Source organism: Pygocentrus nattereri, chromosome 10 (assembly GCF_015220715.1).
Source record: "Pygocentrus nattereri isolate fPygNat1 chromosome 10, fPygNat1.pri, whole genome shotgun sequence".
NCBI lineage: Eukaryota > Metazoa > Chordata > Actinopteri > Characiformes > Serrasalmidae > Pygocentrus > Pygocentrus nattereri.
In genome coordinates, this window is record NC_051220.1 from 36,992,798 (window position 1) to 37,064,886 (window position 72,089).

At 39.6% G+C, this 72,089-nt stretch overlaps 1 protein-coding gene across 4 annotated transcripts; it reads left to right on the forward strand.

Annotated features, from left to right (window-relative positions):
* The first annotated feature begins 3,399 nt into the window (after nucleotides 1-3,399).
* ston2 (stonin 2) lies at nucleotides 3,400-59,993 on the forward strand. 4 transcript variants are annotated; one of them, XM_017715052.2, is made up of 7 exons: nucleotides 3,400-3,577; nucleotides 17,238-17,399; nucleotides 20,496-20,645; nucleotides 29,350-29,508; nucleotides 47,050-48,909; nucleotides 54,093-54,295; nucleotides 57,174-59,993. In XM_017715052.2, the coding sequence occupies exons 2-7, from the start codon at nucleotides 17,321-17,323 to the stop codon at nucleotides 57,246-57,248; spliced, it is 2,526 nt and encodes an 841-aa protein (XP_017570541.1). In that variant the 5' UTR covers nucleotides 3,400-3,577; nucleotides 17,238-17,320; the 3' UTR covers nucleotides 57,249-59,993. The 4 variants fall into 4 exon arrangements, with proteins under 4 accessions (XP_017570541.1, XP_017570543.1, XP_017570540.1 ...); XM_017715054.2 differs by lacking the exon at nucleotides 3,400-3,577 and adding an exon at nucleotides 3,630-3,820; XM_017715051.2 differs by lacking the exon at nucleotides 3,400-3,577 and adding an exon at nucleotides 10,968-11,477.
* Nucleotides 59,994-72,089: the final 12,096 nt, after the last annotated feature.

The following is a 72,089-nucleotide window of genomic DNA, read 5'->3' on the forward strand; positions in this document are numbered from 1 at the left end:
TGCAGCTGTGCACCATGCCCTCGGTTCTACAGGGAATAAAGCCCCCCAGTATCGGTCTGTGAAGCAGTGGATCTACATTCTCTGGAGTGATGAAGCTCAGTCCAATACCTTTGGGATGAGTTGGAGTGGCATTTGTGATCCTAATCATCCAACATCAGTGCCTGATCTCACCAATGCTCTAGTAGCTGAATGCAATCAGATCCTCACAGCAATGTACCGACATCTACTGTAAAGCCTTCCTAGAAGAGAAGTGGCTGGGAGAAACAGAATCCCTATTAATGTCCTTCATTTCAGAAAATAATGTTAAATAAGCAGGTGTCTACAAACTTTTGGACACATATTGTATGTGGAAAACACAAATTTAATTTGACTATAGATTAGAGAAAAGAAGTACAGCACTGATATTTAGATCAGTGAGCTGCACCCATTTCCATGGTTACACTACACCCATTTCCATGGTTACACTAGGAGTAGCGAGTTCTGAGAAGAAGTGCCCCTTTACTGGCTGAGCGCTAATATAGTAAAGATGAAGAAGCAAAGAAAATGTGTCTGAAGTATTCAAAACTGCTGAGCAGAAACAGAAGACAAGAGGATGTAACCCATTCGATGAGAGGAGAATCCATTCAGTACTAATTTCAACAGTGTAACAGTTTTAGCTGTGAAGTACCAGATACATAGTCAACTTTATAGGATGGCCTCCTCCTCTTCTGAAACCAAACCTCCACCTCAGGCCACAGCAGGCACTGGTAGGGGTGGGCAATACTGTGCAAAAGTCAAAGACCACTGTTCATCTATTTAATCTGCAGTCAAAACGGCCATGAAGCGCAAGTCATTCATTTTTCAGCACCAGAAAAGAAGAAAACATGTAACAGAAAAGAGCACAGAAGCATCCACAATTAAATATTACATCAATTTTTCAGTATATAGTGTGTCACCTTTGGACTTTCTTACAGCTTCTATTCCTTTCAGGAGGCTTGCTTCCACTTTTTAAAAGACGTCTGCAGGGATATCTTTCCACGCCTCCAAAGTTCAGTCTCATGTTTCTCATGATCCAAATCCATCAATCAACCTTCATTTCACTTGGAAAACACACTGGAATTTTCAACGTAGCAGAGCATTTACAACATAAAAGGGAATGAAAAAGATCTTAAAATGGAATTTAATCAGGTTAAACTAAACAGAACAAAACTACAAAAACAAACAGAAAAAACAGGCAAAAGAATGAAGAGAATAATTAAGATATGATTTAAGAAGACAAATATAAAATAAAATCATAATAAACTAATTAATACATTTTCAACATAAAAAGATAAATAAGCAAAGAAAAATTTAAAACGGATTATAAAAGGTAATAAAAGTAAACAAATAAAAGCAGTAATAGAACTGAGACAAAATAAAATGAAATGAAGTTGTTGGAAAGAAAAAGTAATAATAAAATTAAATAAAAGGGAGAAAGAAGAAGTTAAAACAGTTAACTAAAAGAGTTACAGGCTGTTTGAAGGTGGCTAGAGTCTAAAGGTTTAACGTGATTGAGTGAATAATCCCAAACACATTCAGCCAACATTTTTCTTCAACCTTTCCATTCTTTCTGCACTGGAAGTGAGTTCTCAAGTGATCTCCACAGAATAACTTGTACTAAATGGTCATTTTGAGTGGAAATTAAACAAATGAAGGGTGGGCTCTGGGGTCTTTTGCACAGTACAGTATGCTGGGGCAGTAAAAGTTCCTCTCTGAATGGCTAGTGATGACAGTTTGACTGTGAGGCTGAACATCCTGTGCTCGCATGCCAGGATTGTGGGATTTCCGCAGCGGCTTTTCTATGAGCGAGGAGGAGGTGGTGGTGGTGGGGGGGAGGTGTTGGGGGCAGACGCCTGTCCCTAGCAACAGTGTTAGAGCAAAGGCGTCACTGGCGGTTATGCAACACACTAACTCAGACAGTCATGGCTAGGCCAGAGAGTGAGCTAGCCGTTCCATTAAAGGACTCAAATAGCCCAACAGGGGGTCTCCTCCGCTCCACACTGAAGCAGACACCCACCCACACTCACAGAGAAATCACCCTGCTGCTGCCACCACTGCTAAAAATAAGGCTGGCAAGGAAGTTGGTTATCTTTCTTACTTTTCTGGCTTTCACTGTGCAGAGGGATTCCTAGAAAAGGTTCGTGGCAGAGAGGCAGTGCAGAAAGGCCCAGAGAGAAGATCTCATTCTCTCATCCGGAAAGGCAGCCGGCTTGGGCGACAGTGATCACACGTTGCTATGTTTAGCTCTTGGACAGGACCCCGAGTCCATCACTGTGGGTCAAACAGTCCCTTATTAAAGACTAGACTTGGCAAAGCAACTTGCCCAAACGTGTAGCATTATGTGGTTACCTAATTGCTCTTCCTGTAGACTGAGGCACAACATGCCACTCCATGTAAATTGGAACAGAATGCTGAGACAGCCACACTAAAGCTGCCACACTGTAATCACATTTTCAGTCTAGAAGACCAGAAAACAACTGCTGTCTGCATTGGTAGATGTGCGATCATGATCAGAATCACTATATTTCTCCAAGTATGTTACTCATACAAGGAATTTGTCTTGCTGAGTGCGCACATATATGACATGTAACATACAGAACAGACCAAACAAGCACACAGACTGTTAACAAATACTTAACTGAGGGACGAATGAAATAAAAAAATACAGTTAATAGAATAAATATTTAGACAGAATAATAAAGAGCCAATGTGAAAGGAGCCAAAGAGATGTGTGTATATATATATATATATATATATATATATATACACAATAATAGTACAGTAATAGTAATAGTAATAGTACACACAAACTACATTAATTATTCTATATGGAATATTACAGAATCCTATGAACATTTGTAAAATATATATACAACATATACAAATCCAGTTCCCAGCTCTAATCAGCATAATCTGTTACTATTTACACAGTTCAAGCTCTGCAGAAGCTTTGAGATCAATCTCTAATCAGAGCTGAGACTATTTTGTCTTAAATTCACACAAAATCTACACAAAAACATCGCAAATAAAATGTTAACTCATTGCTTGTATGTATTGTATTTTCAAAAGCTGTGTCGCCACCTTGTGGACAAATCGCGACAATGCGAGTAAAGACGCTCCACGTTTTCTCTCTAAACTATAGAACTGCATTAAACACCAGTGTCTCCGTTTACGTCTGACACTGTGTATTTTTACATTCAAAATGTTTTTAAAAATGAAGAATTAAACTTCAGTGCATACTTCTGCAGCTTTCCACCACAGTCCCAGCCTGCAGAGGCGCTTCTTATCCAGCAGGGGGCGCACTACAACGTCCCAAACTGAAAGATTTACACGAATAAAAGACTGTATCTCCAGGTGTAGCGAGTCGGAGGGCGGATAGCGGGGTCCGCTCCGGCTACAGAACAGTAATTCTGCCCAAATCGTCTCATTTAAACGAGTTTGTTCTCTGAAGGAGCGACTAAACGAAGTTTTCGTCCAGCGGTGACGTAAGACGGACGCTCCGGCGGCTGGCCAATCAGATGACGGCAAGGTGGTGGAGGTTTCCCGGGAGATTCGCTGCGTAAGCTGAAGCAACTTAGAGTTGTTTGTTTGTTTTTGGTTTGTTTGTTTGTTTATACTGCTTTATCCGTGGTTTAGTCGCCGTTCGTTGCGATTCTGGAGGGTCATGTTCGTGTTCAGTGTGTGGCGTTGACGTTTAACGTCCATGCAGTGTTAACAGGTTGTTCCGGTGGTTGTTGGAACGGCACGACTTCGCCAGCTTTTCGCTCGCATTTTTCCCGGTCCACCTTAAACGGTGCAGCAGGTACGTTGCAGCAGTTAAGGTGGAACGGGGAAATTCGAACAAGAAGCCGCCAACCTTTATCCTCGTTATGTTAATGCTGTGGAGAGTGCCGCTGTGTTCGTGCTCAGCGGGGCAGTTTGCTGTGTTTGGTTCGTTGTTCTCATTGTTGCCATTCGCTTGTGGTTTTAGAGCTGCACCAAGATTCACTTTAAAGGGGAGTTCCACCAATTTTTCAAAATTTCGACCCTTGAGATGTAAACAGGCTCTTTCTGAGTGGTTTTATGTGAAATGGTTAACTGTAGAGAAACGTAACGACTCCGATTTCTTTACGGTGGTGGTGATAGGAACCAGGAGTCACCTTAATAAGCTAAAGCCATTTTATTCACTGTCAGAAACCTCCAGGGAACCTACACGTGCCTTCTGAGTTTTTATATGTAATGTTGAGGATGGTAAAATAGTGGAAGAGCTGGAAAAATCTGTTTTCTTTGGGGACTTTTTTGCCTTCTAGCATCCTGCATTTATCCCTCCACAGTGAGTGGGTTGAAGTAGGTGGATTAAAAGTACTTTTTAGACCAAAACTTTACTAAAACTATTACCAAACAGTGTCTCAGACAGTATATTCATAATCAATAATGTGATAACTTTTTGTGAGGGAGCTTTCAGAGGACCTAAACTCTTCTGGTTGCCATCACCACCACCACCAATTCTGGCTGTAATTTTCTATATGGCATTTCACACCAAACCACTCAGAACGACTTTATTTACATCTCAACCATGTCATTGTGTAGAATAAAAAAAAATCAAAAAATAAAAATCAGTGTTCCCCTTTAAACCAAGAACTAAAATGGCCTTTTCAATAGTAATAATACTATTCCAAGACAAAGCTTAAAGGGACACTCTCGCCAAAATGAAAACGTGATCATGATTACATCTTTTGTAAATGTGTGTACCCGCTTTTTTTTTTTTTACCATAGTCGCATTTAAAGTGAAATTGTCTTGGTTGGTTTGAAAAGTAAGAAAAAGCCCCTTCTGATGATGCGTACTGAAGGTGAAAGTACATTGAAAGTGCTTGGGATGTGCTTGGTGGACGCTCTTTGAAATGTGGTTTGCTAGCTGGCCAATTGTTTCACAATTACTCCTTTAATGAAGGAATGAAGAGTTTGATGACCAGTTGAGGTCAGTGCTGTATCTGCAGTGCTGGCTGGTGCTACAGATGTATTGGCCTCAAGATCAGTGGCTAGGATCAGTCAGGATTTGTTGAGTACTGTAGGGATTCTCAGTTGAGGAATGTGTGTAATGCTTTTTGGGTATTGAAGTGAGAGAACACCGATAGACAATAGGATAAAAACACCAAAAGGATACATAACTGTAAATTCTGCAAAGCGATGAGACTGGAGGATATAACCATGCACTGCTGAATACAACATAACAAATAATGTAACAAATAAAAAAAACAAGCTCTTTATTTAATTCATCTCTTCAGAATCATTGCAGTGTCTCTGTTTCTTTTTCTTTGTGAGTGAAATGAGCGAAGTGTTATGAAAGTAATGAAATAAAATACCAGTGCTGTTCTGTAATGTGCTCTCATAAGTTTCTGAAACTCCCAATAATTGATTTGGGCTGCCTTGGTTTAGTAATGCATTCCTTCCTTGGAGGTCATCGACTTTTCTTTGTAATGTATCAGTTCCACATTGCTTGGTGCTGTATTCACATTTCTTTTGGCAAGGCTCGGACAAAGGAATTGCCCACAAGTTGCAGAAGCTCTACATTTCCTGTTTGATATCAGTAGACCAGTGTTTGAGTCAGGATTAGGGGTCTGCAGTGTGACGTTGTGTTATCAGTATCATGACTGATTAAGACCAGTTATAGAGAGCTTGACAGCAATAAGCAGTATATCGATGCTGCATGAATTGCATAGGAACAAGCAGTGACAGCACAATATACCATTATTCTACCTTACTGATGTATTTTTACCAGAGGTGGCACAATATCGCCTTTTATTTTCCAATACACACACTGATATTGGGAGCTTGAGTACTGGCCGAGACACATCGTTTAAAAATCTATCAAACAAACTGTTTTTATTTGAGGCTCTTCCCTTAAAGGGACTCTCCAGCCAAAATTGGAAATTGAACCATTGCTACATCTGTTATGTACATGCCTACTTTACTTCTACAGTGGTGCAGCGACAGTTCCTAGAGTAAGATATTCCAGGGAAAGATCAGGAGCCTTCTCCCTTCTGATGATGTATCTTGAAGGTGTGAGGACCTTCTGGGGAAAAAAAACCCTGAAAATTTGTTTATTTATTTATTTATTTATTATTAGAATGAAGCCAAATAACTACCTGTACCACTAGGAAGCCAAATATCATGTCTGTGTTTATTCACTCCTGACCCAGTGTCTCAGGATTTCCCAGTGGTTGTTTGATGTATTTGCGTACAAAATCAAGAAGTCTCTTAAAGCAGGAAGACTGAGGGATGCAGTGCTGGTCTATAGAGTGTTGAATAACATAACAGTTAACGTATTAAATCCTAGTTTTGCTAGAATGTCCCTTTTACGAGGAGCACCCAAAAGTAGGAATTAATTCCAAAGCTGCTCAAATGCTCTGCTACACCACACAGCTGACATCATTAGATTACAGTGTGAGAGCTATCCCATCCAGCATTGTCTGCTGAATTTGCCCAGATACATGATGTCAGATCACCCTCACTTAATTTTTGCCAGTTGGTTCAATTTTTGTCCCTAGTTCTATATTAAATAGTGTTGTGTTTTTTTTTCTTTTTCAATTTGGCCTTTTTTGTTAGTACATATGTTTTAAAATGTTCACAAACCTTAGAAACATTAAATATGATACACAGTGTTGAGTGTTTGGTATTTGGTAACTAGATGGAATTGATGAAGGAACTTTAAGCTGTTGCTATTATTGCAGAGATGCTGCTAGGCCATTGCTATGGAATTCCAGGTGGTTGCTAAGGTGTTGCTGGCTGTTGCTATGGTAACCCAAGTGGTTGCTAAGGTGTTGATAAATGATCGCTATGGTTTCCCAGGTGGTTGCTCATGTGTGTATGTATTAGTATGTGCTGTGTGAGTCTATCTGTAACGTCTGTGAGGAAACTGTAAGTGATGTCCTTTGTGACAATTTTTGGTAGATTTGAATTTTCTCAACATCCTCTTTTCCTTCTGGAAAATGTGTCTGAGTGAAGGCTGTATGAATACAGTAGACGAAACGATGAGTAAAATGAAAACAAAGATCAGTAATAAAGTTATTTGGACTACGTTGACATAACCATGCCTTAAACACATCATAGACGCTGTCATGAGTTGCTGTGACTTATTACACCCTCTAATGTAATAGTACTATGGTAACATTACTGTTAATTACAATGGCAAATGATGTCATGAGAGCCAGCTAGAACACACAGCAAAAATATTCATGTGACCTATGCTGTCATGACTGTAAACTTTATGGCATCATCATGTCAGTTTGTGGATTATTTACTTGCCAGTGACACGTAATGTAATGTGAAAAAGTGTCACATTTCATTAACATGTGCTAATAATTATTAATTATTATTCATTATTAATAATTATTGTTTCCAACCAAAACAGTCGTCTATCACTTTGTTTTTATCGGAAACTGATATAGATTATGTTGATTTCTGTGGACTATGTGGCAAATGGCCGTCATTGAAGTCCAAGCACTGTGTGCCCTATGGAGTCAGAATAGGTAGCAGATGGAACACAAATGATAGGCGGTGTTTGGAAAAGTTTTGTTTATACATTTATGATGATCGATGAGGAGCGCTCTCAAAAGAAGATGCCCTGCCAAATTACGTGCAGATTAACTTTTTGACCTTGGTACGGTAAGCAATAGGTTTTTAACAAATAATACAGAATGCACCAGAATTTCCATGTTGAAATCATGAACTGAAAAGTTCTCCTAGAAATGATGCTACTGGACCTGCCCACTGGAGGGGACTTGTTTAGTCACTTTTTATGATTATTATTGTTATTTTTGTATTAGTTTTTATGTCTACTTATATTACTTACTAAAATCTGTCATGACAACTCATGACATCACATGACCTCCGCTACAACATGTTTATGTCATGGTTATGTCAGTGTTATGGCTGATGTAAAGTGTTCCCATATATTTTTGCTGCTTTGCTCACCTTTACTCAGAACTGATGACCAATTGTTTGTGTTCTGCTGTGTTTCCCGGTCTCTGAGCCTGACACACAGTTTCCTTCTGTTCTGAGCTCTCTCTCTCTCGCTCTCTCTCTCTCTCTCTCTCTTTCTCTCTCGCTCTCTCTCTCTCTCTCTCTCTCTCTCGCTCTCTCGCTCTCTCGCTCTCTCTCGCTCTCTCTCGCTCTCTCTCGCTCTCTCTTTCTCTCTCTCTCTCTCTCTCTCTCGCTCTCTCTCTCTCTTTCTCTCTCGCTCTCTCTCTCTCTCTCTCTCTCTCTCTCTCTCTCTCTCGCTCTCTCTCTCTCTCTCTCTCTCTCTCGCGCTCTCTCTCTCTCGCGCTCTCTCTCTCTCTCTCTCTCTCGCTGTCTCTCACTCTCACTCTCACTCTCACTCTCTCTCTCTCTCTCGCTCTCTCTCTCTCGCTCTCTCTCTCTCACTCTCACTCTCACTCTCACTCTCTCTCGGTCTCTCTCTCCCTCTCTCTCTCGCTCTCTCTCTCGCTCTCTCGCTCTCTCTCTCTCTCTCTCTCTCTCTCTCTCTCTGACTCTCACTCTCACTCTCACTCTCACTCACTCACTCATACACACAAACAGACAGTGGTTTGGCATAGTACAGGTTTGCTGTTGAACACTGTGATGACACTTCCTAAGCATGCCTGTGAAATGTGCTCTCAGCATTCTGCTTGTGAACACGGAAGGGTCAGATACAAAGGGAGGTCATCTCTGCTAATCTTTATTCATCAGAGTACATCACCTGAGGGGAAACGGAGCAGCTGGTACTGTCAGAGTGGAAATCTCTTTCATCTGCTTCAGTCAACTGTCATAAAGCTCGCTGGGCCAAGCCTGATTACAGTCTCTCATGTTTGGCTAGTTTTGAATCTCTCGCTCTCTCTTGCTCGCTCTCTCTTGCTCGCTCTCGCTCTCGCTCGTGCTCGCGCTCTCTCCCCGTCTCTGGGTCTCTCAGTGCTGAGTATCACATTTTGTTGCCCTTACTGATTTTAAGGGGCTAAAATGTCTATTATGCAATAATACATCAGCCATAAAAATATTTATTACTCCTTCAGATTTTAATTTTATACAGCGTATAAAAGCTTACAGTAGTTTTAGTTTTAGTACTTTCCTGACAGGTATATTTGTATATTATTCACTTGTCACTCTTCTTAAGCTCAAACAGCAGAAACCCGCAGTCTTATATATATTTGAAGCGCTTGCGGTGGAGCTACCCGGAATTATTTGGGGTTTTAGGTTCTTTTAATCACTTTAGTTTCTTATTCAACACAGAACACGCTTCTGTAAAATTTAATGCATAATTTCTGTTCATCTGCTGAATCTAACATTTTTGAAAGAAAAAGACAAAACATAAAATGTGGCCTTAAAAAAAACTAAAAATGTGGTTCTGTGGTACATTTTATGTTTTGTCTTTTTTCAGTGTTAGATTCAGATTTTTCCAAATATTTGAGCCAAAAATGTGCAGAAAGTGAGCAAATTTAACTTTGCTACCTTTACAGGACATATAAACTTATTTTCCAAACCAAACATAATTTGATCAGGGGTATGCAAACTTTTGCCTTCGACTGTATAATGTTATTATGGTATAATAGGATATTTAGGTTTGCATTAATAAGCCTGTCCAGGCCTGTTTTTGGCCAGTAACACAACATATCCATTTTTTTTGGCTTGAATGCTAAATATAACTAGACTGCTAGTTAGTTGTGGATGTAATGTCACGGCTCATGAGTGTTTGGTTGCGCTTCATTGGACTGCTGTAGGATGAAAGTAGTTGTCCAGGAGGAGGGTTGGTGGCCTCTGGTCTACAGGCATTTCCCAAGCTCTCTTTCATTAGGTTACATATCCCCACTGTAAAACATTTTAAGACAGCATTGTTGATAATAAGGGCTGAAATTAAATTGCAGTTCTTGTAATTTGAACATTTTCCTTGAATTGTGATTTTGATGTAAAAGCAATGACACTTTCAGCCCTGAACACATGCTTAAAGGGTACAACGTGCTGAAGTAACAGCTTACAAACATGAAATAACTCCTGTGAATTGAGTTTGATTTGTCATGTTCTGTTTTCCTTCATTTAAATTCACATCAGATGGAACCTGAATAGTATAGTAAGAGTAAACCAACACATTTCCAGAAAGAAAGCATACTTTTTTCAAGTCTTATTTATGTTTTTATTTATTTTATGCATATTTAGACTAGTTCTTTCAAATTTTTCTGTAGTATCCAGCAAATGACACGCACTGCTGTAAACCAAGGTTCTGGTTCTGTTGCATATCAATACCGCTAAGGCAAAAAGGCTATTGTTGTCTGACACTGATACAGGTACACTGGTGTAGACTTCATATACGCTGGTAGAAATAAAGGTTCTGTGCAGGTTCATTTTTCTGTCACCATAGAACAAACAATCTAAATGTTCCCTCAAAGGTACACCTGTGGTTTTAAGGACCAGTTGTGTACCTTAAATTAACCTTAAATTTTTCCAGGTGAAAAGTACAGATTTGTACCTAATGTTTTAAAACAGAACCGTAAAATAAAAAGCCTGGAGGCGAGACGGGGTGTGTGGAGTCAGTACAGCTGAGAAAATATCATTTCAGTGGATTATGGTTCAGTTATGTTCCCTGACTAAAGGCTCTGAGATGTACGCTTGAGGGAACCACCCCAGTGACAAGAGGGGAACTGCCCCAGAGACCGTTTACTACCTTTATTTCTGAAACTGTACTGACTAGCACTTCTCTATTGAAGGCTGCAGTGTTCGGCAGATAGAGGTAAATTATAGTGGTCTGGAGAACATGTCTTCTGTGCACAGTTGGCGTGACACTTATTTTGTATTTTCTCAGCAGAACCAGACAGTACTCTGTTATCTTTGGCCACTGGACAGACTTTCCATCTGCTGTAAACACCACAGAGGAAGCATGACGAACTCATTCTCACGTTGCATAATCACTGTCAGGATGATGATGATGATGATGATGATGATGATGATGCTGATTGTGTGTGCTCAGGTTTCATCACTTTGTGGCCCCGAGTTCCAGAGTGCCGTGTTTAGAGAAGAAGAGGTGCAGCAGTCATATGAGAAATTAGCACATGTTTACATTGTTTTGCCTCTGGTTATGCAGATAGTAGCAGCGTGAGTGGGAGCAAGTCCGGGCCACTCAGGGGCGGCAACAGGAAATAGAGCACTGTCTAAAAACACACTCTGACTGATGATGTCAGCACTGTTCCCAGGCTGAAGCCGATTTCAGTGGAGGTTGGAGAGGGCTTGCTGTGGTGGAGCTGGAGTGTCGTGTATGTGCGATGTGTGCTGTTTGGAGACTCTGAAGGACGAGAGCGAGCCCAGCCGGCCGCGGCACTCGTGGGACACCCTGCCAGAGCTAATGTGGGTCTGAAGTTTGAGAGGAGTGTAGAGGAGCCTGCTGCTGGTGCCAGAGGAGAGCCATGAACCTGGAGCGAACTTCTGTGTCACTGTGAAATTTAGCATAGTAGCAGGTCTGAATGCTGATTACTAACGTTCTTCACTGATCAGTAATTTGAATTCTGAATACTAATACTTAAGTGCACAACATGAGCAGCAGTGCATGTTGTAGATGTTATTATCGTTTGCTTAGTCTGTGAGCATAAAATGATCAGTGGTTTCAATTCTTCACAGCAATACTTTTAACTTAAGTGCACAAAAGAATCACTTGTGTGATTTCTGAATGCTAATACCTTTACCCTCAGTGCTACACAAAATGATCTGTGAAAGCTTAATCTAAATACTCTTAAGTGCACAAAATGACCTTTGGTCTGAATGCTAATATCCTAATATTATATTAGTAAATGCTGATATTTATTCATTAAAGTCACAAAAGGATCACCTAATTCTAAATGCTAATACTTATTACTTAAGTGCACAAAACAGTTACAGGTATGAATTCCAAATGCCAGTATTTTTAACTTAAATGCATGATCACGTAAGAGTTTTAAATGGTAATACTAATTACTTAAGCACCACAAATGATCACTTGTCTGAATTCTTAATGCTAATATTTGTTACTTAAGCACACCCAGTCGTAGCTGGTTACAAATGCTAACACTTTTAAGTACACAGAATGCTCATCAGTCTGAATTTGACATGTTGATGCTTATTACTTAAGTAGACAAAATGGTCAGTGGTCTGAATTCTAAATGCTTATTACTTAAGTAGACAAAATGGTCAGTGGTCTGAATTCTAAATGCTTATTACTTAAGTAGACAAAATGGTCAGTGGTCTGAATTCTAAATGCTTATTACTTAAGTAGACAAAATGGTGAGTAGACTGAATTCTAAATGCTTATTACTTAAGTAGACAAAATGGTCAGTGGGCTGAATTCTAAATGCTTATTACTTAAGTAGACAAAATGGTCAGTAGACTGAATTCTAAATGCTTATTACTTAAGTAGACAAAATGGTCAGTAGACTGAATTCTAAATGCTTATTACTTAAGTAGACAAAATGGTCAGTAGACTGAATTCTGAATGCTTATTACTTACGTAGACAAAATGGTCAGTAGTCTGAATTCTAAATGCTTATTACTTAAGTAGACAAAATCGTCAGCGGTCTGAATTCTAAATGCTTATTACTTAAGTAGACAAAATGGTCAGTGGTCTGAATTCTAAATGCTTATTACTTAAGTAGACAAAATGGTCAGTGGTCTGAATTCTAAATGCTTATTACTTAAGTAGACGAAATGGTCAGTAGACTCAATTCTAAATGTTTGTTACTTAAGTAGACAAAATGGTCAGTGGTCTGAATTCTAAATGCTTATTACTTAAGTAGACAAAATGGTCAGTGGTCTGAATTCTAAATGCTTATTACTTAAGTAGACAAAATGGTCAGCGGTCTGAATTCTAAATGCTTATTACTTAAGTAGACAAAATCGTCAGCGGTCTGAATTCTAAATGCTTATTACTTAAGTAGACAAAATGGTCAGTGGTCTGAATTCTAAATGCTTATTACTTAAGTAGACAAAATGGTCAGCGGTCTGAATTCTAAATGCTTATTACTTAAGTAGACGAAATGGTCAGTAGACTCAATTCTAAATGTTTGTTACTTAAGTAGACAAAATGGTCAGTGGTCTGAATTCTAAATGCTTATTACTTAAGTAGACAAAATGGTCAGCGGTCTGAATTCTAAATGCTTATTACTTAAGTAGACAAAATGGTCAGTGGTCTGAATTCTAAATGCTTATTACTTAAGTAGACAAAATGGTGAGTAGACTGAATTCTAAATGCTTATAACTTAAGTAGACAAAATGGTCAGTGGTCTGAATTCTAAATGCTTATTACTTAAGTAGACAAAATGGTCAGTGGTCTGAATTCTAAATGCTTATTACTTAAGTAGACAAAATGGTCAGTAGACTGAATTCTAAATGCTTATTACTTAAGTAGACAAAATGGTCAGTAGACTGAATTCTAAATGCTTATTACTTAAGTAGACAAAATGGTCAGTAGACTGAATTCTAAATGCTTATTACTTAAGTAGACAAAATGGTCAGTAGACTGAATTCTGAATGCTTATTACTTACGTAGACAAAATGGTCAGTAGTCTGAATTCTAAATGCTTATTACTTAAGTAGACAAAATCGTCAGCGGTCTGAATTCTAAATGCTTATTACTTAAGTAGACAAAATGGTCAGTGGTCTGAATTCTAAATGCTTATTACTTAAGTAGACAAAATGGTCAGTGGTCTGAATTCTAAATGCTTATTACTTAAGTAGACGAAATGGTCAGTAGACTCAATTCTAAATGTTTGTTACTTAAGTAGACAAAATGGTCAGTGGTCTGAATTCTAAATGCTTATTACTTAAGTAGACAAAATGGTCAGCGGTCTGAATTCTAAATGCTTATTACTTAAGTAGACAAAATGGTCAGCGGTCTGAATTCTAAATGCTTATTACTTAAGTAGACAAAATCGTCAGCGGTCTGAATTCTAAATGCTTATTACTTAAGTAGACAAAATGGTCAGTGGTCTGAATTCTAAATGCTTATTACTTAAGTAGACAAAATGGTCAGCGGTCTGAATTCTAAATGCTTATTACTTAAGTAGACAAAATGGTCAGCGGTCTGAATTCTAAATGCTTATTACTTAAGTAGACGAAATGGTCAGTAGACTCAATTCTAAATGTTTGTTACTTAAGTAGACGAAATGGTCAGTGGTCTGAATTCTAAATGCTTATTACTTAAGTAGACAAAATGGTCAGCGGTCTGAATTCTAAATGCTTATTACTTAAGTAGACAAAATCGTCAGCGGTCTGAATTCTAAATGCTTATTACTTAAGTAGACAAAATGGTCAGTGGTCTGAATTCTAAATGCTTATTACTTAAGTAGACAAAATGGTCAGCGGTCTGAATTTTAAATGCTTATTACTTAAGTAGACAAAATGGTCAGTAGTCTGAATTCTAAATGCTTATTACTTAAGTAGACAAAATGGTGAGTAGACTGAATTCTAAATGCTTATTACTTAAGTAGACAAAATGGTGAGTAGACTGAATTCTAAATGCTTATTACTTAAGTAGACAAAATGGTCAGTGGTTTGAATTCTAAATGCTTATTACTTAAGTAGACAAAATGGTCAGTGGTCTGAATTCTAAATGCTTATTACTTAAGTAGACAAAAAGGTCAGTAGACTGAATTCTAAATGCTTATTACTTAAGTAGACAAAATGGTCATTAGTTTGAATTCTTAATGCCAATTGCTTAAGCACACAAAACAAACACTGGTCTAAACTGTGAATGCTGAGACGTTCTAGCTGAGTTGAACACTGAACGGTGTTAATTTTCTGTTGAAATCTTGATGTAAATTTTTATTGCATTATTCATCTTCGTTTCTATTGGAGTGTTGAGTCACCATTTAATGATCACTGTCCTTCAGCACCTTGAAGTAACTTTGGCTTTAGTTTCTGGGTGTGTTCTTATGGCAAGCGAAACCCTGGAGTTGGTCAACAAACAGTGGGTGTGAAGTGTTTCTGAGAGATGTTGAATGAGGCCCTCGGAGAGAGGGAGGGGCTAGCTTTGTGTCCAGAGAACGAAAGAGGGAGGAGGCTGTCAGGCCAGCATGTGTCTGGACTGTAAATGTAAAGAAAAACATCCCTGAGAGCTACAACACAGTTCAATAACAGTTTCCTGTAGCATCTCCCTGTGTAGCCAACAGGACAGCTACCTTTCTTCATTCCTGCTGATGTGGAAAAATGGATGAGAGGTTGTCACACCACTTTCAGGATGTTTTTTTCCCTGTTTCTGACCTTTCTAAAGCCTCAGTGCTTGAAGCTTTTTCCTGGTTCTCAGCAAAAGCTGGTAATGGCTTGTGTTGGATACACAACAAAACGCTTTAAACTTGAATGTATAGCCTTTGTCCATTTACCTTTCTCTTTTTATAGCCTTAAGTCTAGTAGCCACAAGGCGTGTGTAGCTTATGTAGTGAGTGGAGTTGTGTCTTTAGGCCTATATCAGACAGTGTCCGCTCCTTCCTGTGGTTTATTCAGGATACTCCTTAGTTTCTGTTGTGTAATGTGCCCTGTCCGGACGTGCTCTCTGCAAACTCACGGTCAAACACATTTGCTTGACCGTGAAGTGTTTACTGCTATCGCTGCCTGCTAGAATTCCTTTTAGGAGTGTAAAAGTTTCTCATTGATCTGAAGTGGAGATTCAGTTCAATTGCATTGATTCTGGAATATTAGAATAGTTTTTTTCTAATTTAATAAAGTGTGCAGTTTTTTGATTCTCAGTTCGTATTAGCAGATTTTAAAAAGCATTATCTATAGTTTTGTTACACTACTGTGTAAATGGTCACATCCACCTCCAGTCACATCTTTGTGTTTTGTTTTTGTAGTAAAAACAGCCAATAGAGTCCTCCAAGAAAAACATAATTGAATTGTGATTAAATTTAACATTTCATGATAAATTGAGCTGTTTGTTGAAGAACTGTGATTGAATCACAACTTGAGGTCAGAGGTTTACTACCTGATTCCTCTTATTCTTGTCTCCACATACCAATACACAGCATAATTAAGGTCTAGGACAGGCATGTCAGACTGGGGACCTTCCGGGCCAAAGTGCTGCAGAGATTAGCACTTAACCTCATCTAACACTCTGAATTCACTTCATGAAGGCCCACCAGGACTGGAACCTGACACATGTGGTCTGGGAAGCATGGGTTCTGTCTTGTATGTTGTATCAGTGCACAATAACAAATGCAAAAACCTTTAAATTAGGGCTGCATTATCATGAGTTTTTATGGCCTATTCTAGCTTCTAATTCTTAATAGCCAAATTGGCCGATGTCAACTTTTTAATAGCGTTTTTGTAGTCCATTGCTCAGACAGTGTGGGCCAGATCAGTGTAAAAACCAATTTATCACATTTCCTGTACTCTCTATTAGCCAAAGTTTCAGTGTAATCAACTTTATTTGCTCTTTAACCCTGTTGAATCAAATCTCCCAAGCGATCCGTTCTGAGAACGGGCCCTTTCACTTGTTCAAATCTTCTAATAGAAGAGTTGTACACATCGACCACAGTGATATGTATCAGCATTTAGAGCTATTGATGCCACTGAGTCCTATTCATATGTTTTCTTGTTCAGAAATGTAATTTGTGACACAAACTAAGTAAAAATCAATTATTATTTGGCTTTTTTATATCACATTCTCTACATATCAATTGAATGTCTCAGTGGCACTGAGAAATCATATCATTAATAGGGAAGAGTGGATTAAATGGCAAAAATTGACACATTTTTGAAGGGTCCATGTTCCAAAATGGCATTTTACATTGGGAAAATGTAAAAATCAGTTGCCTATTTAGATAAAGTGAATCAGATAAAGTGCTACATCAAAATTAAGTTAATTTGGCTATTTAGCGCAGAGGCATGTTTAAGTACAGTATTATTCATGTCAGAAAAAGTACAACACAAAACAAGCCAAATTAAACATTATACATCATTTTATATCCCCTCTCAGATTGTTTTGTGGAAAATTATCATTCTTAACCTATTATCTGTTAACATGAAGATATACATTTTAAAGTAATTTTGTAGAATTTACTTTAAAGTAATTCATTTTCATTAGGCCACTTAATGTTAACACAGTATCAAGGGCAGCTAGCAATTCCAGATAGTGTTAGAAAATCTGGAAAAGAGTCCCAGTTTGATGAAACATCCACAATATCCATATTTTCCATGATGTATGATTCCAGTATGTTTGTAATGGTCTCCGTTTCTGTCTCCCATTCTTTTAGCCTCGCCATGTATACATGGATCCAGTGCCTCTGAAGGCCTGAAGAGTCGGGTTTAAAGCAAGAGGTGGCTGTGCATCGGCTCCATGGCAGCCACAGCCAGCAGTACAAGCATGTGTGCCCGGCCCGACTGGGTAGCTTTCAGCGATGAGCCGGGGCAGACAGGTATGCACCAGCAGGCAGGTACATGCTAATGCACTTGCAGAACTTTCTGGCATTTACTGAGAGCTTACTGAGCGAACATGGCCCTGCCCTCTTCAAATACCTCCAGGGTTCAAAAACCTCATCTGCCCTCTTAGCTTTTCATTTCAGCCTGTATTTAAAGGCAGAGCGTTTGGTTTTGGTGAAGCATGATTCATGCAGTGTGTCTCGGCTGAGTAAAGTCTGGTAATAACACACTATAACAGACTGTCATACAAGCAATCTTCTCCTTTAACTGCATTAAAATCATGCAATTAAAATCAGATATTTGAATTGTTTTGTTTAAAGTAGCTTTGTTGTTTAGGTTGTGCAAACTTAATTCTAAAAAAGTTGGGACACTGAAATGCAAATAGTAATAAAAAGCAATGATTTTGCCTCCATTTATACAAAAACAAAAGAAAGACAAAATATTTAATACCAAATTCATTGTTTTTTGTAAATGTATGCTCATTCTAAAACTTATGCATGTAATATTTTTAAAACAAATCGGGACGGGGCAGCTTAAGAAGAGAAACTTCGAGAAATGCCCGGAAAGCATCTAGAACAGTTCATGCAGTCATGCTTGGGTGTCAATGGAGCATTCAGGAAAGGCCTAGTACTTTATGGGCAAAGATGGGTCGAAGCTCGCCACTTTCCAAAAAAATGGTCGATGATTAATCTAGCAGTTTAACAGTAGTGTTCCTCAACAAGTGATTGCAAGAAATTTAGGTATTTATCCCTATTTATGTGGTGCATTATATCAAAAGATTCAGGGTATCTGGAGAAATCTGTGTGTATAAAGGTCAAGGCCAAAAACACAGATGAATCTTTCCTCCCTTCAGTCCACACCCTGTTAAAAACTGACATGTTTCTGTGATGGATATCACCACATGGACTCGGGAATACTTAGTTTATTGACAAAGCTTTGTCATTGTTTGTCGCTGCATCCACAAATGCAAGTTAAAAGTGTGCTGTGCACAGCAGAAGCCATGTGGGAACAATGTCCTTAAACATTGCCGACTTCTCTGGACTCATCTGTAATGATCTTGTGCACCGTGGAAACATGTATTGTGCTCTGACTTGTCAGCCAGATTTGCTTACTGTCAAAATTGTGAATTTCATGTTCTTCAGGCCAAAGAAGAGCAGGACCATCCAGACTATTACCAGTGTAAAGTTTAAATGCCAAAGTCTGTCATGATATGGGGTGTATTAGAGCCTGTGTCCTGGATATTGGGGCGGTTGTGGGCTGGAGGTTAGGGAACTGGCCCTGTGACCGGAAGGTTGCCGGTTCGATCCCCAGCACCAACAGTACATGATTGAGGTGTCCTGGAGCACAACACCTAACCCCCAACTGCTTCCCGGGCGCCGTGAATAGGGCTGCCCACTGCTCCGGGCAAGTGTGCTCACTGCCCCCTTGGGTTTGTGTGTGTGTGTGTGTGGGCTCACTAGTGTGTATGTGGTGTTTCACTTCACGGATGGGTTAAAAGCGGAGGTGAAATTTCCCCATTGTGGGACTAATAAAGATCACTTAATCTTAATCTTAATAACATCTGTAAAGACATCATTAACGCTGCAAGACACATTATGGGACGCCATATTCTCCCTTCTGTTTGACAACAGCATGGCTACATAATTGGAGTGTGTGGGCGCTACACTGGCCTGCCTTCAATCCAAACATGTCTAACACTGAAAATGTGGCACATTATGAAGTGTAAAATACAAGAATAAATACTTTATAGGGTTGCACAGCTGAAGACTGGAGGCACAAAAATTCTCTTTCAAAACTGGATCAATTGGTCTATTAATTCCGCAAATGTTATTAAAAAGAAAGTTGATGTAACATAATGGTAAACATGCCGCTGTCTAAACATTTTTGGAACATATTTCAGGCATTAAATTTGGAATAAGAGTAAAGTTACAAGGTACAACATCAAATACCGTCTTTTTGTACTTTTTCAATTTAATGCAGTTCAAGCTGAATATGTTAATTACTACTTCCTCTTTGTACTAGTCTTTAAAATACTGTCCCAACTTTTTTTGGAATTTAACTTGGTGTATATATAGATTTCCTGTATAAAATGTCCACTTAAAACTTGCTCAAGTACCTGCGTTCAGAGAGGTACATTTTATCTTTACAGCTCCATTAGTCTGTAAGTCTGCTCATCACTGATAGTCAGGCTAGAGTTGAGCCAGCTCTCAATGTTTATTCCTCATGTCACCTTAGGGAGTTTTCCTAAAGCTACACAAATTGAGATGATGGTAAAAGAAAGTACTGCAAGAGGTATTTGCCAAAAAAGCTGTCATGACTTGCTTGATCTCGCTTTGGGCCAAGTATTTTCAATAGTTTCAGATTGTTGCTGCCATAAGAAAATTTCAGCTGGCATTTACATGGTTAAGATTTTTTCCTTTTACCATGAAGTTACCATTCAGAGATGTTTTATGACTGTATGTAGAAAAAATATCATAGAACATGAACTTCTTTAGTGACAGTTGTATTTTGGACAGTTAACCTTGGACGCTGTGTTTGCCGTGAGAATGTGTTGTCAGCTTGCTGTTAGATTCCCGTGACCTGAGCTCACCACTCCATGCCGTAGAGAAGGGGGCTGTGTGGGCACACACTCAAACACTTTGCTGGGTTTAACACCAAACTGTAGCCTAGTGTTTACCTCAATCTCTGTATGTGTGCAGGTTTTTATACATTTTTAGGGGAAAAAAACCTGGTTAAATCCTGGTCATATAATCACAGGACCAATACAACGATCTTGACTTTGTGACATGCTTTTTACAAAAGCTTAGTTATTAACGTGTTATTACATTATACATTTCTCACAAATCTCATTACATATACCTGTATTTTTATATATATATATATATATATATATATATATATATATATATATATATATATATATAATTGTTGTTGTTGTTATTGTTATTATTATTATTATTATTATTATTATTATTATTGCTACGTATAGATACATACGATATGCATCATATATACATAAATATATGTGTGTGTGTGTGTGTGTGTGTGTGAGACCACACACTCCAACAAGTATGCGTTTTTCTGCACCCCAGATGACCATAGTGTCATGCAGATGGCTTCTTGTCCAGCGGACTCTTCTGCCTGGACAGAGGCGCCCCCTGTGGCTGTGCAGCAGCGCAGCAGCTGGGTGCAGTTTGATGAAAAGTCTTGGTCACCATCTCCACCTCCACCGCAGGTAAAAGGTATGACATCTGGAAAAGTGTCCCTGGTTGTCTGGCTATATTACATTGTATCTTATTATTGGTCGATTAGTAACATCCATGCTGGTAGTGCATTTCTGACGCAGTGGCTGCTTCAGGTCCTGAAAGTACAGTGCTTTTGTTTCTTGCTGTCAGTTTTCCAAAACAGTTTCATCCAACCATCAGAAACACTGGTGAACATGTCGATCATTGCCAGAATGTGCTTGATATTGGAAAACAGAGCCCATCTGTAATAAAGGACGGGCTGTTGGAGGTGCTGTCGCACGTCAGACTGCATTGTGGCATGCTTTAAGATCATAGAACTTTTGCTGGCCGAGAGAGGATGCATCAAAAATGGTGTGCCAGAAAGCAGGAAAGCAAGATAACACTCATGGATTTCGAGCTTGACTAAAGGCTAACTAATGCTTCCCAGTTCTACTGTGTCTTCTCCTCTCCAGCGTCACCTCTCTCAACAATAAACTTGATCACCTCAGACTACAACTCACTTCTCAGCACAACTCTGGGACTGCTGTGTTTTTGTTTTTATGGAGACATGAATGAGTAACAGCATTTCAGACATGTGCATCCAGCTGTCTTTGCTAATAGCACACAGGATAGCAGCACCATTCGGTAAGGACCCCCTGTGGCGGTGGCTTGTAATATAGTAGTAATACTGAGTCACTGCCCAGCACTGGTGACATTGTGATTGTAATGAACCAGCCATGCTGCCTCCTCAGAGAGTTTACCACAGTGCTCATTATTGGGGTGTGCATTCCACTCAGTGCTAACTAGAGGGAAGCACTGACCAAACTATATGGCATTCAGGAACCTACAGACTGCACACCATGACACATTTTTCATAGTCACTGGGGATTTTAATTATGCAAGTCAGTGCTACCTAAACACTGCACCCTGCACTCTCTCATGTTAATTTCAACATACAAACCTCTGCTCAAGTGTGCCAAGCAAGTTCTGAAACAGGTGAGAACCTGGTCTGAGGAGGTTTTTTTTATTTCTATGCATGGTTTGAAGCAGAGAGCCACCAGCCAGTGAGGAAAACCACCACCTCTCTCTTCCCAGAGTTAACCCTCAGTAGGCAGCAGGTCCAGACAACATAACTTGCCAGGTGCTATGGGGTCATGCTGAGATTGCAGATGTCTTAACCAACGTCTTCAACATCTCACTGTGCCAGGCAGTTGGCCCAGACTGCTTGAAAACAACTGCCATCACCCCTGTGCTGACAAAATCTACTGTGTCTTGCCTCAATGACTACTGACCCGTGGCACACACTCCAGTCATCATAAAGTGCTTTGAGCAGTTGGTAGTGAATCACAAACAGCAGTTTTCCTTCCACACTTTTTATTTCACATATTGCCCCAACGGTTTTACAGAGGATGCTATATCCTCTGGAGTTATTATTTTATCAATTATTTGAGAATGCTTTTCATAGACTTCAGTTTAGAATTAAACACCATCATTCTCAACAAGTTATTGGAAATCTGAGCATGCTGGGCCTGAACATGTCCCTCTGCAACTGGATCCTGAACTTCTTGACTGGGATTGGCAAAAAAACACCTCAAGCACCACCACACTGACCCCTGGTTCTCCCCAGGGCTGTGAGCTATTCACACTGCTGATTAATGACTGTCCTCAAGTTCACTGATGATACTACAGAGGAGGTAGAGTGGTGAGAGTGATCACTCTCTACTGCATGTCAATGGTTCAACTGTTGAGAGAGTAAAAAACTCCAGGTTCCTTGGTCTGCACATCACCAACGACCTCACCTGGACCCTCAACATTACCTGCCAGCAGCAACTTCCTGCAAAATATGAAGATAGCAAAAATCCCCTCTTCTGTCCTCAGTACTTTCTACAGGGAGACAGTAGATAGTGTCCTGATCAGCTGTCTTACTCTCTGGTATGGAAACTGCACTGTGTGGAAATGCACTGCACCCTACAGTGGACTGTAAAGACAGCTGGGGCGTCTTTACCCACCACCGGCACCTCCTACCACAAGCGCTGCATCCACAATGCTGCTAGCATTATGGACAACCACTCTGACCCCTTGTATGGACTCTTCACTCCCTTCCCATCTGGCAGAAGGTACCAAAGCATCCGTTCCACCACCACCAGACTCTGTAACGGCTTCTTCTCTGATGCGGTCAGTTTACTGAACACAGTGATGCCCCGAAGATCCTCCTGGACTAACCCGAGACCCTTTCCAACTTACACCTGGACTAGTCTAGCTCTTTTCCAAGATCCGTCATGGATCGATCACGTACCCCTTTACCGTCACTGCATGTTGACACTTAAAATTAAGTGTTAACTTAAATGTTAACACTTAACTGAGTAACACTTTTTTCTCTACAGTTTACAGGTGACAATGTTTGCACTAATTTCTTCATCACTCACAGGCTGCTTTGATGCCAATCCATGCGTACATATGGGTACATATACATGTAAACGATACCCATTCTTGTATATTGTTTTGTTGTCTTGTCTAGTGTTTATTGCCGTGTATATTTATTGTTCTGTATACTTACCGTCTGGTATATATTCTACATTTATTTCACGTGGTTGTGTATCTGCACTCTGTGTAGTTTAGTGTGATGTGCTGCTGTGGTGTGTTGCACCATGAGGCTTTAAAAAAACAGCAATATTTTGTTTCTAGTTTATACAAGTTATATTAAGGACTGAAAATAAAGACCACTTGAATTGTCTAGTTTATTCTAGGGCTACAACTAATGATTTTTGTCTAATCAAGTAATTGGATTTCTGCTATTTGATTAATTGACTTACTAGACCATTTTCACTTGGTTTCCTCTCATGATGATCGGGGCTTATAAAGTCAAAAAGGAGTCTGTATGCGTTGTTAATGTTTTTTTTCTGCTCTCCGATATTCATCTCTCCTCTCAACTGACATTCTTGACTTCTTTGCTGAAATGAAACCTTTGAACCTCTTTTCACTCTCTGTTGCGTCATGGAGCCATTTAGACTCAGATGTTGCCTGATGGTTTTTTTTCATCTTTTTATTTTCTTTAAAATAACTCTAATAATCCTATATTTATAATTTGCATCCATATTATAGAAAGTGGGCAATTTTTTTTTAAGATGTTTCAGCATACTGATTTTCAGGACAGAACAGGGGTCAGCAACTTGCAGCTCTTTGACTGTCCTGTTGTGGCTCCACAGCAGAATTAGATTTGTAGGTAAAAATAAAATAATCAAGTTCAACACAGTTTTACAATAAAAGGTCTAAAACGCTGGAGTTAATTTATAACTGCTGATTCATCCTGGTCACCATCGTAACGCAGACGACAGTCTCACCGAACTTGCAGCTAATAACACTAAAAAGACACAAAGCTGATTTTGCCAGTTTCTTGTCCGAAGTTTCCACCTTAACGGTGCAGCAGTTATGTTCTGGTGCCTCAGCTGGCGCCATTTAAGGTGCAACTGGAAAAATCTGACGAGATGCTGGTGAATGAGAAGCTGACTTCAGCCTCATGAAAAGAAACTATTAAACTATTACGAGAAACTTTTCTTTTTTGTTTCCTTGTAGAGATGTGAGAAAAGCAGCTATAGTTGTGCTAAAGCTGAAGGCAGAGTAAGTCTGCGTTTTCATTACTATTATATGTTTTAGCCTGCACTAGTTCATTAACACCTACTGAGACATATTTACAGCCAAGATGGTGAAATGGGTATAAAATGTTGTGGCTCCCAAGGTGGACTGATGTTTATTGAAAGGACAAAATAGCTCTTATTAACATTTGGCTTGTTAATCCCTGATCTAGCACTACTGACTGATCAACCAGGTGTTGTACTGATATTCCAGACACTATTTTACATGATTCAAGTTGTTTTAAGTGTTTTCTCAACAATAGACTTAGTGAACACTGTAGAGTGTTTTAATTTGGTCGCCTGTTTTTCTCCGTCTGCCTTTCTCTCTCCTTGTCTCAGACACACACATCCACACATTCACACACACACTTCAGATGAAGCTGTGGTGCGCTGCCAGCAGCCGACTCTGTGCAAATCCCTCATGAGAGGGCTGGGAGCATCAGCACTCAAATGGCCAAACCCTTCTAATTAACGCCACACTGAATTTGTCTCTCTGCCTGCACTTGCTTAGATTCTGCCTAAGGGAAGGGTGATGTAGCATCAGGTCTCTTAAGACGACCTCGCTGCAAGATTGTGCATGGGTGTGCAGGATTTTTAACTGCTTCATCACTTCTGTCCCAGTGCTGTTATTATTATGAACATTGATGATTTAGAGTGAATTTGCCCATTTATTGTGTGTTTTCTCAGAGTGGAGAGGGAATAGAACCGCCTTTTCTATTCCTCTGGAGATGCTTGAGATCATTTTAAAGCTACCTAGAAGTCCCTGCCGAAGACTCGTACATCCCCCTCTACATTCCGCCTTCAAGTCAAGCACAGTGACACCACCCTTTGCGAAGTAAAAATATTGGTTGTCTTGGCAGCACTGAGAGATTGATCTCAGTAACATCTCCCACAGAGCTCACAAATTGACCAAGTGTGGGATGCCAGAGACTCCGTGTTGCCATGGTGATCTTAATAAATCACACCATTACTTCATTTGCTAAAGCTTCATACGAGTGAACGCAATGCATTTTTATGCGTGACTGGAAAAAAGAGAGTTTCTATTAAGCAGGGCTATGGAAGAAAAATGATCCATTTGAAATTTGCCACTTTGAGATAACAGGCTTGGAAAGACTCGCAATCCTGTTACACTGAAAGCTGTTTCCTCATGTGTGCATGCCTGTTTCAGAGCCACAGTAGCTTCGTGAAATGGGTGAAAATGAAGTGCCTCATCCGTGTCTGAAGTTTTCTGCAGTGGCTTGGAGTCTTTTTTGTGGTTATGCATTGCTGTTATTAACACGATACTGTATTGCTAGCAACTGGTTTAAATAGAGAAAATGAATGCAATTTTGCTTGACACTGCTGCCATTATTTCATACAAAATTAAAATGCACCCCAGTCAGACACCGATGGGTTGGTAAATGGCCAAAACTCACATTGAAACCTGGTAATGATTGGATTTGCTGGACTGCCTGTGGAGATGATCAGGCAAGGAGTGCAGGGTAACTGTCTTGCATAAACGTGTATTTATATTCAACTCCCTTTTTGACAACTTGCATGAGCAGAAATCTGTAGGGCAGTAAGTAATCTGTTCACATTATAGGCAAAGAGAGCACATTTGCAAGGCATTTTAGTAAAAAGTGTGAAAGCGTGTAAGATGACTGTTAATAGGGTGATGCTTTTGGTTGAGCAGCGTTTTATTGATTACACTCTCCATTATTACATTAAGTATTTAAAGCCACACTGTACAGGATTTGGGGATTTGGAGACCTCTCTGGTGAAAATGTGTAATTGCATGCAGCGAGCATGTGTGCTTTGGCCCCTTGCCCGAGCGCGTGAATCTGATGTGAGCACGGTTAGAGGGCATTCAAAGAGAACACAGTCAAAACTTGTTGTCACATCTTCATCAGTTTAATGCTGATTTCGCATTTGAGACCTAAACATCAAGTTGGACCTTTTTATCTTTTATTTTTTGAGCCTGTGAATGTGACGTTAATGACGTATGACGTGGTACAAAAATATGCAACCAAATTTGACTTGACATCCCTGACTTTTTAAAGATTATTTTAGGCTTTATAGAGCAACTAGCACGCTCATGATATTTTAGATTTCATATGCGTGTGTGTTTTCCTCCTGACTCAGTAATGCCACATCTTACAGTTTTAAAAAGTAAATCTTACATAGTGCAGCTCTCTTGCGTAAGAAACTGCATTTACAATTGCTTTGATCTATCGTTTGCTTCCTGTAACTCGGCAGATGATTTCTCCCGAACCCCTAACGTCATTAGGTTTTAAAACCATGTGTCCATAGCGAATACCATGTTCGAGTCACTTTTGAGTCTTTGCTCATAACTCATCTTGGACTAGCCTTGGGGTGGACAATACAGAGAGCTATTTTCACAATACACTGATTCTTATGAGGTTTATTTACCGTTTCCCATACTGCACTGCGCCAAATACAAACAAACAAGGCTTGCTTTAGTCTCATTAAAAATTAACAGTGCAGTTAATCAGAGTTTTTTTACATACTGGCAATATGCTCAGAAATGTATGTTGAAGCATAATCATGATGTTAATAAATATTGCCATTGCCCACCCCTGCTTTGACTGACGTGCAGCTCAACTTGTGAAATTTCAGCTTAGTGATGTGAACATCTCATTCATATGCTGTTTTTTGTACTATGAGAGGAAACTGGTGCAAAATTGTGCTTTTTATCAGTTTGAATATTGCCATCATTTTCATCATGACAGCCATTATTATCATCTCTGGTTCTTTTACAATTTCCAGTTGTCAGCACAGATGTGTAGTTGATCAGTCCATTAGAGCAGGCCAAGCTGAGGCCTCATACATTTTCCTCTATTAGATCAGGCCGCAAAGTGCCTCTATGCTTGAAATCTGAAGCAAAAATGATGTAGGTGTTTAAAAATTCCATTTCTGTCCATTGTTTTGTGTCAAATAGGAACAATAACTCCAGTTATTAGTTTGTTCATACCATTGCACTAGCCTTTTGAACCTTGTTTACAGACATTGAAAAAAGCTAATTTTCTTACTGTCACTACTAAACGACCACCAGAGAAATGGCTTTTCAGCTCGTTCATAGGTTGATTGTGTTGTTTCTGAGTGGTTTGTGGCTCAGATAGCAGTGTTCAGTCTCTTTACAATTTACTGACTACATAGCCATGCCATAGGCACAAATAAATGACAATTATTAATAATTAAACATGAACCTGTTGTATTCCTGGACATAATCATTCATGACAGCATATAACATCTACCATGACATGTTTATGGCATGAGAGTGTCAGCAGAGCTAAAGTGAAGTGATGCATTATTTTTTAATGTTTTTAATGCTGTTTTGATGGAGAGACAAAATTGAGCATGTGGGATTTTGCGAAGGTTGTAGTATTTGTCTCATTTAGGGAATCCGGTGCTCTATTACACTGTAATTTAGAACAAAAATATTCCCGCGTTTAATGGCATTTACAGCGGTCCTAATTAACACCATTGAGCTGATTGATTGCAGCGCTGTTTAATGGCTCTGCTACCCATCAGCTCATACTGCACATGGTGTGTAATCCGTTTACCAAAGCACCCCATTCCCCCCATCTCCCCCAACCCCCACGTGAATATTCATTATTCAGTGATAACACCTGCTCATTAAGGAAACACACTTTATTGAATGAGGATGGTGGCTGTGTTTATTTGTTTGTGCATCTGTAGCATCTCTGCGTCTTCACTGTATGAGTTCCAGATCTCAGATGCATCTGCACTGTATGTCCAAACGTTTGTAGACACCTGCTCATCCAGTGTTTCTTCTAAAATGAAGGGTATTAATAGGGAGTTTGTCCCCCTTTGCTGTAGTAACAGCTTCTACTCTTCTGGGAAGGCTTGACACTAGATGTTGGAACATTTGCTGTGAGGATTTGATCGCATTCAGCCACAAGAGCATTAGTTAGGTCAGGTACTGATGTTGGATGATCAGTTCTGGGTCACTCCAACTCATCCCAATGGTACTAGGAGTTCCATCATTCTAGAGGCCTGTCTGGATACTTTTGGAATCTGGATGTATTCTGGTCATGCTGATCAGTGACTCCAGTCTGTGACTTAAATCCCATCAACGGATCTTGTGAATTTTTATATTACGTGGAGGTTCTTTACACTCACACCTCACATTTTCAAAGTGGTCCTCTGAAGAACCAACTATTGAAATGTGTTTTTGGGAACCAAAAGTGGTTCATCTACAGGATTGCCCAAAAGTACTTAGGCACCTTTATCTTTAGGGAAGTAACCAATGAAAATGGACAGTGCAAATATAAAGTAAATAAGGGAAGTAGAAACTAACGTCCTCTTCCCAACCTATGACCTCACCCAAATACGTTTTATATATTTAATCTTCTTTGCATTAGTGGAACGTGCTGAATACAAAAGCAGCAAGCTGTTGTACCTCCATGTTTCTTTAATGTGTGTGATCCCTTGTGGGTTAGTTTGTGAACCTCAATTTTCAGTCATAGTAACAGTTTTTAAAATGCATAGTTCCCTTTTATTTTCAACAAAAATGTATGTGGCTGCCCATAGAACTCAATATATAAGATAAGGGCTTTATTGTCATTTGCATCACATGTGGTACATAAGGTGGAACAAAATAAGGTCCCAGTTAACTCTCAAAAGTAACAATAAACAATAGATAGAAGGTGCAAATAACAGCAGCATGAAACACAGCAGGATGAGTATGAGGTAGAAGGTGTACATCTTAATACTGGTAATGTAGAAAGTAGGGGTATACATGTAGGGGTGATATAGTGGAGGCACTGATTCAGTACAGCAGCAGAGATAAATCAGTGGACATGAAGTGCCATTGCACTTATTACTTATTATTTGTTATATACGCATATAACAAAGAATAAAACAAACATAAGCGTGGAAAACTCCCAGGGACAACAAATGCATACAAGCCATACATATTCTTAGGAGTTGTGTATATTGTCATATGTATGTATTATACCAGACATAAGAGGTAAAAATGTGAGCTGTGTGGCCTTTTTATAATCTGTTAGGATTTTTAAAGCTGTGTAATGTATCCACAGCTCAGGTGTTTTCTTCTTGTGTTTCAGGCCCCAGACACAGTGTGTGCTCCTCAGCCAGTTTTTGGAGTGCAGTGCAGGAGTCTGAGGAGTACAGTTCGGTGAGTATGGGAGCATCCTCCAGTGACCTGCCCTCTCTCGCCACCGAGGAACCACCCAGTCATGACACCTCCCGCCCACATTCACCCAGTGAGTTTGAACAGCCACTACACAGTAACGCGTGTGTGTGTGTGTGTGTGTTAGGGATGTGCATTCTGACTAATTTCGATATTCGCATACCTGTAAGGGTCAGTGAACGAATAATTAGCTTAACCATGTGGAAGAAACAAATATTGGACTTTATTTGGACTTAATTGGAAATTAATGTAACACGCTAGACTTACTTTTTTGGGTGAAAGCACTGGTGCTGCACGCAATAGACAAGGGAAATTGTAAGGTTTTGGATGAGTAACAGAGTCTTCCTCTTTGGGTAAGCTAATGAGCGAAAAGCACAGCTAATGAGGACAACGCTGGATGCTGATCGGGACTCGTGCTGTCACAGGTGGACAATGTCCCAACATGTTAGTTCGCCAGCGAAATTTCTTCACATTTCCATTACAGTTCATACATTAGATGAATTGTTGGCTTGTCTTTTTATCCTGCTTCTCGTAGTGGAATATCATGAATACCCAAATAGTGATTTCAGTGTTTGAATGCTGGCGTCTTGAATGGTTAAATTGATGAGTACTTGAGTACATGTGCACATCCCAAGTATGCATGCGAGAATGAACTGTGGAATTTATGCTTGATAGAACAGGACAGGCATCAGTGACCACAACCACCAACTAATATAAAAAGGCTTATTTTTTAAAAAGATGTAATAAACACGTTTCTGCACATTGTAATACACTTTTACTGTTTATTTGCTGAGGTTATCATATTGAGGGTGGAAAATTACATGTAAATTGGGCAAATTTATGCAAATGGGCAAATTTTATATTTGATGCTGTATTTTTATTTTTATTTTTTACCAGCATGTTGAACTGAGAAAATAAATACCAAATTTAATTGTGTACCCTTTTGTATGCATTAACTTATTTTTAGTCATTTAAGTTTGGGTTTTTTTGCGTTCAACTGTATGTATTTTATATAGTGAATTTTACATGCTAGTGAAAGTTTTTTTAAGGGTAGCCACTCTTATTCATATTCTAGGCATGTGCAGGCACTTGCACACCTTTCAATGCCTCCTAGTCTTGCTCTAATAAAAATCTTAAGCCAGTGGTTCCTAATCCTGAAGTACCCCTGCCCTGAACGATTGAGTTTTGAGTGCTCTTTCACACCCACTTCAACTCAATAAGGCTGTTTAAGCAGCCGATTAGTTGAATCAGGTATGTTAGAGCAGGGAAAACACCATGTTCAGGGCAGAGTTACTCCAGGACCAGGACCGGGAGTCAGTTAAGCACCTGGACACACACACACATACTCATATGGTCAGTCATCCTTTTGTTTGCAGCTTTGTTTCACCTATGAAGAACACACTGAGTCAGTCAGAGTTTAACTCTTATCAGTCCTGCTCATTTCTCATTTCTTCCCAGTGACTCACAGTGCCACTCCCTGTGTGTGTTTGAGCCTTGTGTTTGCTGGCAATGCCCCTCAGCTCACCTTCACATGGCCCATAAGGCTGGAAAAGCCCAAGGGCCCGAGCAACTCATAGAAAACGCTGAATGAAATCGGGAGTGAAGCTGCCAGCCTGGCTGGGCTGAGCCCCAGGCGAGTGCGCAGGGCGAATGAACAGCCGTCACGTTGATGGGGAAATGATAGATGAACTGAGATGCACAAATTCTCGGGGCTCCTGACAGGTGTTCCTCAGACGCTCTCTCGGCGGCTGAGTAATGAGGGCTGTGAAAGAGCGCTCGGCTGATTGCAGTCAGAAATCTCTCCCTCTCTAGCAGAGATAATTCACCGTGGAGCTGTTAGCGTTCAGGACTGATCCATCTGCACTCACCTCAGCCGCCCAGCAACAGCTCACTCAGAACAAGGTTTCTATGGAGACCGGGGCCGACTGAGGTGCTTTTGACAAGTTTTATTTATTAAAACACAGCCCGCTTCTTTTCTGCCTCCATCTGAGGCTGAACATTGAGCCATCACTGCAGATTTTTTGAGTGGGCAGAAAAGTGACCTTGAGAAAAATGAATATTGCTGCAGTAAATGAACGCATTAGTCATTGCAAGTTATGCAATAGAATAATCACAGATGTCTGCTTGTCTGTTTTTGTCTTCGTCCTGGGTCAGTTATCGTGACTGAAGGCCTCTGGAGTGACCATCTTGAATTTTACGTTATATATATGTAGTATTTTTTACCTCTTTACCATCGTTAATTTTACATATTGTAACCACAGCATCACTTACCAGGGTTACTTTCCTGCACTTTATATGTAAATAATGCTGTATTTTGCTCTTCTGGTTAGGTGCTAACTGCATTTCTTTGGCTCTGTACCTGTATTCTGCACAACGTTTAATCTAATCTGAATTTCAGGAAATAATGTTATTGTGCACAATAGATTTTAAGCTTGGATCTTCACTAGTTGCTTACATATAAAGGATTTAAAAAGTGGCTGTAGTCTTTTTGTCCTGTAGTATTTGTGTGCTGACCAGAAAGGTGCAGAGTTTGAGTCAGTATTTTCACATTCTTAGCCAGTAGTCATGAAATTGAAAAATAAAAATCAAAAAGAGCAAATTAAGATATGTCTAAGCTTTATGCTCCACAAGAGGGCAGTATGGAGCCTGCATCTCAAGTTTTTGATCAAAGCTTCTTAGCTGTTTTTTGCACAGAAGGAAACAGTAACTACTGCAGCCGTCTGAAGTCTACTGTCTACATGCTGTAAACATAAAGTACTGCTAAACTGCAAGCTGAAGTTTATTTTACTCTGCTCATATAGTTTTAATGCAACAAACCTACATTATTTAATTAATTGATCCCATTTGGGGAAATAGCTCCTCACAAATGTTGCGACCTGTGTAGGGGTTTGTGATGGTCATAACGTAAAAAAGACAAAAGATAGCCAGTTGACGTTTAAACAGATCAAGTCGTTTCGCAAGTTACGTATGCAAAAGTAAAGAAACAAAAATAGTCAGTCTTCCCTAACTCCCTGACTAGACCAAAAACAGGAGAAAGCATTGAAAACATTGTTTACGCTGAAGTTATAAGTGGTGTTTCAGCATAGACTGCTTTTTGAGGCATGATACAGGACAACCAGTCAGAACTGAGTCCATTTGCATATATCACTCTTAAAGGCACAGTAACAAAAACAACCTGTTTAATTCTAAGGGATAAAGAGAGATTGGAAAATGATTAGGAAAATGATGGAATATGAAAACCTCAAGGGAAAAATAAAAAAAAGACCAAAAAAAAAATAAATGTAGGAAATTGTCCCTAAGCACGAAATCCTGTTTCCTGAGACAGACCCCTGCTGTTGGGTTTTTCTGTGGCCTTATGTGCACAGGCAGTTGTGATTTGTGGATGTTTCTAACTGACCAAATGGCCTCTGAGTGCTGCTGTTTGCTCTACTGGGCTCAGTGTGATTATATGCACTCCATTTACACAAACATCATGTCACACTCGACACCTGGTCCTGTTTGTTGTTGTTTTGTTGTTTGTTTGTGGCTGGCTGTAAGTACCAGGTGTAACTAGCTGTTAGGTTTTGTGCTTCAAGTCTGTTTGTACAGTATTATTTAAGTGTCCACAGTCTCTGCTTTTCGGTCAGCTGTATTTCTGGACGTGTGACTCAGGCTTTGCAGTTTTATTTAGTGTTGATAGGGACAATATCGCATGTGTCGCGTGTGTGTGTGTGTGTGCGCTTTATGAGCGTGTTTGGGTGGGTGCACGCGCTGAATGAAGCAGTGTATGTTTTGTGAATGAATGTGTGCTGTTGTGAGTGAGAGTGCAGGCCTGTATGTGTAGAGTGTGTTGGTGCAGCTGTGCGGTTTGTGGGGGGATGAAGGAGCATTACGTCTTTATGAGCTTTGTGTGGAAGTGCTGCATGGGACAGATAAAGCGTGCTCTCTTCCAGCTGTTCTCTTGTCTCCTGTCTTTGTTCTTTGTCCTTCCAGATATGTCCTCTTACCGGGACAGAGTCAACAAATAGCCTTAATGAAATGTCTTTACACATACGGTAAGTTTTAAGTTTCAGCAGGCTTTGACAGAAGTCTTGTACAGAAGTCTTAGGAAGCCAAGAAAATAGCAGTAAATGTGTTTTAACAGGCAGATAAACATTAAGATGTCTTTAGTTTTGGTTTTAAAAATTTAGGCTAGAAGAATTCAGTTATAAGATCACAGCCATTGCACAGATTGCACATTTCATCACAAACACACCTGATTTAATTTAAAGGGACATCCCCCAATTTTTCACTGAAACAAACTTAGGTTTGTTATGAAATGATCCACTGTAGAGAAACCGTGTCTCATTTTCTTACTGTTGTGCTGATAGGAACCAGAAATCGCAATGTCTATAATGCATATGTAGCCGTTTTATTTACTATACAAAAACACCAGTTAAGCTGCACTTCTTCTGAATTTTATATGTAATGTTGATGATGGTAAAATAGTAGCAATTGTAAAAAATGTTATTTTTGGGGGACTATTTTGCCTTCCGGGTGCCCTACATGTATCACTCCACCATGAATAGATTAAAAAATATGTTTTTGCCTAAAGGATAAGCACAAAACTTTCAATGAATTAATTCTGCAGAATTTGGAAAATAGGTTCCCTTTTATTGAAAGACTGATTAGATAAACTAACAGATACGTTAACACACATACAGCAAATTACAACATATTGATTATTTTTGTTTACATTTATGATTTTAATGCTTCTTGTCCAGATTTACATCTCATTAGACATTTCCACAATATTGTATAGACCTCTAAAGATTCCAAAAGGCAGTGGATTAGCAGACATGATTATTACATGAAGCAATAGACTGGAGACTAACGCATAATGGTAGCACTTGGTATGTCTGAGCTCATCTGAACCGACTAATGATGGAGGTGCATGAATTCATTGTGCTAACACAGACAAGAGATTCTGTGATATTTTCAGCTGTGATTTACCGATGAGTAACCAACTAACCAAAAACAGAAATGCTTATTCCTTGGCAGAAACAGAAGAAATTGGCTGATGTACATAATTTTAGCCAGTTTTGAAAGGGTTTAAATGGGGACACCTACATTTTGATGCTTTTTCACTTTTACACTGTTTACCCAATAAAGGACAGCTCTCTGTTTTCTGCAGAAGTTAATAAGAGCGCCACTGCTTTGATAACGGTAATTTACACTAGTGCTTCTATAGCCATTTCCATGTAGTGTTGGCACCAAGCTAGTGGTGGTGTACATTCACTGTCCCACTCTAGGTTTAATACTGCTTCAGCTAGTTGTACTTAAGCACAGATGTTTGGAGCATTTGAAGTTTGTAAATGTTGAAGTGGCATTTCAAGCAGCATTCAAAACATCTCAATTTCTCTCGTTTTGGCAATAAACATGGCGTAGAAAGCATGCAAGCTGGAAATAACTGGCATATTTACAATGTTTTGGTTTATTTGGTTACTCTTACTTTACATAACAAAGCCTGATGGGTGCACATATTTCTGTGCATTATTTTTTGTCACAGAGGCTTCCTGTGTATTTATTTTTTCCATGAAAATTATTTACGGACTCTTTGTAAGGCTCTGTGTAGTGTGTTATTGTTCAGGTAATCCTTTTTTCATTGTTAAATTATTTAATTAATCGTCAAAATAATTGTTCAAATACTTGATAATTAGTATAATCAATAGTCACAGCCCTGTACCTGGAGCATGGCTTGGACAGCAACCTTGACAAGATTTTAATGGCATTCCAAGTGATGTGCTGCTCACAGAACATAGACTTGTTTAATGTACAGTTGTATGCAAAGGTTTGTTACCCCTGGTCAAATTACATGTTCTGAAAATAAGTACACATCACCTACAGAGATCAAACTTCTTTGCATTTACAGTTTATTTGCTGGAGTAAAGTAAACATAAAATGTAGCCTATGCAAAAGTCATGGGCCATTCTAGATTTATTTTTTTCCCAATATGTTGGAACGAGCAAATAAATAGAAATTGCACACTAACATTTAAAAAAAAAAGCCATAATTAAGTGTGTTCTCTATAGAGATGTGCTAGATTCACTTCTGTCCATATCCTGTATAATCTGGAATAAAATATATACACACACACACACACACACACACACACACACACACACACACACACACATATATATATATAGTTATTGTATATAGTTATTGTATATTTAATATTGTATATGTATATATAGTTATTGTATATTTAAGTACAAGTGTGACAGTAAACATTCTCAAATCAACAAGAGGTGTAATTTGACCGAAGGTGATCAAACTGTTGCACACGGAATGAACTCAGTGACCCAGGTTGGCTGAGAACTGACCAGAGGGTACCATACAGATCATATGAAGTGGCTCGGGCTGGTTTATGGTGCTTTTTTCTCAGTATGCTTTTCACATATGTTAGGGTTTATTTTGGCCTTTTGAAGGTTTGTGTGTTATGGCTTAGTTGAAAAGGTCAGTACAAGTCTGTTTGAGCTTCTGCTCGTCTTTTCCACTCAGAAATCCTTTCTGCTCCTCTGTAAACAAGTTACATGGTGCTTTGCCATTCACGTAACACCAGTCAGTTTAAAGAAGCACTGTCAGAAAGCATGCATGTTTTATGAATAGGTAGAGCATCCTGTAGTACTACAGGCTAGCAGGCAGCTGCTTGGATGAGAGCTCATCCTGCTGTGCCTGTCACGTTTCCTCTCTGTCCGTGACCTCTGACCTCTGCACCTCCGGAGAGACACATCTGCACCCATCCCTCAGAATGAGAGACAGGCAGCCTGTTCCCACTCCTGCTTCATCCACAGACCTGTAGAATAGAAGCCGGCCTGCTGCTGGAACCGGAGATCAACTTTGGACAACTTTGTGCTGTGTTGAAGCAAGAGCCACGTCAGACATCGCCGCGCATGTGTTTAGCAGGGTGCGTGTCGGCGCTGGTGTAAGAACACCTCACATTCCCAGAATGACCGCTTTATCCAAAAAGAAGGGAATAAAATGGTTCCTAACATTGTTAATGAGCTTAAAAAAAATTAATTTTCATAAGACCAAACATCTGGATTTGTTGACTTTATCGTTTTATCATAAGAGTTTTGAAATGGAGAGGGTCTTTTGGTCTCACTGTATACTACAGACATTAAGATGTAACTAGCAGTCTAACCTTTACTTCCAGTTGTTTGGTTTTTGTGTGTGTGGTATTGAGGCAGTAAGCTGCATGAGGCTATGCTTTATTATTAATAATAATGTTATTATTAATAATAATCGACATAAACATGCATTTCACTAAGAAATGTAGTTCCTTTACAGTATGGCATCGTTACCAAGCAACCATGGACTTCTGCGAGTCTTGTTTAGCACCAGTCCAGCGGCGGCCCTCTACACACACTGGGGCTGAATCGCAAACGTCTCCCTGGAATTTAAATACTGGATCCTGCAGGCCAACAATGAATATTAGAGCTAAGGAATAGTCATTTGGGACTCAGCCACATCCACACTGATGAATGATGCACTATTTGGCTGTTTGCTAGAATTTCTAAACTTTCATAGCTAGAGCACGAGGGAGTATGGAGACGTTTGGGATTTAGCCTGGGTTTGACGCTACGTCTGACTGACACAGGGACGTTTGAAGCACGTTATCCATTCAAGTGACATTTTTTAGACTTTTATTCAGCCGTTTTCCAGTTAATGATACATTAAGAGTTTTAGTTCAAGCCTGTGATATTAATGATGAGTTTTTTAGGCTGTTGGCTATCTTTTAGCCTGTCAGCATTAAAGATGTGAAACGCAATGTTTTATCAAAAAAGAAAACCAGCAGACATAAGCAGTCAACTTCATATAGCATTCTTCAAGTCCTAATAATCAAAAGCAGATATCTTCATGCTTTCAAATTTCTTATGGTAATTAGTGTTGATTTTAACCCTTTTGGAAAATACAGCCTCATCAGTGGGATCTGTGGTGGCTGGTCCCCAGATAATACAGCACAGCTGTTTGCACAATGTGGGCATCCATGATCTAAGTATATTTTAGAAGCATGATCAAAATACACTCCTGCCACATGTGTCACTCACAAAAAAGGGAAAGTTTCCTCCTAGTCAGTGGTGCCTGCTCATGACGTGGAGCCAAAGCTGCGTAATCACATTCAAGAACTGCAGCACATGCCAGGAAAAACTTGCTGTGTGCAGACCTTGGGAGAACTTGCAAAAGGGTTTAGGCACTTTGAACACTATTCTAATACATTTATGTAGAAATTATTGTTTAGTCCAGTGTAAAATATACATTTTTTTATATAAATTAAATTACTAACCAAACATAATGTCAGTTTTAATGAAATGTGAATGTTTACCATTCTCAACACATGTATACTGGGTTTACTATATTTTCAATTTTAAAAGAAAAAGAAAAGCAATATTTTGACTTATACTTTGACACTATGTACACACAACACGTACCTTAGAAGGGTCTACCACCCAGTTTAAAAAAAAAAAAAATCTAAGATTGCAGTTTTAAACTGTTATTTTTGTAAGAGACATTTTTTGTAGCCAAAGGACATAAAATATTTAATATATTTACAATATCTAAGACATTTTAACCAATTCTGTTGGTCCATTTATCATAAAAGGTTCATGCATGTGAATAGTTGCTACTGTTTACAAATGGTGTAAGAAAAAAAGAAAATAAAAGTAAAGAACTCCAGAGATTTCTAAAGACAGGTGATGGTGTGGAGGCAGGTAGTTCAGGGTTAAAGAATGGTCACTGGTGAGTGTAAAGAAAGAAAAACTGAGAAAGGGTTAGAGAGGTCTCAGAGCAGATTAAGGCGTAAAGACCATGACTGACAGCCTGCTGGCCACCTGTTGTTTCCACAGAGGAGGGTAAGCAGTTAAGCTGGATAGTAAGTGAATCGGTTTTGCGAATACTCTTCCATGAGGCTTTAGAGTGCAACATTGTCTCCTCGGCTCGACTCAGTTCTGTCATATATTGTCATACAAGGGAGGACAAAATAGTTTATCCTCCCACAAAGTGAAAGACAATAATAGTATAATATATAGCAATTGTTGCACCTATTACAGAGTCTGATTGATATACATCCTCACTCTCACAACAGAAGAGACGAGTACCAAGCAAATTTAATTCACAAGTGCACTGAGGTCGTTGGTTGAGATGGTCTACATGCAGAACATATAGGCTGGATTTAATATATGTAGTGTGTAAACAGGGTGGGCTGAGGAGTGGCCTACTGCAAATATGACTTTCACATATGTTAAGGGTTATTTTAGGCCTTTTGAGGGTTTGTGTGTTGTGGCTTAGGGGGAAAAGACTGCGCAAGTCTGTCTGCTTCTCCAGGAGATTCAGTGCTTCTGCTTAGCCGGTTCAGTTTTGTTTTTCTTGTGAGTAAACGTGTCACACTTCCTCAAAAGCAGTAAGCTGATTTACTCTGAATCTCACTTCACTTCCACCATGCGCAGCAGTAAAAGTGCATCTGAAAACAAAGATTCATTGACATTATTTTTGGAACGTTAGAATCAATATTATACTTGATTATAATGATAAGTAACACTTTCAGTGAAACCTGTGTGCATAGTGCCTCATAAATAAATGTATAATGTGTTATGCAGTTATACATAATGCCTAACAAAGGCCTAAATAATTGCTTCTAAGTAGTTCTACTTGTGTTACATGTATAACTCATTATAAATCAAGAGTATATGACTTTATAAATTCAGGTTTTGTAGAACTTCATATGTGTTCATAAGAACATTTAAGATCCAATAATGTACTATAATTCTGTATAACATGTAATGGAGCATTATGTCACAAAATATATGTTAATGTTTTGGCCAAAAACAATAACCCTGGTAAGAATCCAAAAAAATCCAAAGAATTCTTGGTGTATTGTATTACTGCCTCTATTCCACCACTACCAAACATCTTTCCAATGACATTCCTGTTTTTGAGCATTTTTGTAAGAGTAATTATGAATTATACTAAAGAATTAAACCAAATGTTACACTCTGACCCCTGTTAATGCAGCCTCTGTGGTCAGCATGGAGGAGAGTATGAAGAGGGGAGAGACTGTAGAGTGGCTGTAGCTGGCTGTGGCTTTGAGACAGTTATCAGAAGTTGCTTTAGTGTTTCCACTGTCCCAGTATTACTCTGCTCTTCACTGCTCAGCTCTGTGCTGGAGTCCATGGAGCAGAATCACTCTACCCTGCCAACTAGAACTGAGAGAGAGGGAGAGATATATGAGGGGGTGGATTGACCTTAGGGTTTAAGTGGTGGGAACCGTCAGGTTGTGTCTACAATAGATTTTGGAGATTTAGGTCAAGGTTGTGTTTGAGTTGTGCTTTCACTGTAAATATTACTCTTTCCCTTTCTCTATAAATATGTTTCTTTCTATTTATTTTAGAGTCCTTTCTCTGCTGATGGTCTTTGTGCTTGTTGAAGTAATATTTCTCACCCAGCGTGTAGTTACGAAAAGACACAAAGCAAGATTTAAAATGAACATTAAAGAAGAATAAGCTCATTTGCATTTATAAGCTCTCAGCTGGTTTCCTGACACATTGAATCTGCAGCGAGAAACTGTCAAACACTAAAAAGTCGCAAGGCTAAACTCAGCTTCTCATTCATCAGCCTCCTCTTTGTATTGTCCCATTCCACCTTAAAAGATGCAGCAGCTACATTCTTGCACCTCAGGCACCATTTAAGGTGGAACGGGAAAATTAGAACAAGAACCTGGCGAATGAGAATCTGACTTCAGCCTTGTAAAAAAAAAAAAAAAAGTCAAACATTGAAGAAGACTATTCAACTTTTGCGGAAAAGTTTCCTGCCAGAGATGTGAGAAAGGCTCCTATAGATGAGCTAAAGCTCAAAGCAGAGCAAGAAAATGAGCATTCATTTATATATTTTTAGCCTATAATAGTACATTAGCCCATACTGAGACATACTTACAGCCAAGATGGTAAAGTGGACATAAAATGTTGTGGCTCCCAAGGTGGTTTGATTTTTATTGAAAGGACAAAATGACTCTTCTTAACATCTGGGTTGCTGGGGCCTGAACTACATGTATTTTTTAGGTCACATACTCCCACTTTCTGTAGCAATCCACACTATATTTAGAATAACAGTTCGCAGAACTGTGGTGATCTTGTTAGTGCAGTAACACAATGCACTGTGTTTAGGGGACTCTTCTCTGATACAGCGGTAAAAACATGTTTTTGTAGTTTCATTACAGTAAACAGATCCATTTGTGCTGTGACGTTTTAAAGGAGCTGTGAAAAAGAGAGACAATAAGAGCTGCCATTCCCCCTGGAGCAGTCATATGATGGAGTCGGAGACAGTGTGAAGTGGACGCATGGCTGTACTTGGATAAGAATCACTGTGCTTATTTGAAATGATTCATCAGACTTGTGTCTGTGTGTTGAACCCAACTCTGATCGTAAATTTTCTTATCAGCAGATAGTTCTAAGTGTTTCAGCAGATGTGATTCCTTTCTGAGGAAGAGCTCTTTTAGCTTCAGTTTCAGCTTTGGTGTAATGCCTGACATTGTACTAAAACAGCTGTGATGTATTTATTATTAGCATTTTTCACATATTAGCAGTAAATGTAAATCTGAAGGCCTTTGTTGATGCAATGTGTTGTAGTTTAGGCAACAAACTTTATCCAAAATTCTGCACATAATGAACAAATGCTTGAGTATTTTGATTGTTTAGGCCAGCACTGTATCTGCAACTACCTGTTGTAAAGCATCCCGCAGGACGAAAGTCAGAGGGAGGGAAAGAGAAGTAGAAAGAGAGGAAGAGATTGAGACTTGCACACTTACTGGGGGCAGTAAGGGCAGACAAACAGGCATCGACATGTCTCAGCCTGGCTGTGCAGGCAACTTTGTGGCTAGCGGGTCACATGACCTGCTGCTAGTTCCTGCAGTGCAGGATTGAGCTGTTTAGTGCGAGTGAACCATCTGCTCTTTCTTCAGCCCCTGCACTGCTGAGCCTAACCCTAACACACCGGTAAGTCTCTCTCTGGCTCCGCTCACAGCAGCTCTGGAGGACTTTGTGTTTTCTTCTCCCCCTGGATACCTTCATAAAGGAGGGATGAATTACTGCTTTATCATCTTTGCGTGAGTTTGTTCACCGCTGTCAGCATGGAGATATTGCCTTTGTCTTGAGCGCATGTAGAAGAGGGAAGTTGTTCAGAAGCTTCTGTTTCCTTTCATCACTGCTTTATTCCTCTTTGGCAGCGGGAATTAGCATCCCTTTTTTTATGCTGACAGAGGAAATTAGCATCAGACATTGAAGTCTGAACTTTCAAGACTGAAGAGATGTAAGTTTTTTTTTCCTGCATTGTATTCTTGAGGGTCACTTTTGTATAATTTATTAATATTATGTATGTTTTACATTCAAAGCTGTGGAGCTGTGCAAGGTAAAGAGATTCAGAGCATTCTGTGCTCTTGAAATGCCACGGATTTCACTCGAGCTAAGTTGTAGTTCAATGTCATTGTGGTAAGAAATACTCACAGAAGCTGGTGCTTAGTAACAAGCAGTTGCCTTAGTGCTGGCTGATTAGACCCCCTGTTCAGTACCCCCAATGTCCTCCTAAAGTCCTACTATAGCAAGACAAAAGTTTAAAAGAGGACAAGGGGAGAAAAGAAGTGGGACGTGGGTAGATTTGCTAACGTTTCTGTTATTGCAACCTGCTTGAAACTGGATGAACCTTAACATCTGCTGCTGATCGAGCTTTAGATCTCATTCTCCAGATCTCTTGCTGTATCTTTTGCTGGAACATGAAAAGGCTTGTTTGGAACTTCTGCAGACTTCTCTTTGTACAGTAGTTCACATTTTTCTGTGCCGGTGACGCTTAGTAATCTTTTTAGCCACTCCCTCGTACTGATAACAGTCCAGGCTGGAGACTTTGAAGGTAAATATGAGACTCATGTTGTTTGCATATCCAGTGAATATTTCACTCGGCTCATTGTGCTCTTTTTGTGCAGAATGTTTAAAGTTGCACCGCAGGGCTTGAATGATGATTTAGACCAGCGATTATCATCTACAGAATTGTCTCTACAAACATTACCATTCTATTCCAAATATCTCACAAAGTACCACATATGAGCACTGCAGAGCTATTTTCCTGATATCCTCATCATATCATTACAGTCTGGGCTGTGTTCTTATATTGCTTAAAAATACATAATGAAAACTATATTTTGCACAGAGAGCAAGTAACACTGCACACTCAGAAATAAAGGTTCTAAACTGTCACTGGGGCAGTGCCCCTTTTGTCACTGGGGTGGTACCCTCAGGGTTACGTCTCAGTCCCTTTTGTCAGGGAACATAACTGAACCATAATCCGCTGAAACAGTAAATTCTAAGTTGTATTGACTCCACACACCCCGTCTCATCTCCAGGCTTTTATTTTACTGTTCCTTTTGAAAAAATGTGGCTATGAAAAGATACAAATATGTACTTTTCACCTGGAAAAACGTATTTAAGGTTCACAATTGGACCTTAAAACCACTGTTGTACCTTTTAGGGTACATTTACATTGTAAGTGCCTTGATGAATGGAAAATGTACCTGCACAGAACCTTTATTTATAACAGTGTGTTAATATCCAGTGGATCTCCATATTCATTTGGTTGGGGGGGAAGAAAAAGAAAAGATTGCCAAACTGGTGCTTTAGTGTCCTTCTTCTGTACAGACATGTTCACTTTCCTCAGGAGATCTCATGTACTGGAGTTTCTTTGTTTCATTTGCCTACAGGTGTGTGCAAAGGTTTAGGCACTCTAGTCATTTTTTTGGAGTTGTGTTGATTTTTCTAAGTGCAAATAAATTGCCACATCCTCTACAGAGAGCACTTCAGGACAACAAAATGCACGATTACAGTTTATTTGCTGTTTAACATTTTTTTCCAATATGTCAGCAAATAAATAGAAAATATGTGCACTAAAAAATCTTTAGAAAACCCTGTAGAGTGCTGTTCATAAGGCTACAGGACACCTTCACAAGGTTGACAAGATAACTACAGTACCTCTACATAAATGTCTGTAAATGCTGATTCCAATAGGCATCATTTGTTTTAATGGTTACATTTGCCATTTTTGATCAAAGTTAGCTAAAGTAGCCTTTATGACAGATGATGCCTACTGGAATAAACATTTATAAAGATTTATGTAGAATTATGTCAGTTGTCATGACCTGCTTATGTGGGTGTTGCTCTAAGGACTAAATTGTGCTTTTTTATTTTGTAATGAAACATGCAGTTGGTGGGTGTTCTTTAAGTTCTGAAATTGTCCACAATATGCTTGGAAAAGTGTATTGTGATGTAATTTGTCATGATAACAGAAAAGTACTGTCATATTGGCCACCTCTCTATGTAAGTTTTACCATACATGAAAAGTGACTGGGAATGTTCAAACATTTTCATACCGCATTCCACAGCATTGCCAGAAATTTTGAAGATCTGTGCTATCTTTCTATGTGCCATTCAAAATATGTAAGTATCCAGTTAATTAGTAGATGATGTTCTGTTTGAATGACCTGTAATTAAGCACGGTATTTTCTGTTGTATGCGTAGATACTGTACCACATTGTACACCATAGATCAGAGCTGGGGTTCCCAGTCATACACCTCATTCAACTAATTAGCAGCTCCTCGTTGGCAGGGTGGAGTAGAGAAAGCACAGAAATGTACAGAGCATGGGGTTGGCAGGGCTGGGATTGAGCCCCTGGATTAGAGAGATTGTACAGTAGGAATGGTTAAATAAAGGTGAAGTAATAAAAAATCATGTGATGGGAAAGAGAATGAAGAAAGATCATTTGACTAACATCAGCACTTTTTTTTAAATTATTGTGGTATGTGATAATGTAACCTATGGCCCAAGGATATAGGAGTGCATGACTTTGTGTAAGAGCACCGTGGCGGCTTTAAACAAAATGCAGCTCGCCCCACAAATGCACACAAACAGGGCGGCAAAAAACAAACATGTAGTAGTGCAAGGAGAAAGGACTGTGTGTTACTCTGTGTTGAAGAGAGCAAATTCACTGGCAGTGTTTGTGGACCTGAGGTACAGAATGCCGGTGCCTAGCAACAGGTGAATCTTTTTTTTTTTCTAATTTGGCAGCAGAGAGATGCATTCAGAGTGCTGGAATGGCCAAGAGATTCAGCTTAGTTTCAGAAAGGCCTGCAAGCACTGAATTCATGCTGGAAGGGGCCTCTCCTCTGGAGAGAGAATCCACATTCATATGAGCTGCTTTGTGCCAGAGGTAGACTCAAAAAATATTCACTGTTATGAGGCCAGTAGAATTTTAATCAGTTTGCTTTACATATTGTGAACAGTACTTACATTCATAAGTTTACTGAAACACTGCCTTGATTTTCCTTTGGGCTGAGTATACAGTGACCCAAAAAGTATTTGGACATTTGTGCCGGAGTTCATTGTTAGGATATGAAATGTCGAGTCAAGTGTAGTTTATCTAACACACCATTCCAATACTGCAGTTTTCTTTTAAACAAAGTTTTCTTTCAAAAGGTGGCTGTTAGATTTCAGATTATTAATGTTTAAGCAGATTCTTTGCAAACTTCTGCAGGTTTGTATCCAGAATGTCTTTGTACACTTCTGAGTTTGTTTTTTATTAATTTACACAACACTTTATGGTAGTCTTAGTGCAGTTTGCTTAGAGGTCCGCTCCAGGTTTTCTCCAAGCATCAGTTTGATGATGTGTTTTTTTTGCTCTGAATTAAATATCATTATGGTTGTGTGCACATTACAAGCCTCCTTGCTCAAATCTGATTTTTTCCTCAAATCTGATCTCTCTGACACGATGGTTACCACTCATTTAGGTAAGTGACTCAAATCGGTCATTAATGTGAACGAACCAGCATCTCGAAATGTCCTGCATGCACACATTCTGCCTAGTAACGTCACATAAATTAGTCAAGTGCATCATCAGCAAATAAACTAACGAGCAGAACGAGCTTTGCTGTGAAGATAGTTAACTCTGATCAGCTCTCAGCTTCATTATTACAGCGAGATGAAGGCAGAAAAGGTGAAATGTGCTGCTTTTCCACCATTTACAGGCTTTAACGTCTGTTAAAGCTGCTATGGTAACGCTGAATGATGGCGCACATGCAGTGGGAAAAAAAGCACACACATTCCGATCTGAGAGGCTCACTGAGTTCGCATGCCCACCAATCGGTTATGTATCCGATCTAGAACCACATATGAAAGTGACTCAGGTCGGATTTGAAAAGATCTGATTTGCATGTGCACACCGCTCTGAAAACATCAGATCTGAGTCACATTAGGGCAAAAAATCGGATTTGTGTCACTTCACAGACAATGCAAATAATAAATTGATCCATAGCCAGTTTAGCATGTTTAGGGCAAAAATCTACCAAAATCTACCACAATTAGAATCCGCAGATTCTAATCATTGTCCCCTACTATTTTTTACATTTGTCTGACTGGACCAATGCAAAAACTTTACACACACTTTTTGAGCGGTTTGCATCTGCTGAAGGTAGCAGATATAGGAAAATTCCCTACTCCAGCCGGAAGGTGTGAGTTGTGGTGGTTTCTAGGCATGTCTGGGTGCTGCCGGGGGTTTTGTAGAAATGTTTCCACTATTTTTGAGCCACTTACTAAAATACCTTCCATACCATTTTGGTGGTCCACTGACTGTGAACATGCATTTTAATGTGTGAAAGTACTTTTAAGTGAGCCACCTGCTCTTATTATTACAAAAGGCTGGCTGCAGTATAGCGCATCCCGTGTGTTACTACTCATGTAAATTTAACAAAAATCACCTCAATTATTGTACCATTGAAAAGGAAGCTTAAGCCTTACTTCTAGCGCTTCAACATTTTGATGAGGATGTTGGATCGAGCAGTTTGCCAATCACAGTATATACTGATCACAACCTGATTTGGTGTTTAATCCAGGATGTATAATCAAAATCAACGTTTGATGAGGTGGGCCCTTTTAATACAAGATTACATGCTCATAATGTGGTGGCAGATGCTCTTCCTTGAGCGTAAACTGTTAGTGAACAATATCTGTGGTTTGTCATTGTTTTGTATGTAACCCGCAAACTAACGTTGCTCCCTCTTAAGGGGAGGCAAAGATTATGCAAAGTTAAGCAAAGTTGTGTGTTGTGATCACTGTCTGTATTCATGCCTGTGAATCTGAAATCTTTTATAAACCAAACATCTGACCAAGAGGTGGATATTGCATAATTGTATGGCCTTCCCATTTCTTACAGTATGTAGCTAATGTAAGGGGACTATATATAAATATTTTGTATGTGTGCTCCATTTTGGTGCTCTCTGCTTTCTCTCAGTGAGGCAAAATGCCTTTCAGCTTCTTCGTTAGTTCTGCTCATTAGTCCAGTCACTGTGTATCTCATTAAGCGTGTTTCAGTGATGAGAAACAGATAAACACTCATGATGGTTCGAGCGCAGCAGGAGTTGTCAGCCGTCTTGTTCATGCTTCCTGAAAGATGAAACGCAACAGCTTAAGACAAGGAGTTTCCCTACAGATACTTTCTGTTGGAAGGTTATTTGAAATGAGCGAATTGGCTCTAGTCTTGTGTAAAACATTTATGTATGTTTTGCAGATTCGTCTGTTTGCCAAGAGGATGAGGGAATGAATATGGATACGCTGAACTGGACAGCCAACAATTCACACACAAATGGCCAACCGTACATCAGCTCCAGCCGCTTTGCCAGCTGGGTAACCTTTGATGATGATGAGATGCCAGACAAGCATGTTTCAAAGCCATCCAACATCAAGCTCGACAACCTCAACAAGCCTCCGTTACAAGATGCCAACAGCAACCTAATTATTTCACCTTTCCGGAACCAGGGGACGGACAGGCACATCCTGGACTTAACCCCAGATAGTACCCACACTGTGTTTGACTTGGACAGTCCGTTATTGAACAGCAGCACTCCTTACACCAAGAAGAATCCTTTCCTGGATGAGGAGTTTTCAAACATGCAGCCTTCCTCTATTAATCCATTCAGTGCCTACTTTAACAAGACTGAGCTGAAGTCAACTGAAAGCAATGGGTCAGAAAATGTTTTCTCCTTCAGCCCCTCTGTTTTTGAGCCCCAGTCTGCTGATATCAAAAGGGAATCTCTCCTGCTCTTCTCTTCTGATAGTGACTCTGCTGGAGGGCATGACCTTTACCCCCCAGGTCCTACTGCGGATGATCTGGATCAGTTCAGAAACATGCAGATCTCTGACCCGGACCAGGTAGGCAGTGCCACTTTACCTGATGACTCTGTGGATGCAGTGGACGAGGACGAAACTCCTTATCAGCCAACTCACATGGCTCCACAGAATGGCTGGCCCATGCTGCTGCGCATCCCAGAAAAAAAGAACATCATGTCCTCTCGGCACTGGGGACCCATCTTTGTCAGGCTGAGTGATGCTGGCCAGCTGCAGCTTTTCTATGAGAAAGGCCTGGAGAAACCCTTCAAGGAGTTCCAGCTGAATGCCCAACTTGAGCTGTCTGACCACAAGCTCCAGAACTATGAAGAGAATGGCCGTGTGCATACCCTCAGCTTGGACCAGGTAGTGTACAAGGAGAAGCGCAAGATCCAGCCCAAGGTGGCCGTGGTTCACTTACCTGTGAAAGAGCAACTTGTAAAACTTGGGACCATCGACTACCAGGACTTCCTGAGCTTCAGGTACGCGTTGCAGGAGAAGCTAGTGTGCCTATCAGTGGACACAGACTCTATCAGTTCATCTGTATCCTACTCCGAGGAGGAGATTCAGGTTGAAGTGGTAGATAGTTTTTATGGAGTTCTGTCTAAAGGGGACAATCGTATTCTAGAACAACTGGTAACAACCCGGGTCAATGTGCTTGCATTCCTGACAGGCTCACCACTGTGTCGCATTGGGCTCAACGACATCCAGGTCAAAGGAAAAGAGGTGGTATCCCGGCATGACATCATTCCAAACACAACCACACGGTGGATTCGTTTGCGAGATTGTAGACTGCATGAATGCGCAGATCAGTCAGAATTTGACGAATCCAGGATCATTGCCTACGACCCGCCGGCTGGACGGCGATTTGAGCTGCTGCGTTTCCGGACAGCCTATGCGGAAAAGATGCTCCCCTTCACTCTGAGAACGGTTGTCAGTGTACGCGGTGCTGAGGTGGAGCTCCAGTCTTGGTTGGTGATGTCGACAGGCTTCTCGTCCAATAGAGACCCTCTCACGTTGATACCATGCGAAAACGTGGCTGTCAGATACCCCATTCCAGAAATATGGGCCAAGAACTTCCGCAAGGATAGCGTAACTGGAGAGAAGTCCCTCAAGGCACGCTTCAATAAGGGAGCCAGCTTTGGTTCCACTAGCAGTTCTGGCTCAGAACCAGCCATGAGGGTCACCCTGGGTACCGCTAAATATGAACAGGCTTTCAAATCTGTGGTCTGGAGGATCAGCCGTCTGCCAGACAAAAACTCCGGTAAGGGCTAACCGCCTTATTGTGGAAGCTTGTTTGAAGGTGACTACAGCTAATGTACAAGAAAGTTGCCAAGGGGAAAATTCCTCCCTGAAATGCCAGCCCTAGTTTCAGGCATAAAAAGAGGGAAAACACATTGTTTCACTGGGAAAAGGTCAGTAAGTACAGTAGTGGTGTCATTCGTTTTAGAAAATTGACTGTAGCAACTTTTTTCCATCATGCTGCCAGTCATGATATTATTTCTGATGTGACCACATGTTAATTGCAGCAGTTTGGGGCAATAATGAAAACATGTTCCTAAATGAAGGTTATAAATTATGTGAAATGAGTTGCTGCAATCCAGTTGTGGTTTCTGATAAAGTGTCACACATTGTTTTGTGCACCAAGATCCAGCAGTACTGGGCAGAAGTCGCCCTTCATTTATTTAATTTCTATCAAAATGGGCAATTTAATAATAATAAGTTACATTTATATAACGCCTTTCACAAACCCAGGGCCGCTTCACATAACAATTTAGTTATTCATATTTGAGCTTCAGGGGGAAAAAAGCTGAGAACATGTAATAAACATGTTCAGCGATGATGCAGCCAGTCTAATGTTCTGAGAACACCAGCAGCTTCTTCGTTTGTTTTCTTTTCCCAGTGAGGCTTCTCAACAGCTACACATCCTTTCGGACCCATAGGCTTGAGTTGTCTTCTCACAGGATGAAGAGAAACACCTGTTGTTTTTTTTTTTCAGATCTGAAGCAGCTTGATTTTCATCTCTCAAAGATGAAATCTTCAAGGGATGTTTATTGTTTTTTATAGTTTTGGTGTGTACCAGATCTTATATGATTATTAGGAATCCCATTTTCTCGTTATCTTTATATTTAGATTTTAAGTAATATTTTTCATTATGTTATTTGACTTTGATGGAGAGGATTATCTTTTCTCAAACCTCTCTAGAAATGTCTCCTTAAAATGAGTAACTTGATGGCCATTTTGGCTGGACAGTTAATAAATGAAGTTTATTCTTTTGCACAGTACTGTTTATTTAGTATATTAAAGCATTTTACCTACAATAGGATGGATCTCTTTTGACTTATACCCTTCATTTACAGGGCACAAGTGGTCACTCAGTGATTTACTGTCCATGAAAACAATGTAATCCATGGGCCCCACTGTCTTTTGGAGTTGCATGGAAGATTAATGATGTTAAAGAGAGTTCAGCCAGCTGTACTTTACTGTCTCTGATTACATGCTTAGTGAAATAAGAGAATAATAGATGCTCTTAATGCTATAAGCAGGAAACTCCAGGCTCCCAATCCTGAAGGAAAATATTTTATTCAGTTCTTATACATTTTTAATACAAATGTTTATCTTTGAACCTTCAAAAATCATTTTATTTCCCTTCTCCCTGTTGTAGTCCTCCTGTGGTAACTGACAGGCTAAATCATACACATCCATTGTCATTATGTACATAATTGAAATAAGCATAAGGAGATGCTTTGCCTTTGTAATATCTTCATTTGTTACTATGATGACTTAAACAAGGACTGTAGCTTTCATCAGCACCCTTTATCTGGTTTTCATTATCTATAAAGTGCTGTAGCTTTTCTCTCTAAATCCCTGTGTTGATTCAATTTAATATGAGGACTTATGATAAAGCTGAACTCAAAAAGCTAAATTCAGTTTAATTGAATTATGGAATGCATTTATTTTGTTCAAAATAAGGCAGTTTTGTTGATTCAGCATAATTTACCAAGATTAATCTGCTATCAGAGTTGGTTTAAATGTGGTCACTCCAGTGCCCTGTTAGTTTAGGACTATATGCAGTAATAGAAAATGTGGTAATGCCAACAATAACAAAGCTAGGCCATTAATTTAAATATAGAATGTAAACATTTGCCTGATGAGAGGGGTTAAGAGGAAAGACAATGAAGAGATGGTAAGTAAAACAAGGGAGACCTGCCCTGTATGCAAATAGATGGAGCCAATAAAATTGTGTAAATATGAGACATCCTCATTTAAAGTGTATGTAAAGTGTGAGTAATATGGCATATGTTCTATTTCTGAATACAACAGACTTAATAAATTATTTTCAATAGGTCTTATGATACCAGATGGAAATCCCATAAGACTTGAAAAACAGAATTTATTCTCTTTTATTTGACTTGATTGACCGATTTAACTTAATTTAAGATATTACGTTTTTCATCACTAATACTTAAGGTACATTTTAATAATAATAATGAATATGTTTTCTTAACATTGACAAGTCAGTTTTATGTTTTTTGAGTATGTACTGCTCAATACAGTGTCAGTAACAGCTCTACTACGCTTCAGTTATGCCTCATTCACTGTGAATAGAGTGTTGATCTGTGAGGTAGACTAGGAGGATTTCTAATATACTATATGTAGTTTTGAACTACCAGATGTCTGGCTGAGAAAACATGCTGATGGTGTGCATGCACTGCTGCAAGTTTCCCTATAAAGCCTGAAATAATAAAATTGTCAGATTTGTTCAGAGTTTTTCAAACCATGTCTTTATGTATTGACAGCAGTGGTTGGGATAGTGTAGTGGTTAACACCTCTGCCTTCTATGCTGTAGACTGGGGTTCAATCCCCACCTGGGCAAACACCCTACACTGTATCAATAAGAGTCCTTGGGCAAGACTCCTAACACTGCCTTGGCCTACCTATGTAAAATGATCAAATTGTAAGTCGCTCTGGATAAGAGCGTCAGCCAAATGCCGTAAATGTAAATGTAACTTTATTTCGTCCCAGTAAAGCAAACTGTTATTTGTGCTGTCAGTTTTTAAACCTGTAAAACTGTTTAATTAGAGAAAAAGCCCGATTTGACAGCAGCGTCAGAGGGTCCAGTACTCGGGCGCTCACATATTTCAGATGATTTCATGGAGTCTCTATGGAATACCAAACTCGTCACAAATTTGGCGCCAAGCAATTTTTATTGTTGTCCAATAATTTAAATCCTCCCACGTGTGATTTCTTAGGCATCTTTGCTCTTTTAGCGTGAGTGGCCATGTGGAAAGCAGTTGCACTCTGAGGAGTGGTGACATGGATGCTTGGAATTAATTTATGATGCATACAACTAAACCAGCTGTAATTTATTAATCTTTAAGATTTTTTTATTTATGCTTCCGAATAATAAATAGAGAAGCAAATCTCATATAACAGAGGAATACTTGAGCAAATTATTCAGGCCAATCCTACTTTTAAACTTTCACATACAGATAACAGCCCTGAAGTCTTGCATTTTGTGGACTTGTGCTGTGCGATTTCTTCTTTTAGAACAATATTACATTCCGGTTCGTATGAGCTGGTGTAGAAGCCACTGATTATTCAGCATAGCCTTTCTATTCTCTTGGCATATGCTTTCAGCTCTGTGTTGGTATTTTGCGTCAAAGGCCAGTGCTCCAGGCCTTTCACTAGCTCATCAGCAGGGTTCCCTCTGCACACATCTGATTGGTTGGACAAAGCCTTAGCTGTCATTATTCATTAATTCACAAACTCATTGGCTTTCTTTTCCTTTGTGTGCCCCCTACACAAACACACTCCCCACCCACCCCACCACAGCCACACATAGTTGCCATCAGGCCTTTTTCGTTTTATTTACTTTTTGTTTTTTCTCACAGTTATGGTGTAGTTTTCTTCATTAAAAATGTTTTCCAGTTGCTTATTTAGTGTTACGATGATGATGATGATGATGATGATGATGCAGACTATTTCGTTGTTTTTAAATTGTCAATAATGAGGTTCTTATTGAAAAATGCTTTAACTTGTATGTGGTTTTCTTAATAGACTGAATCTAGTCTTAGGCTGAATCCCCAGTGAGAGTGCAATTTAGACTGGGACCACACTTAATATGTCTGGGAAGCTGGCTCATTATTGTAGCGTCATGGCGCGGCCTAGAAGCACAGAAATCCCACTTCTAACAGGGGAGAGTCTTACTGTCCCTTTAGCGGCGTCTCAGGGAACCCCTGTAGTGCACAGCTTGGGTTTTTTCTGCTTTAACAAACCTGATTCAGCTCGTGAAGGGCTTCGTAATTATCTGATGAGCTGAATCTGGGGTGGTAGAGCAAGGAAAAGAGTTCACGGTGCAGTGCAGGAGTCCTCAGGAGTATGGTTGTGAAGCTGTAGGAGTAGGGTGTGAAGTCCTGATATTAACTGTCATCACTTTAATTAGTTTTTTCTAGGTATAGAAATAGCTGCCAAAATAGTTGATCAGTCTCGACATGTTTGGTGTTAAAGTTTGCCTCTTTGGTTTTAAACTGCAGCTACAATTTCAGTGTGACTAACAAGTATGGATCAAGTAGTATACCCCACCAGTCATCAGTTAAGTCATCAGTAAACTTGCCCTAATGCTTAAAACACACCTAAATAATTACATGCTTGCTTCAGTCTGCGTCAAAAAGTTAAGTAATCTCAAAGAGGTTTAATTATGTGGTTTCGATCACTGCATGACACACTGTCATCTATGAAAATGGACAAAAGTACAGTGTTGCTTTATTTTACAGTCCTCTGTAGTTTACTTACAGATGCTTTGATTGTGAGCAAATATCTGCTGAAACTTACTATGATGATCAACAATGGTAATGTTAAAAAGTGTGAAGTTAAGGTTAAGTTTATTATATAAGTTTTGATTTAGATTGGGAGAATTTACAACACTCAACTCAAAGTTCAGTTGTATTTAATAGATATTTAGTTTAATGTTAGTTAAAAACAAGGTGAGCATCTACAAAAGACTCTCAAAATAAAGTATTACCCAGTTAAGGCTTCAGGATGGGCCTCTACTATAGTTTTTAGCTAACAGGTAACACTTTACTTGAACCCTACTACATAACATTGACTTAAACATGTTACCTGTAAAAGAAATATGACGATGTTCTATTACTGGACATAATCCTTCAATAACAACTCACCACTGCATAAGACATCTGCCATGACATGTTTATAGCATGATTATGACAGTGTTATGTAGCGAAATGTCATACAGTGCATGCAACTGAATTGTTTCTAAATTACTCCTTAATAAGAGGGAATTATTGCAGTGGTAGAAAGTGCACTTATTTACAATTCTATACTCAGGCGGAAAGAATAATGCGAGTTTTGTTCTGTGCTGTTATTTAGTATGAGCGAGTCTCAGGCTGTTAGTAAGTGTGTGTTTGGTTTGTTCTGTGTTCACAGCGCTAGGCCACCCTCACACCTTTTTCTGCCGTCTGGAGCTGGGCTCTGACTGGGAGGTGCCGCGGAAGTTCCAGTGCCAGGTGGAGGTGGAGTTTGACATGCCTGCTGCTTCTGCCTCAAAGGCCACTGTTCGTTCACTGTCTGTGGAAGGGAGGACTGAACTGAAGAAGTGGATCACTTACAAAGCACATTATTCCTACCAGGTACTGTGTGTCTGTGCGTATGTGTCCAGTGAGAGTCACAGTGGGCACTGAAGGTTCATGAAGTCCTGACTCTTTAGGGAAGAAACTGAGAAAAAGAGGGCTAACTAATTTAAGGTTAGGGTTACAAAATAATACTTAGTACTTATACATGCAGTGCATGAAGGTGTTAACAAATAAATATAACAAATCTATCAGTATCAAATTGTCTACTCTTTTTGTGCACTCTACTCCCAAAGTACTCACTGATATTATGTTCTCCTACAAAGAGACACTAACATTCACACAAGCAATTACCCAAACTCACCTTGGCTGCCTTGCGCGTTTCTTACTCATGTGCATTTAAAATAGCCAAAGGAGATGCTTCCAAGCAGATCAGATATAAGAAGTCAAAAGAAAATAATTGAAAACAACTTGAATTAAAAAAATATTAAAAGATGAGACTCCCCAACAACAGGACCTGGTGAACAAAATCAAATAATTTTAAATGAATGAATGGATCAAAACAATAGCCCAGAATTACTTGGAAAAAACTCTGGTTCCCCTGACTTACATTTAAAGGAGGGTAGATTTTTTCCTTCTCCTGTAAATTTACCATTTTGGAGATCCGAGGTTCTGAGAGCAGCTATATATATATATATATATATATATATATATATATATATATATATATATATATATATATATATATATATATATATATATCTTATGCATGTTATTGTTGTTATTATTGGTTACATGTAACTACGTTAAGTAGTTACAGAAAAAAGATTTGTTACACATGTATAACCACACATCCTGACATAGTACAAAAACAGTATTGTGTGTGTGTGTCCCCATGTGTGTTGACATTGTAAATAAAGGTGTTTGCACTGCTGCCGTCCCCACCCATGAGACGTCCTGACTAATTAGTCAGTATACAGTAAAGGTGCTGCATTTGGTGCACATTTGGTTGCATTAGAGAGATTTGCGTGCCCTTTGGGGATGGGGGGCAGTTTGTGCTAAACTTCATCAGCCATCTGACAGCGTGACTGGATGACAGGCAGTCACCCCGCAGCAACCTGCTGTCTCAGCTGCCAGAGCTGTTTTCCCTGCTGCAATCCAAACATGTCATTAAGGTGGCTGGAGCTGTCTCCCACAAGCATCTGCTCCCATTACCTCTCATCAGCCTTACAGAGGGAATCAGCTCCTCCGTCACTGCACAGGAGCACTTTAAAACAACTAGGCGGACAAGCAGGACTTTCCCTTTTACACCACTGCAGGCCCAGGGGAGGGGGGGGGGGGGGGGGACTGAAACATTTTTAGCACAAGGTTGATATTTGTGTGACAAAAGCTAAGGCCTGGCAGCAGGTGGTCCTCACCTGAGTGGCTTAAAACCCCTGAGAGAGGCCGTATTGCACAGGGATGAGCTTTAGGAGTACATGTGCATGTAACCAGGCCACTTTTCTCGTCTCAGGCTGAATTCTTTTAACTTTAAGACTGTATTCATGGTAGATTTACCCACTCAGGGCCAGAATCCATGAACAGTTTTAAAGTGAAGTGTCGATGTTATAGATTATAGAATTATAGCTCTCTCAATGAAATTAGCTTTTGAATGGCTTTTGAAGCCATATTTTCAGCGACTACTCTGGACAGTGTTTGCAGGAGAAATATAAATAAATCAACAAGCAGCAAACAGTCAAAAGCAACAGCAAGGTAAAGCTCCAATTCTCCTCGAGATCCTCCACTGTAACAAGATTCCATGAGCTGTATGAATGAGAGTAAGAGCTTACGATCACGGAAGAGATGAACCACAGACTGTATACATCATATTCATTATATATACACTTATTGGTTGGAACATGTAAAAGCAGTTGTTCTCACTGGACTTCGGTGATGACAACTGGAAACTGTTCACTCTGCACTGTTCGAAATGAAGGTTCTGTGCCGGTACATTTTTCAGACATCAAGGTACAAACAATATAAATGTTCCCTCAAAGGTACAGCAGTGGCTTTAAGGTCCAGTTGTTTATCTTAAATAGGTTTTTCCAGGTGAAAAGTACGCACTTGTTTAAACAGTAAAATAAAAGCCTGGAGACAAGACGGGGTGTGTGGACTCGGTACAGCTTAGATACTATAATCTCAGTGGATTATGGTTCAGTTATGTTCCCTGACTAAAAGTACTGAAATGTACCCTTGAGGGTCCCACCCCAGTGACAAGAGAGGTACTGTCCCAGTGTTCAGTGTGGTTAATAAATTATTAAAAGCAATAAATACATTCTGATGAAGCTGATCTTGTTCACTCATATAGTTCTAACAAAGTGCACAGCTTTTTAAATGGAACAAAATCTTTCGTTAGGATCAAATTTCAGAAACCAAGACAAATATGATTAATTAAGATTCACATATTAATGAGAGTAATTGTTGTTAGTTATTTACAGTTGGATACAAAAGTAATTTTTTTTTTTTTTCTGAGTGAAATTAAGTCAACACATCTACAAGTAACACACTCAAATATTGTTTTTTTGCCAATTTACTTTTAAAAAGTGCAGCATAAATTATAAAATGTGCCATGGCACATTTACACAGGCAACATTATTAAATTCATAACCCTGTTAAATTCAGCGAGTAAACCATAATTGTGCATTAAAATGCACAGACATGTGTTCTCTGTGAAGGGTATGTTTACTTATTTTCACCCAACACAACATGTAGTTTGAAGAAGTGCACCCAAACTTTTGCACACTGCTGTATGGACTTACCTGTTGGACCAGGTGTTAAATATATCCCCTTTTCTTGAATGTCCATTGCAGTTTTCTTTTCTCTTTGTAGTGATCGCCCTCTGGTGGGAGACGTTTGCCTCTACATCTCACTGTAGCTCATTTCTCCTGTTTTCCTCTAGGTGGGGATAGAGCAAAAGAACGAGGGAATGGATAGTCCTGAGCAGGAGCAGCCAGGGGAGTGCTCTCAGCAGTGAGGGGGGATCCCTGCCCATTTGCCTTTATTTTTCTTTTGATTTGTTTTTTTTTTTTGGAGAAGTTGCACTTTGAAGAATGAGGAAACATTGAGCGTCGATGCTAAAATAAAAGGAAACCCTGAAAGTTTACACATTCCTGAATGGACAGATTTATCTTGGGGAGTTTTTGTACATCTTTGGTATGACCTGGGTTTATGAAACCTTATCAAAAGAACACAGACCTGGGAAGAAGATGCATTGTTTGCCGTAACAAGGCCGAAACATGCGGAGCAGTCGACTCATGCCAGGGAGATGTTTATAGAATTATGCAGCAAGTTTTATATTGGATAAATGCATGCTGGGAAATACTGTCACATGATAGCTGCTTCAAGCTTGATTTTGAGAGTGACATTAATTTGCAAAAATCACTTTTTTCTAATCTAAGAGGAAGCAAGAGGGCTTTTTGTTTGGTCGTGGATGCTTTAACGTCAACTAAAACCAGTCTTTACAACTTCACAACATTTTGGAGCGTTATTTGGCTTCTAAACAGAGCTGGAACTGACATCTAAGACTGAAGATGAACTTCATGAGTGCTTAGTGATTGAAAGAGTTTGAGGGTTTGTTCAGGAAAAGCAGCAAAGAGAGCAAAGTCTATACCACTCCCTGGGTATGAATCTGGAATGATCTCACTTCATAATCGGCATTACTCCTAGTGTTATCCGAAAAGCTTTCAGTGCTCATTTCAGCCACATGGATTCACATTTAACTAGAATATATGAAAGGTGTTTGCTACTCAACTAACAGTATTGAGGGAAACAGTACACGCTGACCTCACATTGACCTGTCATTAACTGTATTCTAGGAATATTTACAGCTGAGATTGTAGCCATAACATCCTCACAAGGTACAATATGATTAACGATGTTGTGTGATCAGCCTGTATATTGATAATGTATTATCATATGGCGGTCACGAACTGAAACCAGATTGATTACGATCTTCTGTAGAGGGGCCTAAAGGGAGAATCTGGCAACTCATTTATACATCTTTGGGAATTGTGTATACACTGTATTATTTTAATGGTAAGTCTTTTTTTAAACCTTAGGCCTGGTATGAAAATGAACTGATTTCTCTTCATAAACTCTGGCTGAATCTCAAATGGCTCTCTCCTCCATGTATAGAGCACTGCATAACTCAGAAAAACGGATGAAATAAAATAAAATGGTGCAGTAAATGTCCAGTTAGAAGGTGTGTGGCCTATGGCTGACTCCCAAATGTATCTCTTGGACACTTACTGCACTATTTGGGTGTTGACCTATGCAGTGCACTATATAGGGAGGCATTTGAGAATCAGCCAGCTGTTTCCTTCAGTGATATGAAAGCCAGTCATGGTTAGGTTGAGTCACATGGTCAGACTTAGTGGATATTAAGATATTCATAGTAATATTAGGGTGTTAAAGTGGGACTTCGCTGCATTGAGTATTGTGATGTAAGCCTCTTTCAGTGCAGTCACTTTTCGTGTCTTAATGACAGGTAAATTAAGGGCTTAACATTTGTTAATGTGTTACTTTGTGAAACTGCTGTAATTGTTATGTTTAGGGAATGTAAGTATAGAGAAATTTAGAAATTAGATTATGTTCAGATGCTTTAGCTAATTAGTGTACTTTTTTTTCTTTTTTGTTTTTGAACTAACGTTACTGTAACTCTAACAGATCTATGAATGTGTTGCACTACTATTTCTTTGTCTTTTTCTTTAAGAAAGTTATGGGCTACAGAGTTTGACCTGGTGGATAATTCAGTCAGTTGGGTAGATGGGTTGATAATTGTAACTGATATGAATTGAGTTTTTTCTATTTAATTTTAATTGGTAATAAAAATTGGCAAATAGGAAATGTTTTTCTAATTTTATGCCATCGATTTTATATATATATATATTTTTTGGGGACTCCTTGTTATTGTGGAGTGTTTAAAGAGGATTTATACACTCTGGGATTTGGTTTTTTTTTGGGTTAATAAACATGCAAGAATAAAAGAGTAAAATTAAACCATGCAGTTAAAATATGAATATCAAAAAACATGCTATTTATTTTTACATTAACCTGTTACTAATATCTAACTGATTCAGTCTTATTAGTAACTCTCCTGAACAGCTTTTCACTAATAGTTGTGTTTTCATGGTTAATTGTGTAACTTTGCCGCTGACTGTCTGATTTGTACGACTGCTTGTTCATCAACAACATTTAGAGTGGTCACCAATTGTTTCTTTAGAGATATGTGACAGTCCCACTCTATAAAGTCATTGACCTCAGTGAGCCAGTCAGTCACGCACAGGAGGAGGGAGATTTTAGACTCTCTGCTGTGGGGTTGACTGATACATCATCGCTGTTGGGGCAAAACCACCGTATTTGTTCCTTTTATGTTTATTTTTTTATATGATTTTGAAACACCTGCTTCCCATTACACTGTATGAATATTTTATTAATCAACCAATAGGAATGGTCCCAAATTACTTGAGGGGAAAATGCGCAGTAATAACTTCCATTAAAAGTTGTGATTTTTTTTTTTTTGTTGTTGTTGTTCCTGCAGCGCTGATATACTTGTGTAATGCAATGTACATGTTAAAACTCTCCTGACTTAATGACTGTGTGAAACTGCTCAGAGTGTCTGTTGTGTAAAATGATAAAGCAGGTACTGTAATCAGCCTTAGAGCTCCTCTGGAATGCATACATTCTGACTGGAGAATAAACACTAAACAGTTTTGATGTACGACTGTCTCATCTCCACATATACAAACGTTATAATGTATAATAGGTATCATTTATCATTATCAGTGCTCATGATTGTTATTGACTTATAAGATTGATATTGTTGCTGTTTGAAGAAAACAGCACTACAGTTAATGATCTATACATATAGTAGAAGAGAATGTACTCGGCATATTCAGCTAATGAATGGTGGGTAGATTCAGAGATATTCTTGCAGTTTGCACTGGTTAAAATGCACAGTAACACAGTTAAAGGGTAATTCCACCAACTTTTCACAAATTCTGCATAATTCAGTCATTGAAAGTTAATCAGACTTTAAACTCTTCAGACGTCTGGTTCCTATGACCACCACTGTGAACATTTCTGACTCAGTAAGTCTCTCTACAGCAAAGCATTTCACACCTTTATGAATTATTTTGTTTACATTTGAAAGGTTTAATTATGCCAAAATTCCTACAAATTTGTGGAATTTTCCCTTTAATTTGCAGAGTTCCATGCTGCGTTTTTGTCATTAGGCCAAGACACTGACCCTGGCTGGAGTGCAGGACATGGACAAAATGAACCCATCAATGCTTCATTAAACACCTGTCCGGCAGTAATAACCAGCAAAATAACCAAAGGTAAAGCAGACCTGTTTAACATGAGGTGAAAGTAACTAAAAAGTTACTTTCTTTTTCATTTCTAAGGTAATGAGACTCTCTTTTCGGGCCTTTTAATTGGTATTCCCTCCTCAGGTAACTGCAGTGGTTTAAATAGTTTCTGTCAGACTCATTAATTCCCATTTCAGCTTTAGAACGGAGTGTGACTGCAGCCCATTCAGCGGTTCTTTGAGGCATTTCGAAGTTGAATAGCTTTCTTGGCCTGAGTAAGGAGCTTGTAGGGAACCTACTTTAGTGTGGAGCAGGCCTGAGATCATTTGGCAGTTTGATTCATTGAAGAGGGGAAGAAAGAGCCTTTGACTGATTCATGGGTAACTTCTTTTTAAAAGTAAGAGGTTCTGCTTAAACCTTGCTTCCTAAAACAGGATGTTATGGTCGAGCGCAGGCGGAGAACGCGGGATGGACAGTAATGGCAGCATTCATAGAGCTCCAATGAGATGGTCACTCAGTGTACTTAGCCATTGAGGTAAATGCTTCAATTTGCAGAAAGACTGCTGAGTCATTGACATAAATAAATGGATATGGGCCTAAATCAACTCCACATGGGGGCAGTATTTTACAATACATAACTCTTTTCTTCACACATTAAATAAAGCGTCCAGTTTGAGATTTATAGCTCTGTGAAATACTGTAGATGCAGTCGACGCTGCCTTCAGCTGTGAAATTACAGGTCATGTGTCAGTACTGAACTGTCGCTTTCACTTCTGAAATTATGTATAATTTTCTGGTGGATCTCTTGTAGATTCCACCGGAATACATACGTGGGAAACATGGGACGACTAATATGACAAACTAATGTAATTTTTTCCTGCGCTTAAGCGACTAAGACAGAGATGTCCATTTGGTTAGTTTTTAATCCCTACCTTTTTTTGAGGAATATGATTGTGGTGGTCTTTTTAAAAGGAATTATCTACAGAAATGAATCGTGACCACATGTCTGAAATTTGAAACAATTTGACTCAACCCTGTGCCCTGCACATTTTCATCTCAGCTGGACCGATTCAATGGGTATCATCTTGAAAATTGAAACACTGGAGAAAGTGATGGAAAGAGCTGATGAACAGCACCTATATATATATGTTCCTACTGTTATTCAGAAAGCTGGAAGAGTGCAATACTGTGGCATTTGTGGAGGAGTAATGGCTTTGACACTCATTTATTCTGTGTTAGGCTGCAGTTTCAGTGCATTTGGCTTTGAGGATTAGGGTTTTTTTTTTCTACAGTCAGTCTTTGTGAATCTTACCCACAGGTACCAGGTAAAACTTTAAGATTCTGATGTAGGTTGTATATAAATGCATCATTTCTAGTGAAATTAAATGTTTAAACAAAGGAATTCAGGGTGATTTGGTGTTAAACTCCAAATCCAAATTCTCCACTGTAGAGAATTTCAGAACTGGGATTCAGCACAATGGTGCTGATAGGAACCAGACGTCTGAAGAGTTCAATGGCTGATGACCTCGATCTGTTTTTGCTCCCTTTGTAACAGAAGGATTTTTCTCACTGTACATCCGGACTCGAATGAAGAACATGATTTTGGTGATTATTTTTCACATTTTATTATTATCAACATACAGATTAAAGAAGATGCAGGTTCGCTGGTCAATTTGGATTGTAAATAAAAATGAAAAAGGCTGTATTTGCAAAGTGGGTATTGCAGCTCCACTGAGTCTCAGTGCTGTACGTTTCACGTCAAACTCTGAATGACTTCGTTTACATCTCAATCTCAATGTCAGTGAAAGATAAATGCAATTCCTTTTGAAATAAAGAAAAATGACAGTCGAATCCCATCCAGTAGAGGGTGCCACTCTGACACCGCAGCCTACCCCAGCCCCCCCAACGCCCCACATGGACAAGGATGCTTTTCTTGGCCTTCATTTTTCTACATGGTTCATTCTCGCACGCCATGAATCATCCGCACTCTATATCACGTAAGCAGCAGGTCAGCAGCTTTTCATTCGTGAATGTAGTTTGGCTCAGCACACACTCGTAGCCCATGGCTGCTATGGATGATGGTGTGGAAAACAGGATGATTGTCTCATGTACAGTATGTTCCTGCTGGAGGGTTTGCCACCCTGCTGCAGGTGTCTCACGAGCGTGGTATGCTGGTTATTGGGCATGTATTGCAGTTTTGATTTACTGCGTGGGGTGGGGTGGGTGAGAACAACGTAAAGAAGGTGCGGCCAAGATCGCTAGCGTCACCGTCTTGGAGGCTAGCAAGAACGAGCAAGCGTGTCTGAGCTGTTCCAAGTATGTTCAGATGTCACATCGAGCCATCTGTCTTTCTGTCTGTCCGTTTATCTCTCTTTCCATCTGTCCGTTTGCTCTTTGTCTGCTGCGCTGTGCCGAAGGTCGGGGACGGCGGCCAGCCTTCCGTCCAAAACCCCTCTGTTAACCAATTACATGGCAGAACCGAAGTCGCCCACGGATCAAAGATTGCCGTGCAGATCAGGCCATGATGATCTCTGTGGAATGTCTAGTATCTTTTTAAGTCGGGTTAGACATAAATATTTTCAAACCTGTCTGTCATTTGCACAATCTCTCTCACAGCTGCTCGATGTAAGCCGCCACATCCTCCACACTTTGGAACCGTTAAAGGCATTCAGATTCCGGGACGGATCGCCGTTGTGCACAAGGAGAGAGTGCTGTTTTTTCTTTCTCCTGGTTGAAAAGGACAGTGATTTCATCCCAGGGTCATCCTCCTAATGGCCTGGGAAATCTGCATTACCCACCCCCACCCCCCCCCCACCCCGAACAGCAACATCTCTTTGACTACATTCATCCCTCCTCCTGGCCTCCCTCTCTACTGGATTGTATGGAGTTGCATGACTTCATGCTGGCCTGCATGTGCATATCTCAATTGAGTGAGACGTTCACACATCATTTGTTCACGTATGAGCAAGCCAACTCAATAGCAGCTTATTTCTGTGCGAAGTACAGCCAGGAGAGAAACCCCAGGCCATCTTTCAAACGCTTCTTCCAATGTATATGATCTCGTCACATTCATGTGGCAATGCTAACGCCTTCCAAATCAACACTAAGCATGTGGCGTTTATGCTATTTCTCCACGGGTCATTATTATGAAGTTCATGAATGTGTAAGATCCTTCCAATATAAGTGTGACGCTTTTTAAAGAGCCATCGAAAGCCTGTTGGCTTTGGCCGGCGCAGAGGCCTGCGCACTCTGCAAGGCCATCAGGGCTTTGCAATGAAAAGCCGCTGTTTGTCTGGCCCGCCCTCCTTCTCCTCGAAGATGATGACCCCTCGATGACCAGCCGAGGTGCTTTAATTCAGGAGCTGATGTTTTTGATGGTTGACTGCAGAGCAGACACTGGTCTGCCCAGTGAATGCAATTGTCGCTTTAGAATAGAAACCGGTTTCATTCAGTGCCGTTAAGCTCAACAGTTCATATTTTGGAAGGGAGGGCTATTGTGAAAAGGTCACTGTGGTGCTCTTCCCTCTCTCTCCAGACATTGGAGTCTGACAAAAGCTCCTGTGATTGAGTTTTAGAGCAGAGAGAGGTAATCTAAGAAGCTTCGGAACCTTTCAGAGGAGGTCAGAGTTTATCTATAGCCTTTAGGACTGAAAAAGAAAAGGGGGAGGGGGATTTTTTGCTCTGTTTTAAGTCTCCCATTTTATTTATTTCTTTTTTTATCCCTTTGCATTCATTTGATCTTATGACTGCTTGTGTTTTAAGACTGGAGGATGTTTACCAAATACACCATAATTTGTTCATCTCCAGGAAAACTGGATAGGCCTCTGCTATTTAGCCTGGTTCTTATAGAGGCTTTAATGTTGCACGGCCATCCATTTGTGAATATATTTCATAATTATAGCATTACTGAATGTTCTTGATAATCAGAATAGTGTTACATGTATGATATGTGCTGGTTTATTCTGGCAGCTGTTGGTAATAAGCTTCAGTTACTTAAGGGTTTCACAGAAATCTAGCTTAGTAGGTTCCTTATAAATCATTGTTTTCAGATGGTTATGAATGAGCACATTGACGTTATGTTTCAGCCCTCTTTAAATTTAGTTGGGACACAGGCAGGATTTAGCTCTGGCCAGCTTGACAGCGCGAACAGAGAGGCTGATCATTCTGACCACATCTTGTAATTCCTGTTAATCCCCCCCAAAGTGACTGTGAGGGCTTAGCCTGAAGCTGAACGCAACCCGTGAATAACTGTTCCCCTGACAAAACACATGTGCCAGTAATATTAACAGTTTTAATTCCTCCTATTCTATGAGGCAGGTGAAGTGACCTGTCCGAGTAACTGGCAGACTTTGGAAAGATTTTCACAAGTCACCTCATTCGAGTCTGTGTCGAGTCTTGAGTCTTTACACGGTTAGAAGTGAAGGTCCTGTGCTGGAACATTTTTCGCTCATCAAGATACAATGTAAATGTGCCCTTAAAGGTACAACAGCGGTATTAGGGCCCAATTGTGAACCTGAAATAAGTTTTTTCCAGGTGAAAAGTACACAAAAGTACATATTTGTACCTTTTCATAGCCTAAAGTTTTAAAGCAGAACAGTAAAATAAAAAGCCTGGAGATGAGATGGGGAGTCAGTACAACTTAGAAAACATCATTTTAATGGATTATAGTACAGTAATGTTCCCTGATTAAAGGTACTGGGATTTACCCTTGAGGAGACCACTGCAGGGACAGTTTAGTATCTTTTTTCCTGTGATTGCACTAGAGAACTTTGCTAGTGCTTTACTTTACTGGATGATAATAAGTGTTTAATTATATGGTAATTATATGGTAATATGGTAACAAGTCGTACTAACTTAAAAAATGACATGCTAATTTTCCAAGGTGTTACTAAATAATAAGTCAGTAATTATAATGGCAACAAGTTGGTAATGATAAGATTAAGGGTTGTACTAACTTGTACTAACTTGAAAACGATATGCTTGCTTCTAGTTGTAAATAATAATTAATAAAATAATTTTAAAAAGGTAAATATTTAGTAAATAATATATATGGGTCTTTTCCATCACTGAAGTAATTCAGAGCCTCTGTGCTGTATAATAGTCACAGTGTTTTTTAACAGGTAACCCAAAGAAACATGTGACGTACTTCCAGCCCTGATTCTGTGTATTCTCAGCAAATTTACTAACTGCAGTGTCTGTAAGCTGGTCTACATGTAAATTAACCACAGGTGGTTATGATGCTGTAATTTAGTTATAATTACAGTGTAATTACCTGCATTATTTTGAAGGATTGATGTTTTCACCTGATGTGAAATGCAGTAACCAGGAAACAAGATGGAAAGAAGTATATTTGTTTTATAGCTCTAGCATTTCCTTTCTCTGTGATTACAGCCTGTAACTGTTCGTACATCATACTGCGGCTGCCCGTTTAAAGACATAATGGGTAAGAAACAAAGTAGAAACACACTTAATTTTAGCAAAACTACAGCATTGTTTTCATGGTTACTAACCCTAATATTATAAAACCCTGTAATCATATAAAAGAAACGGATATGTGGTTTAAGCACACGTTATGCTGTAAGAGGTGGACCGCTTATTCTTATTAAATAAGACCATTGAATTGTTTAGTAGAGTCAGATTTACTTTATACCTACTAATTAAATTTTGTATCAGCTGTGAAATTAATCTTTTTTATTTATTTTATTACTAACATATTACTGCTGTGATTACTAACTTATAATTTTGTGTAATGTTTAAGTTAGTACAGCTTGTTACTATAGTATTACTATATTATTAAAAAATAAAGTGCTCTAAAGTGCTTCCGATTTTTACCACCTTGTCTCATTATTGCCTTCCATTACAGTGTACAAAGCAAACCCTTACTGCAAATCCCAGGTTTAAAAAGGCTTCAAATAGTGAGAAGGACAGAACTGAAGCGCCACATGGTGTAAAGGAGGCAAAACAGCTTAAAACAGTTGGTTCATCAGTAGTCATAGCAGGTATTCTAGATAGCATAATAGCTAATCCAACCAGAGTTTAAAGATTTCAAGTAGTGTGATTTGTAATTTACTAAACTGAAGTTAGATTAGCTGACAACTGTACTTGTAATCCATAGTACATGCTGACTATGCAGGTTTTTAGCCTCTTTCCTTTAATCCTTGCATTTTCTGCATGTTGCTCTTTATTCTGTCCGTCAGATTTAAGGTTATATGATGAAAGGCTTATTATTTGAAGCCATTTCAAACCTGACTGTAGCAGTTCTGACACACAAAGTCATGAACATATCGTTAGAAAGGAGAGATATATAACTCATTAAGGTTGGTGGCCCTAATCTCATTTGTTTTGTTCTCGTTTTTCCTTAGTGTGAAATTTTACGAGTCTTTAGTCTTTGAGTCCGAGTTGAGTTGCGAGTCAGTTAACATGCAAATTGAGTGAGGCTCAGGTCTGATCACTGACTTGAGGCCCACTCTCTGCTTCGACATGCTTAGCTGTTCCTGGAGTCCACTTATTCATATGCGCTTTCTTCCGCATAGAGCCAGAACAGAAATGTAACAGAAATGACCCTCGTTAGTCTTTAGGACTTAAAGACATATGTTGCTTAAATCTTTGGATGCATTCTAGGAGCAAGTTTGATGTTTTTCTTTGGATTGTAAAGGGCCTTATTCATATATCAGAGTTTCATTCTGGAATGGGGTGTGAGGCTCATGTAGCTTAAAAGTGGAAGTCTGTGTCATCCCCCAACTATTTCAGGTAAAATTTTATTTTTAAGACTTTACTAGTGACATAAACATGTCATAGAAGATGTGATATGCTAGCACAAGTTGTCACGACAGATCATGATATTACGTTGTCGAGTTACCATTGCCATCTATTGTTGTGATGTGTCATGGTGTTTGGTGACTGGGTAGAGTACACAACAATAATGGGCATGTGACATAAGCTTTCATGACAAACATTACAGCATCAGTGTGGCATACGCCCGCCCCCCAGGCCCCGATGATGACGGCTAAGAGAGCCGGCAGAAAGGCAGGGCCCGAGCACTCAAGGCGACGCACCTCAGCGAGGACGCCGGGGAGAGAGCCGTGTGCGTGGAGGGGGCGGAGGTCAAAGCCCGAGCTCCCCTGACGGACACCAGTCACGGGAGGAACGGTGGGGGGAGGAGAACGACGCTGGTGCCAACCACTAGAGGCACCAGATGAAGGAGCGAGCTCCACTGCCCGGGCCCCACCCCCTGTTACACAGCGAGGCCGCTACATTCGACCCAGGCGACCGAGTTGCCAGCTGGGGGCGGTAACGGGAAGGTGGAGCAGCGAGCTCTTCTTCCCTCTCGGCTCCGGTGCTCACGCTGCCCTTAATGAGAGCAGCTGATTCTCATCTGGCTGGCAGCGTGAGCGCCCTTAAAAAGAGCTGAGAGGGAACAGAGCGAGAGAGGGACGAGCAGCAGAAAAAGAAGAGACTGAAGAGCTGAAAAGCTCAAGAGCCTGAAAAGTCTAGCTTAAGCCACGGAAAAGTGGCCAGCTTAGTGCAGTGTTTGGTTTGGTTTGTGTGTACTTATTTTGGAGAAAATGGCTGTTGCAACCTTGAACCCTTGTCCTCCTTGATGCGAGTAGCACATGCCGTGATAGCAACATGACACTGTTATATTACTGAACAAGATCTGATGTCGCAATGTTTATGCATGGTATGTAGCAGATTTCAAGGAAAGTATTATCGTCTTTTACTGTACCATACGAGCCTCGTAGCTCCAGCGCAAAACTATAGAAGCGAATTTCAGACAACAGACGTGCCTTGGCCAATCACTTTTAGAGTAAAGAGGAAATTAAGTAAACTTGATTTATCCATTAACTGTTTCCAGAATGAACCAAAATTAAATTTTAGTGCACTTTTAAACTGATTATTGGATAAAACAGCACTGTGCATATACTTTCACAGTGTTTGTCATAACTTAATAAAAACATTGGAAGAAATTTGTGAAGTTAAAGACCCGTTGATTAACACTAACAGAAAGCTGTCATATACTAGGGGTTGCATAGTTTTCAGGACGTTCCCTCACGGATGAGAGAAGACAACAAATAACGAATTTGCTCATCAGCTTTGCTGTCAAAGATATTCAGCCACTATCAGAGCTGGGGAGAGGTGCACAATCAAGGCTAGAGGTGGACTTTGAAAAACTGTTTGGACTGTACTATGAAAACAGGAAAAGAAGGAGGAGCAGCACCTGGAACTGAGGGTCAGGAACGCTTTCATACACCACACATTCCCACGATGAAAAACACTGTCAATCATTTAAGCATGGAAGTCTGGCAAGACCATGAGCTGTTGTCATTTTCTAAATAGTTTTCTTGAGATAATGAGTAATTTGATTTCAAGACAACTGTATCATGACATCACAAGATAATTAATTTGTTATATAGACAACTTTATTATCTTGAGATCACAAGATAACTCATATCAAGAAAACAACTTTATCTTGAGAACACAAGATAATTAACTCATTATCTAAAAAAACAACTTTGTTATCTTGAGATGGCAAAATAATTAATTTGTTACCTCAAGATAACTTTATCTCTACATGACCAGATTTCAAGATAACAACTTTATTATGACATCACAAGATAATGAACTCATCATCTCAAGAAGACAACTTTATCTTGAGATCACAAGATAATTAAATTGCTATCTCAATATAACTTTTATCTCGAGATAGCCAGATAAATAACTCATTGTTTCAAGATAACAACTTTGTTACCTTGAGATAACAAGACAACTAACTCTGTATCTCAAGATACAAGCCCAGAAAATTATAATTACCTCATAATTACCTATAATTATCTCAATTATAATAAATAGTTTGGAAATTGTGACTAGTAAAAATTCCCAGTCATGCAGCTCCTGTTGTACATAGAGCAGCAGACAGAACTGTACAGATTCATCAGAGCTTTCATTTCTAGTGTCTGTGTCTGAGCTCGAGAATGGGGGTGATTTCTATAGGCTAAGGCTGTTTGTGGGACATAGGCGAACATGTTCTTCTCTCTGCCAGACCAAGAATCGAGAGAGTCATCAATAATGCCTTTTGGCAGCATAGCTGAAAGCCTCCCAGCTTGAGAGAAATGAGTGGTTAAGAAGCGCTCCTTCTGAGGTCAGAGGAAGAGATTTGTAGACGAGAGAGCTACGGAGAACCAAAGCTCTATTGCTGCTTATTTGGGAAATGTTTACTCAACCCCTGAAAATCAGCCCTGCATTAGCCGGGCGCCTTTGTGATATTACTGAAGCACATCATCATTTACTCTACTCTGTGTCCATATGAAGGCGCATGTCAGAGTGTTTGAATCTCCCTCAACATTTACCTGACAGGACAGCTGCACTAGACTGGCATCTTATTTAAACTGTTTGTGTTTCGTTTTGTTTCCTCTTTTAATAAAGGAAGACTGGCCTTTTTTTGGGTATCCTTCTTCAAAGAGGAGAAAAAAAGAGGAGATAGGCAGTAAAGAAGAATTGAAGAAGACAAAAAAGAAGAAAGTGAAAAAAACCCCAAAGTAACAGGAATAAATGGAAGGAAACTGGTGAGTAAGAGTAGATGAAGAAAAAGAAGATAGAAGAACAGAACAAAAAAAAAGTTGAAGAAGAACCTAGAAATGGAAGAAGGCGTAAGAGAAGAAGAATGATAAGAAGAACGCAGAAAAAGAAAAGTTGAAAAATAAAAAAATAGAACAGACAGAAGGAGGAGAAGGAGATAAAAGGGCAAGATAGGAGAGGAGAAGAAGAAGATAAAAATGAAGAAGTTAAAGACATAGAAGATGAAGAAGAGGATGAATAAGAGGACCAATGTGAAGAAGAAAAACAAGAAGGAACTGATGAAGGAAGGATTAGGAGAAAAAGGAGGTGTAGAAGAAGAGCAAGAAGACAACTGAAGAATAACAACATGAAGAAGCAGAAGATCAAGAATAAATGGAAGAAGGAGGAGAAGAATTAACAGAAAAAGAAAAATACAAGTTGAAGAGGAAGAAACTAGTAGAAACAGAAGGAGGAGGAGGAGGAGAAAAAGGATAAGATGGGCAAGTTGAAGAAGATGAAGTAGAGGATGAAGAATAGGAGGACAAATGTGAAGAGAAAGGAACAAGAAGGAAGCGGATTCACAGAAAAGGAGTAAATGAAATACAGGAAGAGGACAACAGCAGAATAATAACCTGAAGAAGAAGAAGAAGAAGAAGAAGAATGCAACAGAAAAAGAGGAAACAAATAGATGAGAGGAAGAAAGGAGGAGAAGGCTTTAAAGGTGCTGTTGATCTCACTGGAAACAGAGGTGCTCATGAAAGCTCTTAAACAAAATGATCCTGTGTCTAAGCTCACCTGTAGAGAGAGAGAGAGAGAGAGAGAGAGAGAGAGGGAGAGAGAGAGAGAGAGAGGGAGAGAGAGAGGGAGAGGGAGAGGGAGGCTCTTTCATCAGAGGTGGGATTGCATCATGAATGACGTCAATGCTTAAGAGTTTAAGCAAAGGCCTTTCTCCATCCCTCCTTTGTCAATTCTCTACTCTGTTGAACTCAGTCCAGCTTGCTTTTGCTAACATAGTTTATTGTAGGTCAGATATGAATGTAAGCACCAACTAATCACCATCTATTTTGTAACACATATTCAAGCATTTTACTGCTTTAATATACACACTATATTTCCAAAAGTACTCGCTCATCCCATTCTTAATCCACTGGGTTTAATATGATGTCGGCCCACCCTTTGCAGCTCTAACAGCTTCCACTCTTCTAGGAAGGCTTTCCACAGGTTTTCAAAGGGTTAGGAGTGTGTTTATGGGAATTTTTTTTACCTTTCTCCCAGAAGCACATTTGTGAGGTCAGACACTGATGCTGGATGAGAAGGCCTGGCTCACCGTCTCTGCTCTAATTCATCCCAAAGGTGTTCTATGGGGTTGAGGTCAGAACTCTGTGCAGGCCAGTCAAGTTCTTTCACACCAAACTCGCTCATGCATGTCTTTATGGACCTGCTTTGTGCACTGTTGTGCAGTCATGTTGGAACAGAAAGGGACCGTCCCCAAACTGATCCCACAAAGTTGGGAGCATGAAATTGTCCAAAATGTCTTGGTGCTGAAGCATTAAGAGCTCCTTTCAATGCAGTCAGACAAGTACCGTTCTCCTGGCAACCGCCAAACCCAGACTCATCCATCGGATTGCCAGATAGAGAAGCGTTTGGTGATGTAAGGCTTGGACGCAGCTGCTCGGCCATGGAAACCCATTCCATGAAGCTCTCTACGCTGTTCTTGAGCTGATATGAAGGCCACATGAAGTCTGGAGGTCTGTAGCGATTGACTCTGCAGAAAGCTGGCGACCTATGCGCGCTATGCTCCTCAGCATCTGCTGACCCTGCTCTGTCATTTTACGTGGCCTACTACTTCATGGCTGAGCTGCTGTCATTCCCAATCGCTTCCACATTGAGTGAATACTGTTGGAAATATGGTGTACACTGAAAAATTGTCAAGGGCTTATTGAGAAGTTGGT

Coding starts and splice junctions, on each gene's coding strand:
- ston2 (XM_017715052.2), top strand. CDS start 17,321: ATGGCAGCCACAGCCAGCAGTACAAGCATGTGTGCCCGGCCCGACTGG. Junction 17,400..20,495: donor CGATGAGCCGGGGCAGACAG/GTATGCACCAGC, acceptor TCTGCACCCCAG/ATGACCATAGTGTCATGCAG. Junction 29,509..47,049: donor CTCCCGCCCACATTCACCCA/GTGAGTTTGAAC, acceptor TATGTTTTGCAG/ATTCGTCTGTTTGCCAAGAG.